The sequence below is a fragment of the Musca domestica genome, unplaced genomic scaffold (genome assembly GCF_030504385.1).
Source record: "Musca domestica strain aabys unplaced genomic scaffold, Musca_domestica.polishedcontigs.V.1.1 18, whole genome shotgun sequence".
Lineage (NCBI taxonomy): Eukaryota > Metazoa > Arthropoda > Insecta > Diptera > Muscidae > Musca > Musca domestica.
The window spans coordinates 11,034,872-11,106,960 of NW_026712238.1; the positions used below are offsets into that span (position 1 = coordinate 11,034,872).

The 72,089-nt window shown below is 36.0% G+C and overlaps 4 protein-coding genes and 1 long non-coding RNA gene across 6 annotated transcripts in view; 3 read left to right on the forward strand and 2 right to left on the reverse strand.

Moving 5' to 3' along the window:
* The first annotated feature begins 683 nt into the window (after positions 1–683).
* Positions 684–28,825, forward strand: LOC101888441 (DNA-binding protein Ewg). Its single transcript, XM_020038472.2, is given in 9 exon segments — positions 684–907; positions 20,049–21,127; positions 21,192–21,434; positions 24,354–24,605; positions 24,608–24,709; positions 24,711–24,830; positions 25,353–25,484; positions 25,551–25,695; positions 27,336–28,825. Coding segments are annotated over 8 exon segments (3,219 nt in total). The 5' UTR covers positions 684–907; positions 20,049–20,347; the 3' UTR covers positions 28,781–28,825.
* Positions 28,826–49,192: 20,367 nt separating this feature from the next.
* LOC131801864 (uncharacterized) lies at positions 49,193–54,150 on the reverse strand. 2 transcript variants are annotated; one of them, XM_059120934.1, is made up of 3 exons: positions 52,787–54,150; positions 52,516–52,727; positions 49,193–49,275 (listed from the first exon to the last, which is right to left on the reverse strand). In XM_059120934.1, exon 1 carries the CDS (start codon positions 54,085–54,087, stop codon positions 52,987–52,989), a length of 1,101 nt encoding a protein of 366 aa, XP_058976917.1. In that variant the 5' UTR covers positions 54,088–54,150; the 3' UTR covers positions 49,193–49,275; positions 52,516–52,727; positions 52,787–52,986. The 2 variants fall into 2 exon arrangements, with proteins under 2 accessions (XP_058976917.1, XP_058976916.1); XM_059120933.1 differs by having other exon boundaries at positions 52,516–52,736.
* A 3,217-nt stretch (positions 54,151–57,367) lies between these two features.
* Positions 57,368–70,760, reverse strand: LOC131801865 (uncharacterized). Its single transcript, XR_009341940.1, has 2 exons — positions 70,671–70,760; positions 57,368–58,566 (listed from the first exon to the last, which is right to left on the reverse strand). It is a non-coding gene; the product is annotated as an uncharacterized LOC131801865 (long non-coding RNA).
* LOC101890159 (odorant receptor 2a-like) lies at positions 62,388–66,227 on the forward strand. The gene is made up of 3 exons (XM_005187234.3): positions 62,388–63,498; positions 65,378–65,738; positions 66,030–66,227. The coding sequence occupies exons 1-3, from the start codon at positions 62,681–62,683 to the stop codon at positions 66,078–66,080; spliced, it is 1,230 nt and encodes a 409-aa protein (XP_005187291.1). The 5' UTR covers positions 62,388–62,680; the 3' UTR covers positions 66,081–66,227.
* LOC101889997 (odorant receptor 2a-like) overlaps positions 67,673–72,089 on the forward strand; it is a 6,657-nt gene continuing 2,240 nt past the window's right edge. The window contains exons 1-3 of the mRNA XM_005187233.3: positions 67,673–68,512; positions 70,664–71,024; positions 71,158–72,089. The exon at positions 71,158–72,089 is cut by the window's right edge and continues 2,240 nt beyond it. Coding sequence (XP_005187290.1) covers positions 67,746–68,512; positions 70,664–71,024; positions 71,158–71,208 — 1,179 coding nt within the window. The 5' untranslated portion in view covers positions 67,673–67,745 and the 3' untranslated portion in view covers positions 71,209–72,089. The remainder of the gene's footprint in view (positions 68,513–70,663; positions 71,025–71,157) is intronic.

The window sequence follows — 72,089 nt, forward strand, 5'->3', positions numbered from 1 at the left end:
GGCATGTCAAATTATAAGGGAAAATGACGGCAGAATTCGAGTGCGCGTCTGACATCCCTCTATGATATGCATGGTAGAAGAATACAAGTAGATGCATCTACGCTTGGGAACATTGATATGTAAAAATTTTGAAAATGTTTTTTGTTTTTTAATGAGTAAATTTTTATAAGTTTTCTTATACGACAGCAAGGTTGTTATGATATGCATTTTCAACAATTTTTAGAAATTGGAATAATTTTTCATTTTAAATTTTGTCCAATCATTGTCCAGCAGCTATGCGATGCTACTACCTGCATTTTTCTACCATAGTTTTGAGGTTTGTTTTAATTGACAGATCGTTTGGTAATCACCTGAGCTGGAATATACTTGGATCATGATTACGTACAAAAAAATGTATGTAGTTGTTGTTACGTTTGTTGCTAATACCTACATTAATTTACCATGGTTTGAGTTCAATAAAACAACTTTGATGTAAACACACCCAAAGACCCATTATGTTAAATGTTGCCTACTTTTAGGCACAAATATTAAAAAGACTAAACGTCATATTTTCGATATGACAAAATCACCGTCGATTATTTTTATCGATAGAAGAAAAACCTCGATAACGCTTTAGCTAGAAAAACACATACGCCCCCAACTCCCCCTAAACAAATTTTTACAACCCCTTAAACGACGACCCAATCGTTGTCTTCCATTTTCGTGTTGTTCGCTTGCAAAAAATTTCTGTTTCATCGATTTGCGTGAAAATGTTGAGAGTTTTCTTTAGTAAAAAGCGATAAAATTTGTGGAAAATTTGGCCAAAAACAAAGTGCAATGTGAAGTGCAACAAGCGCAGCGAGAATTTTAGATGGAGTTAAAATCTGATGCAGAAATATTGTCAACAAAATTTACACGCAGGTCAGAGGTGCGTATCTGGGCACGCAGACGTGACAGACAACGGACTTGCTCCGTGAACAATATAATCGAAAAAATTTTATGTGTTATTTTTCTGTGTCACATTCTAATGAGCAGTGAAAAATGGATGGGTTCCAAAGGCGACGATTGAAAATCACGGAAAAAATTCTAATAAGAATTTGAGAGGAACCCCAATGACAACTGGGGGCAATGATGGTGCGCAGTGGTCTCCTTGGGTTCCATTGAGGCATATAATTTATGGAGTTATGGGTGTGTGTGTGTGCTTGTGTCGTAAGTGTTGAGGTTTTTAATCCTGGCAGATATTGTTATGACCAGCAGGATTCCTTTTTGGTGAAAAATCGAAATTCGTTGTGTATCTATTAAGGAATTTTCTTCATCGTCTATCAGTCTTCTGCTTGCCAACGTTTTTCGTTTCGTTGGAAGTAGGTATGTGTGTGTTGTTTGGTTTGTGTGCCTAGGAGGAGGGGTGTTTTTGTTCTGGAGCACCCCTATATCGTTGTTCATATGTTTGTTTCCATGTTGTAATGACCCCCCTCTCCACCTCTTCTTTTGTTGTTGTACTGTGCATGGGCCATAGTTTGGTATTTTTGTTTCATGAATTTTTGATTGATTTACAAATGTTTGAATGTATAAAAATTCTTTTGATTACACAAACAAAATATTTTGGTTTTCTTTTTGTTGTTTTCTTTGGCATTCTTCTTCTTCTCGTGTTGTTTTGCAATTCTCCCTTTTCTTTTGGGCGAATTCGTGCCGTTTTTAGTTACATTAGATAATAAGTACATAAATCTGTTTGTATACAACACACTCTGGCACCGATGGAGATGATGATGATGAAAAATTCAAATGCCTCAATTCCATGGCCAAATGAATTTTAGTAAAATTTTGTTTCCAATTAGAATGCCTTGATTCCATTGCCCAATGCATTTTGGCACAATTTCGATTCCAATTGAACAGCTTTCAAATATCTAACAGTCACCATTTTCGAATTCACTCGTTAATCTCCTCAAAATAACAGCCAAAATAGGAAGCCACGAATCGGCTTACACTTAGTAACTACCGCAGTTGGAATACCATTCCGATGTAAGTAATTTATTTAAACAAATTAATTAACAACTAAAACACAAACAGTTGACGCTCGACCGACCGACCTACCGTCTTCGCCTTTGTATGCTTGATGATTGTGGAGTATACTTTATGCCATAGACCGACCACCTATAGGTGGAATATTATATATGGGTTGATGATGTGAGTTGATGCGCGGCAATTTGCCTTTGCCACCAAATACCGCACATACATCCATTGCGAATGTCCCATTTCTATGCATGCTCAATGCAAGCTCCGTCTCTGTAAAATATATTTGTTGTTCTTCTTGTTGCCGGTGGACAGAACAAGCAACAAGCGGGAAGACAGACAGCGGTAGCAGTGTCAGCGCCGGGCAGGCATTTTGACATGTCAATTCTTAATTTATGAAAAACGTTGCCGCATGTCCAAGCCGTTGTAGGTATTAGTAGTTAGTTATGAAGAACAACAACAATAACATGAGATGCATTGTTGTTTTTATAGTTGATTGTTCTCCACGTTTTCGCTTAATGGTTGGCTTTTTGTACTCATTTGTTTGTTTGTAATTGTTTGACACATGTAAAAGGATCAGCGCTGGCGCTGTTTGTTCCAAACATTGTCGATAGTCACCAGGTTTTTTGTTTCTGGCCAAGAGAAACCCGCCAGACAATAGTTTGATAATAATACGTTAAGATATCTGCCAGTTCTAATTTTTATAAAATTTTTAAATAATTTCAGGTTTCGTATTGGATGATTCTAAAAGGGGAAATCGACAGTCTTTAGTATCCACTTCATTTCCAAGATTGGCCAAGGCAAGCCTTCCAAACCATATTGTGACCAATAAAGGAAGGCCAAAAGTCGGGAGCGACCGTATATGTGATACCCCACACCACTATCCATATTTAGAGCTACCCGTAAACATTTATCTTGGAAAGTTATGTGAAGTAGATCATACCAAATAATACATGGGAGGTATATCCAACTTTCAATCGATTTCCAACAAATTTGATGTATATATATATATATATATATATATATATATATATGGAAGTTATATCTTAATTTGAACCGATCTCGATAAGATATGGTAGAGGAATTTTTGAGTTATAAGAGATGTCTGTTATCAAATATCATTGTTTGGGAGTGCATATTGCGAATTTGAGGGACCAAATCGAATGAAACATACATATATATGAGGACCATTTGAAGTAATTGCTTCAAGACTGAATTCGGTCTTAGGTTCCAAAAGCCACTCCATTTTGGTTGATATTAAGCACTTGGTGAACAATAAATCTGAAATCGGCTAAATATAAATATCTTAGTTGATTTTGGTGAAATTTGAGAGAGGTATTTCTGGGCTGTATCTGATACCAAACAACTACCAATCATTGTTGTGGAGTGCATATTACGAATGTGAGGGACATTGACGCAAAATCGGTTGACAAAGATATATGGGAGCTAAAGCTATATCCATGGTAGAAGAATACAGGTAGATGCATCAACGCTTGGGACATTGGTATGTCAAAACAAATTTAAATGTCTTTACAAATATAAGTAGAAAACATTTTTATATATAAGTAAGATATAAGTAGAAAACATTTTTACGCGACGTCATTCGGAGGTTACTAAAATACGCGTTTTTCAACAACTTTTACAAATTTAAATAGTTTTTCATTCGACATTTCAATTTCAAAATTGGTTTGACCGTTAATTGTCCCAGCAGCTATGTCGATGCGCCTACTTATATTCTTCTACCATAGCTATATCTGAACCGATTATCAGGAAATTTGGAATCGGATAAAGCTGTATAAGGGAGCCATATCCAAATCAGAAACGATTTTGATACAATTTAAGATATATTTCTGGGCTGAATCTCATATCTGGTACCAAATATCATTATTGTGGAGTACGAATATGAGGGACTAAGCGCCAAATCAGATGATACATATATATGGCAGCTATAGCTATATCTGAACGGATTTTTACCAAATTAAGTAAAATTTAATTTAGTTTAAAATTTAATTTATGGTTCCTCCTTGAACAAATGTTTTTTGGAAAATTATATCTCAATCGGACATGCATAAATCGACCCAGAATGTGATTCTATGATGATCTGTACCACAGTGTGGCGTAGGGAAGCGTCTGTTTTATTGTTGATTGCTTTAGATAAAATTTTCGACTTTCTTAATTTTAAACAATTTTCAATTTTTTAGGGGTGTCATGAAGAGGAGCAGACCCCAATTACTCCTCGTCGAGTTTGATTTTAGTTTGACAAATCCATTAGGATGTGCAAAGTTTCTATAACACCTAGCCAGCGGACGAACATGGAGTATTACAAAACAATCGATCGACATCAAATGTCTTGAAACGGATTTCGTCCAAAGAGTGAATAATTTTGGTCGTATCCAGTGATATGTATCTAAGGGATGAGGGTAGCCAGACAAAAAGAAGGGCTATTTTTAGTCGTATTAAATATGTAACTACAGCAGCCATTGGACTGAGAGTAGCAACACAAAACTAGACCGACATTACATGTCCTGAAACTAATTTTATCCCAGAAGGCACTAATATTGGTCGTATCCAATGATATGTATATTCAGCAGCATTTAGTATAGAGAACTCTAGGGTCTCTTTAAAAGAACCTTTTTTTCTTTGGCAATTAGAACGTTAATGGTCTTCTTTAAACGAGCCCTTTCAAAGATCGTCCTTTGGTAAACTGGAAAGAGTATTTTCGTCGTCAGTCCGTTTGCAAGACCTTGGATGGTCGAAGACCCCATTAAACGCTCTTCTAATTTTTGGAATTTCGCAACTCGATCTAAATTTAAAAAAAAAATATTACCATATTTAACAATTTCGAACAAATTCTCTAAAAAAAATTGCTAAAAATTCGGTACTTATAGTTTGAAACGGGTCTATCTCCAATGGCAGGTTATTGTCTATATAAGTCCACGTTCTGTACTTGGAGTTTGTAACGGGTTCCAGAGCATTTTTCTTAAAGGACCATGTTTTCATGAAGCCCCCATATGATTGTACCTCCTGATATTCGGTTTTCTAACGGAATAATCTCAAATTCGGTATATTGCCTATTTATGTCCCCGTTTCAATAGACCCCATTTAACGGTACTTTCCCATATTCGATATTTTTAGAATTTCAGATAAATTTTCCAACGGAATAATCTAAAATTCGGGATTAAGAGTTCAAAATTTGTCCTAATTCCTGTGGCAAAATATTGTCTATACAGGGTGAGATTAAAAACTGCAACAAAATTTAAATTTATTTTTTTTTTTAATTTCATTGAATGAAAAATATCGGGAATAGCATCAAATTTTAGAATAAGTCTAGATTTGTTCGAATTGGTCAGCTTTGGCATGAATTATGGCCTTCAAACGGCCAATGAAACCGTCACACGCTGCTCGAATGTTGTTCCGCGGTATTTTGGCCATTCCCGGCGAAGCGCTTGCTTGAGGTGATCGACACTTTGGTATTTTTTAAGTGCCAACCTTGCTTTCCAAAATACTCCAGACACAATAGTCCAACGGATTGGTATCCGGAGCTTTTGTTCGCCATTCTGAGCTGGAAATAAAGCGAGGGACATCATTTTGTAACCATTCTTGTGCTGAGTCCTGTTGGTACTGAGGTGCTGAGTCCTGTTGGAATGTCCAAGGTCTTCGGCCAAAATGTTTGCGTGCCCAAGGCTTTAATACACCCTCCAGAATATTTTTGCGATGATATTCGGCATTTATTCTGATGCCACAGTCGATTAATACGAGCGGAGAGCGATGGCCATGGCCTGCGCTTGAGTTCTGGTGGCCAACCGGTCAAGCGAAGCAATTCTTTAGATCTTTTGAGTCTATTTTCTTTGTATTGTGGTGTAAGTTATTGCACTTTTTGGAATTTCAATGGCTTTACCCCGAGCTCATTTTTCAATATTTGCCGAATGAAATGTTGCGATGTGTTCAGCTCACGAGTCATATTCCGGCCACTGCGACGTGGGTGGGCGAGGCGATCCAGTCTCTTCTTTACTTTTCGAACCATTTTTTATGATGTTGCTGTTTTCTTCCGTCCCTTCCTTGACGTCGGGCTACACTACCAGTATCACGGTAACGAGCGATGGTACGAGACACAAAATATTTATACACATTTAAATGCTGAAGTGCTCTACCGATAGCCACTTATGGCTTTCCAGCCAAATATAAAGAAATCGCACTATCACGCTTGAATTCCATTACGAATAACTTTTTTTCTGGAAAATTCTCACCAATATGCTTTTGTGCGCTTGTAAACAACATAATGGGCTGTCACTGGAATAATTTTAACAATTGTCGGATGAGTGGCTTAGAAATGACAGCAGTCTGAAGTTAGTTGCAGTTTTTTCATCTCACCCTGTAAGTCAACATTTTTCAATAGCGTCCATATAACGGTACCTCCTCATATTCGGTATTGTCAAGATTTTAGACACATTTTCTTACGGAATAATTTAAAATTTGGTATTTAACGGGTCCATAACTTCTGTTGCAGAATATTGTCCATATAGGTCCACGTTTTCTGATATTCGGTATTTTGACGATCTTTGCCAGATTTTTGAATGGAATTACTTATTTGGATTGCGTAATGTGTTACTTCAAATACGCAATTTATACACAGATTAACGTTTTCCTATAGCCCCGTCTTACTTCCCAAATAGTGGAGGCTATAAAAAGTTCGGACATTTGAAAAAAAATTTGAAAACATTTAAAAATTGTTTCAACTTTTAGTGTTTCCCCACATCAGCGTCTTTATATAGTTTTACAATATTCATTCTCCTGGTTGAGGAGATAAAAAAAACTTCTCTCTAAGTTGTTTTGTTGAATTTTGTTAAAGTTAAAAAAGTCATATTTCGATATGGAGAACATTAAAAACCGTCAGGCACGCGCTCACCCTTACTTATCAGTAAAACCAGTAAAGAAAGTCTTCACGTCGGGCGGGGCCGACTTTATGATACCCTACACCAGTTTGCTAATTAAGTAGAGCTCCACATAACAATTAAAAGTTTTTATGGGAGAATTCAATCATACACGCTATGATTATAATTATAATTTTAAGTTCAAAAAAACTAAATATGCCGAAACATTTGTATCTTTTAAATTCGGAATTGTATTGCCCATTTGGTGCACAATTAATTTGAAATCGGATAAAGATATATATGGGAGCTATATCCAAATCTGAACGAATCTCGATAAAATTTGGCAAAGATATTTCTGAGCTGTATTTGATATATTTCCCCAAATATTGTTGTTGCATAGTGCATATTACGGCGGCGGTGGACAAATATAAAAAATCGGATGAATAATATATATGGAAGCTATAGCTTTATCTGAACCGGTCTTCACCAAATTTGACATACTAGCTTCTAGACTGAATTCGGTCGTAAGTGCCAAATTCCATTCCATTTGGACAAATATTAGACGATTGATGCACAATAAAAGGTAAATCGGACGAAGTTATATATATGGGAGATATATCCAAATCTGAACCGATCTCGATAAAATTTAGCAAATGTATTTCTGAGCTGTATTTGATATATTTCCCCAAATATTGTTGTTGCATAGTGCATATTACGGCGGCGGTGGACAAAAATAACAAATCGGATGAACAATATATATGGGAGCTATAGCTATATCTGAACCGATTTCGATCAAATTTGGCATACATATTTTCAGGCCTAATATGGGTGTATATGCAAAATTCCATACAATTCGGGCTGATATTACACGTTTGGTGCACAATAAAAGGCAAATCGGACGAAGATATATATGGGAGCTATATCTAAATTTTGTCCGATTATCTGCAATTTCAATAGGGTTCGTCCTTGGGGCAAACAAAAGATCTTTGCAAAATTTCATCTGGATCGGGCAATAAATGCGACCTGTACTTTGTTTACAAAAATACATGGACAGACGGACGGACGGACGGACAGACGGACGGACGGACGGACAGACGGACGGACGGACATGCATAAATCGACTCAGAATGTGATTCTATGCAGATCATCAAAAGGAACTATGGGTCTATCTCGTTTCCTTCTGCCTGTTACAAACAAATGCACAAAGACATAATACCCTGACCACCTTGTGGTGTAGGGTATAAAAAGCAACCCTTCGGAATGAGGAAACCAATATGAAAACATCCCCTAATAAGAATTATGTTTCTTTTTATCGTATTCTATTCCATGCGAGTACAGTTCCAATTGGAGTTTTTGTCTGTTCTCTCGATTTTTTTTATCTGAAATAGAAACATACGAATATGTTTGCACAAGTGCAGCACAGGGTATCTAAGCGAGAGAGAGCGGGGGGTTATATTGTTTTGTTGTATTCATAACAACAGCAATAATAAATAATACGCACACTCCAGCAACTTTACTTTTTTCAGTCATTCAACTCTTCGACATGTGGTGGGGTATTTTTTTTCAGATTCGTACATGCGTACCTTCTTTATCCCTCTTGAGACTGCTGATTGGAAAATATAATTTAAAAAAACATGTGTGTGTGTGAATATAGGTCTAAAATCCGCTTCGATTGTATTTATTACATGCTTTTTGTGGGTCTTCGCAGTTTGTTCAACAAAAAAGAAAACAACAGGAAAGAAGTTGAAAATTTGCTGATTAGTGGGATAAGTTTGTTAATTTTATAAATTAATCACTGAAGAATTTTAGAATGGGATTTATTAAGTTTGGACGTCAAAAGGATTGGATTCCCAAAGAATCCAATAATGTTACCATGTATCCTATAATCCTTAAATCCTTTGTGGGGGAGGTACTGGAAGGAATGGTTCGATCTCTACTGTCTCAATAACAGATCTTGTGTTGAGGAAAATATTGAGATGTGCCAAGTCTGAATGGAATCGAATGCCTATTTCGCGTTTACGAGCTTCATGGTTACTCAAAATTTTGACCCTTTGTGTGGAAGGTACCAGAAGGAGTGGACCGATATATTCCATCTTCACACTAGAACTTCGGTTAATAAATATATTGTGATGTATGTAATTTGAAGATAATCGGACTCTCACATCACTTTTTATAAGAGTTATAAAAAGTGGAGTGGAACGTCATTGTTGATTTTCGCACCTGACTTAGCACTGGTGCAATAAAATATTTTTTTTTGAAAATTTCAACCTTTTTTGGGGGATCTACCAGAAGGAGTGGACCGATATTGCCCATCTCCGAACTCGAGCTGAGTTTGGCAATAATATTGCGCTGTACCAAGTTTGGAACAAATCGGATACTTGCTTCGAGAGAGACAGGTTGAAGGACGGACGGACATCCAAATGTCCTAAAACGGATTTGGTCCAAAGAGACCTAAGGTCTAAAACAGTTATTTTGATGAGGCAGGGTATAAGAATCAGTTTTAAAGACCTGTACAGATTCTTAAAATTCCATTTTAAATGTCCCAGAAAATTAATGAAAAATACACGTTTTTTAAAAATCCAATTTTTAAATCTCTCAAGAAATTGATGAAAAAATCCACATTTAAAAGCCTTAGAATATTTTTTGAAATCCAACTTTAAGGCCTCAAAAATCTTAAAAATCTATTTTTATAGGCCTTAGAAATTTACTTAAAAATCGTCATTTAAAGACTTAGAAATTTAAATAAAAATATTCTTTTAAAGGTATCAGAAAAATCTACATTTCTCCACAGAAAATTATTTAAAAATCCACGTTTAAAAGCCTCGGAAAAAAATTAAAAAAATTATTTTAAAATCCACATTTAGAATATTCTTTTAAAATTCAAATTTGAGGACATCAGGTTAATCTCTGAAAATCCACGTTTAGTGGCCTCAGAAAATCATCTAAAAATTATTTAAAGATCCACGTTTAAAGGCTTTTGAAAACTAACAAAAAATTCCCGTTTAAAAGCCAGAGAAAATAATTATAAAAATATCCTTTTATAGGTCTCTATAAAATTATAAACAAATATTTTAATGTCCACATTGATGGACTTGGAAAAATTATTCAAAGGGTTTTTTAAAAATCCAAGTTTGAAGACCTCAAAAATGTCATAAAAAAATAATAAAGTCCTTGTTGAATGGCCTCAGAAAATGATTAAAAAGTCCCCCTTAATGGCCTCAGAAAGTAATTTAAAAATATTTCAAAATCCACCGAAAAAGACCTCGGAAAATTATGAAAAAAAAAATATTTTTATAGGTCTCAGAAAATTATTTAAATATCCAAGAATTATAAAAGAGATTATTTAAAAGTTCACGTTGATGGGCTCAGAAAATTATTAAAAAGTCCACCTTCAAGGACTTGGAAAATTAATAAAAATCCACGTAAAAGGCCTCTGAAAAAAATCGCAAAAATCCACATTTAATGACCTCAGAAAATTATTAAAATTTCTAAGGCCTTTGAAAGGCCTTAGAAAAAGATTTAAAATTCCACATTTGAAGGATTCAGAAAATTGTTCGAAAATTCACGTTTAATAAGAAAAATATACAGAAAGTCAAAGATTTTTTAAAAATCCAAGTTTAAAAGAGTAAAAAAATTTAAATTTTAAATATTTTAAATTTACAATCCATGTTTAATGGCCTCAGAAAATGTTTAAAAAATACACTCGAAGACCTCAGAAAGTAACTTATTTTTGTTTTTTTTTTTTTAATTGAAGGCCTCCAATATTGTTTTAAGAGCCTTAGAAAACAATTATTTAAAAAAATATTTATTTAGAAAATTTTTAAAAATCCGTGTTCAAAACCTCGGGAAATTATTTCAAAATCAACTTTAAAATATCTCAAATAATTATTTAGGAAATATTTAAGAATCCGTGTTCAACAACCTTAGACCTTAGGAAATTCTTTAAAAATCCAGTCCTCTGAAAATTGTAAAAAAGAATATTTCCACGTTGAAAATGTCAAAACGTCTACCTCAAAAATTATTAAAAATCCACTTTAAAAATTCCAATACTTCAGAATTTTTTTTTCAAAATCCAACGTTCAAAGGCCTCTGTAATTATGAAGAAGAATACTTAAAAGGCCACGTTGATGAGCTCTGGATATTGTTAAAAAATCCACACTTAAGGCCTCAGAAGATGATTTAAAAATCCACGTTTAAAATCCCTTAGAAATTATTAAAAAAGATCTCGGCTATTTTTTTTAAATCGCCTTAAAATTTCTCAGAAAATTACATAAAAATCCTCGTTCAAAGGCCTTAAAAATTTTTAAAAATCTAGGTTTGAAAATCTCAGAAAACATGGTAAAAATCTACTTTTATAGGATTCAGAATAATTATTTAAAAAACCCAGTGAGAAAGCCTCCGAAAATATAAAATATCAAATTTTAAAGTCCCTACAAATTTAAAACTGATTCACTTTTAAAAGCCTTAATCGTTTTTTAAGAATTCACTTTTGACGACAATAGAAATACACGTTTTGAAATTTCTTTAAATCACAACTTTATTCAAAGCCATCGGTCATCTAATTTTTCTCGATTAATAGAATAGGGATACCGAAAATATCGCATGCGATATAATTTTCCCCAAAGCACAAATCATAATTTTATATCATAATACTCGAAATTACTCTCACTCAATACCCAAGTGATATCTATTAAAAACAATTTCGAATTATCAAAATATACTACTCCCTGGCCTGCTTATCTTTGTGCTCAGTTTACTTCGAGAGGGAACAAGTGGCGCGCAGTAGGAGATAACATTTGAAAAAGAAAAGAAAATCATGCCATAGGCCATGGCGCAGCAATTTCGTGCTCCGACGCACTGTAGAAAATCGTAAAAAACACAAACGCACGCATTTGTCGCAGAGAGGGGTTTTCAAAATAACAAAATTTAAAAATACTTCAGACATTGGCTCATCTCTCAATAAAACATTGCTCATATTGGTCATGGCGGAGAGGTGCACATGAGCAAAGATAATAAGTGGAAATAAATCCCATAGCGCAATTGGAACAAATGTAGAATAACCGACAACAACAACAACAGTGTAAGAGAAGTGCTCTCCCAAAACAAAATATTTCTATTCCTTCTCATAACGACTAAAAATAGATTGGATTTTTTTTTTCAATTCGAATTAGACTTATCTATCATAATACGGCCAAATCTCCTTCAATATTCACACAAAACGAACACACATAGGTAGATTTTTCCAAGGCATGTGGTGGTATTGTTAGGCATATTTTTTCCGTGTGTTTGAAAATAGAAAAATAGAAAACCGAAAATAAAAACAATATTGTAATGTAGAGAGTAGTGACCCTAATTATTCAGTTAGGTATTTATATTTGAAACGACACAAATTAAAATGTTCTATTTTGAAACAACAACTGTCAAAACAAAAAATATACAATACGGTGCAAAGGGTCGTTTACATATATAATATGACCTCCCATGGGTCTCCTCTTTGTTTCCGCAACTTTGGCTGTTGCCATTGTATGGGAGTTTTGAGTGAATTGCATGTTTTTCAATGGGTCTCTGAAAGCCAGAAATAAATTTCTTTATAAATATAACCCCAACGAAGTAGTGACCTGACGGCTTCTTGAGTTCATCGCAAAGGAATCTAATTTTGGGCCAATTTTTGTCCAAAGAATATTTTAGTTCATTTCCTTTTTAACTTAATTATATCCCTTTATTAGCAACAATGTAATTGGACTCGAGCCAAAAACCAGAACAAACTTTGTTACACTCACACATATGCAGCGTTAGAAAGTATTCGAGGTACTAGTGTTGCCATTTGGTGGTGTGTGACTTTTTTCTGACCAAAAACATCATAAATCGCCCAGTGCTCCAAATTGGAGTCTTTATTGAATCTTGAAAGGATAATAAATAGGCGGATTTTTTTCAAAAAATTAATATATACAGGGTGAGATAAAAAAACGGCAACAAAGTTAGACGCCATAATTTGTATTTTTTTTAACTTTTATTGAATGAAAGCAAAAAAAAATTGCAACAACAAAATACTATGGTATCCGCAACAAACAATCCAACACTGTTCTATTGAAAGACAAGGCATGGTCGACGAAGGGGTTTTTGTTGTAACAGACAAAACCAACTTACATGGTTATGCTACTTCGTTCATGTGAAACGAAAGCATAACAAGTGGAGAAAGATGAAAATGTTTATAAGTGCGGTTGTAAGATTTAGAAGATTTTCCAAAAGAATTTTAGTTTTATGTATTTCTTTGGTTCCTCTTCTATTGAGCTTAGGAGTTCGTCACTCTTTTCGTAAAAAAAGTTTTTTGTCATAGAAGTTATTTTAAAATAACTTCTGGGAAGAATATCCCAGACAATATCCCGAACAAACAAACCAACACTGTTCTATTTTAAAATAAGTTTAGATTTCTTCGAATTAGTCACCTTTGGCTCGAATTGTGGCCTTCAAACAATCAACGAAACCGTCTCGTGCAACACAAATGTTGCTCTGCGGTCCATTCCCGGCGAAGCGCTTGCTTGAGGTGATCGACACTTTGGTATTTTTTAGTGCCAACCTTGCTTTCTAAAATAGGCTTTAATACACCCTACAGAATATTTTCGTGACAATATTCGGAATTTATTCTAATGCCATGGTCGACTAATACGGGCGTAGAGCGACCATCGGCTGTTATGGCGGCCCACACTATCACCATGGCCAACGCTTGAGTTCTGGCGGCCAACCAAAGGTGCACATTTTCAGCTGACCTCTTTGGCAAACTGCTGGACAACGAATGTTTTCTCATCGGAGAAAACCAAATTCGACAGTTCTCCACTTTCGGCCAAGCGAAACAACTCTTTAGCTATTTTGAGTCTATTTTCTTTCTGTTGCGGTGTAAGTTCTTGCACTTTTTGGAATTTCAAGTTTCATTTTTCAATATTTGCCGAATGGAATATTTGCGATATGTTCAGCTCACAATCCATTTTTGGCCACTGCGACGCGGGTTTCGATCAAGTCGCTTTTTTTACTTTTCAAACTATTTCTGCTGATGTTGCTGTTTTCTTCCTTCCACTTCCTTAACCTCGGGCTACGCTACCAGAGTATCACGGTAACGAGCGATGGTACGAGACACAAAAGATTTATTCACATTTAAATGCTGGAGTGCTCTAACGATAGCCACTTGTGGTTTTCCAACCAAATATAAAGAAATCACACTATCACGCTTGAATTCCTTGACGAATAACTTTTTTCCTGAAAAATTCCGACCAAAATGCTTTTGTACGCTTGTAAATAATATAATGAGCTGACACTGGAATAATTTTAACAGCTGTCGGACGCGAGTGGCTTAGAAATGACAGCAGTCTAAAGTTGGTTGCAGTTTTTTTTATCTCATACTGCATATGGGAGCTATAGCCATATCTGAACCGAATTTTAAATAAAAATTTATGTACTTGTTTCTAAGCTGAATTAGGTCGGAAGTGACAAAATTCAGTCTATTTGCGCTGATATTACTCATTTAATGCACAATAAACCTGAAATCGGATAAAGGTATATATATAGGAGCTATATCCAAAACTGATCCGATCTTAATAAAATTTGGCAGAGATATTTCTGGGCTGTATCTGATATCTGGCACCAAATATCATTATTGTGGAGTGCATATTATGAATGTGAGGGACTTAAACACCAGATTGGATAAAACATATATATAGCTATAACTGAACCGATTTTAATGCACTTGCTTCTACACTGAATTAGGTCGGATGTGCCAAAATTCAGTTCATTTGGACTGATATTGACCATTTGGTTCACAATAAACCCAAAATCGGTTGAAGATATATATGGGAGCTATATCTAAATTGGAACCGATTCTCACCAATTTCAATAGGGTTCGTCCTTGGGCCAAACAAATATTGTTTGGAAAATTGCGCCTCAATCGGATAATAAAAGCGACCTGCATTTTGCTCACATAAATACATGGACAGACAGACAGACAATTCAGAAAGCGATTCTATGAAGATCATCAAAAGTAACTCTGGGTCTATCTCGCTTCCTTCTCCATGTTACAAGCAAATGCACAAAGACATAATACCATTAACACAATCTGGTGTAGGGTATAAAAAATATTAAAATATTTTCATATTTGGTAGAATCTCAACAAATGAAAAATTTTTTGGTAGTTAGCTTCAATACCAAATGGCAACACCAATTCTAATGCAATGATTAGAAACAGACCGTAAAGGGTGTTCTTTCCTTCCTTCACATCATCCATCTCTCAACGTCTGTCTGTCTGGACCTAATGGAAATCTCGCTTCCTCCTCCATGTTGCAGCCAAATGCATAAAGTCTTAATACCATTATCACAATCTGGTGTAGGGTATAAAAAATGTTTAAATATTTTCGTATTTGGTAGAATCTCAACAAATGACAAATTTTTTGGTAGTTAGCTTCAATACCAAATGGCAACACCAATTCTAATGCAATGATTAGAAACAGCCCGTAAAGGGTGTTCTTTCCTTCCTTCACATCATCCATCACTCAACGTCTGTCTGGACCTAATGGAAAAAGCTAACAAAACATTTCTGTCTAGAAATTGAAAACAGAAAAATAAAATTGGTCTAATGCATTGAAAAAAAAAAAAACTCCCCTCCCCTCCTCTGCCCAAATGGTAATGTTTAAGGGTGCAGTGCATGCGTTGTCTGTCGCATATCTATCCACCAAAAACAACAGCACAAATGAGTCTCTGATTCTCGGTTGTAAATGATATTCGTGCGCCTGGGGTTTCACCTTTATTGGCAAGTGCAAAACAATGAGAAGGGAGAATGTATTTTGGACAAAAAAAATCCACCCCCTTTCGGTTGTCACAGCACCACACGAAACGGGGTTGATTCGGGAAGGAAAACAAGGAAGGTGGGTAAAGAAATTATTTGTATTGTCATAGTGAGGCGGTGGTGGTAGAAAGTGATGCAGCTGACTTGCTGTAATCCAGTAGGGGTGGGTGGTGCTGGTGGTGTTGCCTGGACCTTATAACAAAAGCTCTTACGGTGGTGGTGGTGGATGTTTGTTTGTACGTTTTTCCACACTTTTCGTTGATGTTTCTTTCGATTGTCCGACTGTTTCTCAGTTTGTTTGCCTCCTCTTCGGGTGTGTGTGTTTAAGTGCTTGCCTAGCTGGGTTGGTTGTTTGCTTGCCTGTCGTTTTTCTCGTGTACGGTGTGCGCGATAAGCCCAACAATTCAGCCCACCAGCCAGCCAGTCAGCCAGCTAGTCAGTGAGACTCTATTATATGCTGATGTTGTTCTTCTGCTGCGGCTGCGGTCGTTGTTGGTATTGATTTTTGTTGTTTATCTTTTGTTGTACATTTTATGCTTTATTTTGCCCGCTCGCCCGTTCGCTCTCTCTCCTGCTGTCTCTCCTCTATTCCAATTGTAACGTCAACGACGACGACGCAGTAGAGGAAAACTCTTGTGCTCCTGCTCAGTCGGTGGGGTGGTTTGCTGAAGTGTAGAAGTGATTTTTTCGGTTGCACAACGCGACAATGCGATTGCGTTAAAGTTTTAAAAATAAATAATTCAAACAAAAAACATTTTTGTTAAAAAATCTAAAAATATTAAAATTTACAACAAAAGAAAATATTTTGTTAAACCAAATGTGTTTCGAATATTCTTTGTAAGTGCATACAAAAAATAACACAATTTATTTAAATTTTGAAAAAAATATTCAAATTACCTGGCCCCCTGTGAAAAATAGTCTACGCAAGCGCAAGTGTTTTTAAATTATTCTGCTGAGCTCAACTAGAATTAAAATCAACAACATCTATATCGTCATCATCATCATCATCATGATTGTCATGCCATAATTAAGTGCACCGACTTTTGATGACCTCATTTTGTTATCAACGCCGCTACGGACCCAACCAACAACAAAAACAAATATAGAATACAACAATAGCACATTAACGAAAAACAAAACATGAAAGAAAAAACTTTAGAATAAGAGAATATTGTAATATTCTATGGAATATTATATTTTTTCGTCACTATTCGAATGTAGCAAATTATACGTTCTACTAAAATGAAGTGACGGTTTCCATGCATGCACAGTGTTTTGAACGACATTTAAATTTAAAAAGTATCAGTCGGTTATGCCGACAGATGTGTACCCTCGGCTTATGGTCGATTATTTTAATATATATTTGACATCTGTAATGTATGGGAATGGGCCACTATTGTCCATTTCGTATCGGACCTAAATAAATATGAGGTATGTGAGCATTTTTAGATGTCAAAATGTGCATGAGGTACCAGATTTAGTCGACCGAAGTATTCTGAGGATTATTTCTCTATAGAAAACAGTCAGCCTCAGCTTCTCTGAGGATTTTTTCTCTATAGAAAAAAATCAGCCTCAGCTTCTCTGAGGATTTTTTCTCTATAGAAAAAAATCAGCCTCAGCTTCTCTGAGGATTTTTTCTCTATAGAAAAAAATCAGCCTCAGCTTCTCTGAGGATTTTTTCTCTATAGAAAAAAATCAGCCTCAGCTTCTCTGAGGATTTTTTCTCTATAGAAAAAAATCAGCCTCAGCTTCTCTGAGGATTTTTTCTCTATAGAAAAAAATCAGCCTCAGCTTCTCTGAGGATTTTTTCTCTATAGAAAAAAATCAGCCTCCGCTTCTCTGAGGATTTTTTCCCTATAGAAAAAAAATCAGCCTCAGCTTCTCTGAGGATTTTTTCTCTATAGAAAAAAAATCAGCCTCAGCTTCTCTGAGGATTTTTTTCTCTGTATAGAAAAAAATCAGCCTTAGCTTCTCTGAGGATTTTTTTCTCTGTATAGAAAAAAATCAGCCTTAGCTTCTCTGAGGATTTTTTCTCTATAGAAAAAAAATTTGCGTCAGTTCTCGAAGAATATTTATCTATAGAAAAAAATTTAAATCTATTCTCGAGTTTTGTTCGGTAATTTGGATATGCTTTAGTACAAATTTTACAAATTCTAATATTTGCATCCATGTTAGATTAGGTGCGAAAAAAGGCAATATCGGCTAACTCCTTCTAATGCCTCCTCACAAGGGGTTAAATTTCTTTTATAATCATATTTCTTATAAAATGCGAAATAAGAGTCCGATTGTCTTCAAATGTAGCACATCCGAATATTTATAGCAACACAGAATCTGGTCTGAAAATACGATTCCTTCTGGAATCTCTCCCCCACATGGCGTCAAAAATTGTGAATATCCAAAACGCGAAATAAACATATGATTCATTTCAATCTTCACGCATCCCAATATTTCTACCAATTACTTCGTATATGGAAAACCTTCTTGAATTAAAAGAATAGGTTTAGCTTTGATCTTAATTGCCATTCCCAATTTTATGATCCATCGCAAACATTCCTACAAAAATCGGCAGGTTTCTAGTCTTATTATTTTAACACCATAACTATGCAATCTCAATGCTTCACCCGTTGTTTTCAAAAACGAAGGGTCCAAGTAAAATGGCTCTCTGGTAGCTTCAAATCAGCACAGATCGTGGTTGTGGAAGTCCTAGGTTATTTTAGTTTGGAGGTCCAAGGACCAAAACAATACTAAGTATCAGAGAAGCATTCCTTAGCAAATTGTGATGATTGCGGTTTCTTTATACCCTCAGCCATATGGGTAGAGAGGGTATATATCATTTGATACGGCCAAAACGTGCCTATAGACCAAATCCGTTTCAGGACAATTGGAGTCGATCTAGCGATGTCAGTCCGTCCGTCTGTCTGTCTGGCTGGCACGCCCGCACGATAACTCTCGAAGAGGGTATCCGATTTGATCCAAACTTGGTACATCGTAATATTATTGTCAAACTTAGATCGAGTTCGAAGATGGGCAATATTGGTCCACTCCTTCTGGTACCTCCCCAAAAAAATCAAAATTTTCAAAGAAAATAATTTATTGCACAGAAAGAGAAAGGATAATCCCATTTTGCTCCAACTTAGCAAATCCTAAAATTCTTGTCAGTGCTAGGTTAGGTGCAAAAAAAAGACAATATATGTCCACTCCATCCAGTACCTCCCCCACAACGAGTCAAACTTTTGATTAATTATAACTCTAATAAAATGTGATGTAAGTGTCCGATAGTCTTAAAATTACACACATCACAATATTTCCATTATTCCAAGGTCTGATGTGAAGATGGAATATATTGGTCCACTCCTTCCGGTACCTCCTCCACAAAGGGTTAATTTTTTTAATACTTATGGAATCCGATTCCATTCAGGCTTGGCACATCTCAATATTTCCATTAACACAAGATCTGTTAACAATATAGTAGATTCGGACCATTCCTCCATTCCATACCTCCCCCTCAAAGGATCAAAGTTTTGAATAATAAAAGCGATAATAAAATCCTAAAAAAGCATCCGGTTCTTTTTAAATTACACACATCACAATATTTTTATTAACCCAAGGTCTAGTGTGATGATGGAATATATCGGTCCACTCTTTCTGGTACATCCCCCACAAAGGGTAAACATTTTTAAATAATGCGAGCTCATAAAACGCGAAATTAACATTAGATTCCATTCAGAATTGGTACATCGCAATATTTCCACTAACACATGATCTGTTATAAATGTGGTAGAGATCGGACTATTGCTTCTGGTACCTCAACGTTTTGAATAAAAAAATGATCATAAAATCTGAAATAAACATCCGGTTTTCTTTCCAAAATTTGAAAAACAAAACGCTCATTAAACGCGATTCAAGCATTCAAATGTCTTCAAAATTTTTTGCGAAGATGATAGATATCTGCGAACCTTTTCTGGTATCTCAACCACAAAGGGTTACAATTTCCAATACTTATATGAGTCATAGCTTGCGAAACAAGTCGGCGATTTTTGACAACTTGCTATATCTAAATAGTTCTCTTAACCAGAAATCTGATATGAAGATGGAATTTGTTGGAATTTATGATTTCGAATAAAATTGGATATAAATGTTCGATTTCTTTCAAATTTTGCACATATTAATATTTTTAATCTGTATTAGAGAAGTGAAATATTGAGGTCCGTTATATGTGGTACCCCACGCATATATCCACAGTTTCCCTTTTCTAAGATGATTTCGATTTGAAACGGGTCGATAACCCAAACAAATTACCTTTGACATTTTAAATTTATAAATCAATTTAAAAATGTTTTTATTTCTTCTTTTTGCAGATTGAAGCTTCTTACAAAAACATCTTCACGCGGACATCTTCACTTCTAACTTCTTACTATCTCTTTTGTGCTAATTAATATATAAGACGAAACAAAAAGGAGAAGTGCAATAACAACAAAAAGAAATATAGTTATAAGCAACGAAACCAAATATTTGGGTCTATAAAACCCACAACCACCCCTAAAGGAAAGGAAAGGCTTTCAACCAACTATTGGAAGAAGTTGGCTGGCCCTTTCAAAATTCACATCTTTTCTCACACCCACATACACCTATAATCATAATATAATCCCCCTTCACCATGAATGTCGCCACAATATCAACCGTCTCCAATGCCACACAGGCTGCTGTGGAAAGTATACAAAATCATGGCCAAAAACATCAAACCACCTATAAAATTGAAATGCTCGACGACAGTATGGCCTCAGACGATGACGATGATGATATGATCAGCAGTGATGGTAGCATTTTCGATGAAAATGAATTGGCTGCCGTACAAGATGATCTAGCCAATCAATTGGCTGCTGCAGGACCAGTGGGTGTGGCGGCCGCCGCCGCCATTGCATCATCGAAAAAACGCAAAAGGCAACATTCGTTCGAAACGAATCCGTCGGTGCGTAAACGACAACAGAATAGATTATTGCGTAAACTGCGCGGTATAATCTATGAATTCACAGGACGTGTGGGTAAACAGGCTGTTGTGTTGGTTGCCACCCCAGGCAAACCGAATACAAGTTACAAAGTGTTTGGTGCCAAACCTCTCGAAGATGTTGTGCGTAATCTTAAGAATATTGTTATGGATGAATTGGAAAATGCTTTGGCACAGCAAGCACCACCGCCGCCACAGGAGGACCCATCGCTGTTCGAATTGCCGCCTCTGATTATAGATGGTATACCAACACCGGTGGAGAAAATGACACAGGCCCAATTGAGGGCGTTCATACCGTTAATGTTGAAATACTCCACGGGGAGGGGTAAACCCGGTTGGGGCCGTGAGGCCACCAGACCACCATGGTGGCCCAAAGAACTGCCCTGGGCCAATGTGCGTATGGATGCCAGATCAGAGGATGACAAACAAAAGGTGAGTGGACAAGTTTTCTGTGTTCCGTTTATTTGTTATTATTTCTGTTTGTTGTTTACTTTAGATCTCCTGGACCCATGCCTTGCGTAAAATTGTCATCAACTGTTATAAATATCATGGCCGTGAAGATTTACTACCCACATTTGCCGACGAAGATGATAAAGTCTCCCAACTGATCTCACACGAAGAAGAAGACGAGGAAGAAGAGGTGATTGTACAGCCTGTCAATAATAACAATAATACTACCACTACCATACAAACTGTAACAAATGCTCCAACTAATAATACGACAACAACTAATGTAAGGGTAAATATTAACTTTTTTCCTTCCCCCTTCAAATTTGTCCATTGCAATTAGTTCAGGGTAAGAAGATGCATATATACATAAGCTACGAGTGAGAGAGAGAGAGGGAATGCCAGTGGAATATGATTAAAACGAGAAAACATGTAGTCCCCAAGACTTTTCATAATAATCATATTCGACTGAAAAAAAAAAAACACAAAAATAATAAATTTAAATGAACTTTGGAGTTGTATGTAGAATTTATATCTGAATCCAAATTTGAAATTAGATTCAGATAATGATTTGTATTTTTAACGATTCATATATCGGCGACGTTATACCTCAACTCCACAGCCATTTTTTCTTGATAATAGAATATCGAAATAATTGTCATTCGTTAACATCATTTACTGAATTTAAGCTTAGTTTGAAATTGTTTTTTCTAAAAATTGGCAACATTTATCGGTAGCCAATTTTTTTGTAATATTGCTTCACGTTTTAGTTAGTAACTAATTTTTCATTTGACATTTCAAAATCTCAGCTTATATAAAATTCTTTACAAAAAATATTCAGTATATGTTTTGTAATTTTGGTACAGGCCTCACCTTAGGTGAATTTTATTTTTATTTTGTTAAATGTTCCTATAAAGAATTGGTACGTGCCCAGTTCCACTTTGCAATTTTCACAGTTTTTATGTTCCTAACACTTTTCTTCAAACGGTCTTTTTGAAAATAGGATAACAAAGTAGTGACGGTCTTTAGTTTATCTAGAAGCATTTGAGATTACTGTTTTTGTCTCAGAATTGGAACAATCCTGTTGCAGACTTAATTTTTGGTTGTTTTCTCAGGAAGAATATAATGAATCAAAGGTCACCGAGTGAAATGGTCCTGGACCTTGAGACCTTTCTGAACATTGTGATGATCCTGCGTGAAAAGAAAGAAAGAAAGTTGCATAGCATCGGTATTAGATGTTGGTAGAAAATAAAAGCAGGCGTCGAAAAAAATTTTCTAAGGCCGGCGTTAGAGCCAATGTAGCCTTCTTCCGAAGTAATATGCAGCAAAGGACTCTCAATTGTGCAGGATACCCAATTCTCGCACGATCTGCAGTATTCGACGTTAGAATTATGTCATTTGGACATTCTTGATCGGAGGTTCCAATAACCTGTTAATACCTCTTTCATTATCCGAAACATTGTTTGTTTCATACTTAATAGAGCCTGTGTTCTATGCATAGATATGTCTTCCTAAATTTGATTTGATATCTTGCATCGTGGTTAGTCGTGCAGGCTCGCTCTAGCATTCTCCCTGAAGAGTAGTTTCAATGCTTTGTCGTCGACCTTGAGGTCTTTTGACATTCTTGACAGTTTAACGACTTTCCCATTTGTTGTTGTTGAGTTGTTAAACCTGAAATTGTCCATGGGTTGATTAGAATTCGGGTCACCATATGACCGATAATCGTGTGAACGTCTACAAAACTATTCTTATATACCTACATGTTTGCCCGAAGTTTAAGCATTTTTGGGTTGGCGATTGTCTCGCTTAAAATGTATTTGGTATATCTGCAATTTATCAGCAATTTTCGAATTTAGGATTATTGTAATATTCGATATGTATGCTGTATGCTTCCCACATGCATTAAATTGGATGATTGCAATCTTTCGAGGGTCACCTATGGAGCTAATCTTTTTTAGGTTTCCGGAGAATTTGGTTCAGGTTATGTTAGTTTCTCCAGAAGCTTTGTATTGTCATTGCGTAGAGTATAGATTTTTTTTCATTTCCTCGGACCTTCAAGCCACTGATTATTTTCTTTCTATATTATAATGTTTTATAATAGCTGGATATGGTCTGCCCTGAATTGGGCTGACGGGGTTTTTCAAGAAGGTGTAGCAATAAAGATTTATAGCCATAAATATATAGGGTTATAATAGTAGAAATGGTGAACAATTTATGGTTTACCATTAGAGTCCCTTGGCGAAATACCAGATGATTACGTGTTTATTTTCGAAAGGAAATTGAGATTCTGAGTTGAACTCCCTTAAACACGTAGCGAAAAAACTGTTCAATCGCTTCGGTCTATTCCATATTCTCTATGCTAGAACTATCCCATTCAGTTTTTTCTGTTTTGAGGACTTCAGCAAAACTTTGAAGATCCGTTCTTTGCTACATTAGTTTAATCTAGTCTGGAGATAGCGTCTACTTTCCTATTTCCTTCTATGATGCATTGATCTGCTGTACAAACCAAACGAGAAGATGTATCTAGTTTTCCTAAATTGTATCTCAGGACAGAGATACTTTTGATTTAATCAACTCTCTGGACAACTTGCTACGTTGATAGTTATCGATTTAGCGATCTTTGGTTTGAGAATCGGGTCTGCGATCTTAGATTCCAGGATTCAATCTATTTAGCCGCTGTCTCGAACTGTTTTATATAGTTTCGATGATCTATTCTTCGCCCCAGCTTTATTACATTAAGTTTTAGAAAAATCCAGCACCTAATTTTTTCTTTAAGATTACATGATCCCTGTAAAAAGTTCACTGCATATTCAGCACAAAAAAAAACTCTTCATAAAAGAAGGTATTTTTCCTTATTTTGGCAATTATAAGAAGAGAAATTATGCTTACCTCAATGATGACGCTTACCTCAGTGAACTTAAAGACATAACTTTTAGTTCTATTAATTTCCTTGTTTTAGGGTGTTTCTAAAGTGTAGGGCATATTTTTTTGAAATTACCAGAAGTCATACTTCAGTTGACTTTTGAGAATAGTCTTTTCTCGATATATTTTCTTGGACCCTTGGTTTCAGCTTTTTCTTTAAAAATTACTGCTTTTATGATCACCTTATGCTATTAACCAAACTGCTTATCTGCCGTGGTAACCACAAAAAAAAATCCTTCCAACAACTTCCAACGATATTCATGATAAACCCTACCTACACCTTTTTTAGCAACAAGTAAATGTGGTTAAAATAAATAGTTCGGGTACAGTTATAACCACAACAAATCCACACAATCCAAATAATCCAGGACCGACGATTATACAGAGTACGAATGATCAGCATATAACAACAACGGCCAGATTACCGGCATCAACGAAAATTGAATTGTGTCCAGCACCGATAACGCAAATTACCACACATCATCAGCAGCAGCAGCAACAACACCACCAACAGCAGCAGCAACAACAACATCATCAGCAACAACAACAGCAGCATCATCAGCAACAACAACAACAGCAGCAGCATCATCAGCAACAACAACATCATCAACAGCAGCAACATCATCAGCCACAACAACAGCAGCAGCAACAGCATCAAACCCATCAGACACAACAACATCAACAGATTCATACAACAACGAATGCCGCGCAGACCATAGCCAATGCCCAAGTGTGCATAGAACCCATGACACTGGGAGATGTTGATGTTCGTAAAAAAGCAAATGATTTTCGGAATTTTTCTTTTGAGTTTCATTTCCTTTTTTTGTTGCAACAATTAACAGTAGAGAGTCAATATTTTCAAATGAATGACGCCTCACGGCACGTGTTTGTAAAATGCGATATGGAACATTTTGATTGTTTCTGATAGCGTCAGTAATATGACGAGCGAGGGCATCATTCACTCAGAAAAAAATATTGATGTCGTCTTGTGTTCTTTTTTATTTTTGTGCGTTATTTTATTTTTGTTTATGGAGTTTTTCTTTGTTATCTTTTATCTGCATTACCCCTTCGTTTTTGCTACGTGCTTCCTGTTTTTCTTTATAAAATTTCCATACCTTATGATTTTTCTATTGCAAAATAGTATTTTTTGTGTTATTTTTTACTTCTTCATTTTTATTGCTAATGATTTTTTAATGCCTTATTTTGCTTTGTTGTTGTTTCTTTAAAAATAATTTCATTTTTTCGTTTTAATAAAAATGTATGTTTTCTCTTCCATTTTGATATATAGTACACCACTCAAACGGTTTTGTCTACCATACAAAATGCCGATGGCACTGTGTCCCTAATACAGGTTGATCCAAATAATCCTATTATCACATTACCAGATGGTACAACCGCCCAAGTGCAGGGTGTTGCTACGGTAAGTTGTTGATTGATTTAAAAATGATGTCATTTTTAATTTTGTATTTTTTGTCGTTTATTTCAGCTTCATCAGGGTGAAGGTGGTGCCACCATACAAACTGTCCAAAGTCTTGCCGATGTTAATGGTCATGAGAATATGACCGTTGATTTAACCGAAGCCACTGTTGCCCAGGATGGACAAATATATATAACAACTGAAGATGGTCAAGGTAAGATGGAATTTTAAAGAAAAACCAAATTTTTTATAGAGTTTTTGGGGGGTTTTGTCCTTATCCTTAGAAATATGGTAGGGGGTTTTGTGCAACATTTTCTTTAGGTTCTTTATCACAGTCTCTAAGGGAAGACCATCAATAAAACATTCAGAAAAATAGAGTTGATTCCTACTTAACATCAGACTGTTTTCCCAAAGAATTGCTAAATGACCAAGCTACAGGACCAAGGAAGACCAAAAGGTTGCAAAAAAAAAAAAAAAAAAAAAAAAAACAGATGGTCCTGTTATACAATATCATAAAGACTTCGTGCGTACTAGTCGATATTCTTATTAAAAACTACAATGTAGTTATTCTAGTCGATATTCTTTCCCATATCAATTCACAAATCTTTCTCAAAGAAGTTCAAAAGGCTTCCGCATAGAGGTCTGAATAATTACTTATCGAAGACTTGAACATCTTTTCATATAGAATAAGCTCTCAGAAGGCCAGTAAATCTTCCCTTAGACGGCGAAAAGGTCTTTCCACAGAAGTGTGGAAAGTTCTCTTATAGATTCTAGGTCGTAAATTTTATTTCACAAAAGGCCAAAAGGACTTCTCAGAGAGGGTAAAATAGGTTTCTCACAGATGACTAAAAAATCTTATAGAAGACAGAACGGTCTTGTGGAAAAAACCAAAGTCTTACCCATAGAAGAGCAGAGATGCTCTTATCATAGAAGAACAGAGATGATCCTCTTAGAAGAGAGCAAAGATGGTCTTCTTACAGAAGACCTGAAGGGCTTCTAATAGAAGAGCAAAAGAACTTCTGATTGAAGACCAGAAGGGCTTCTCATATAAGACCAGAAGGACTTCTCATAAAAGACCAGGAGGATTTCTCATAGAAGACCAGAAGGACTTCTCAAAGAACTAGAAGGAATTCTCATAGAATATCAGAATAGAATACCAGAAGCACTTCTCATAGAAAACGTGAATGTTATCTCATATAAGACGTTAAGGTTATCTCATAGAAAACGTAAAGGTCTTCTCATAGAATACGTGAAGGTCTTCCCATAGAAGACCAAAAGGTATTCTCATAGAAGACGTGAAGGTTTTCTCATACAAGACGTGAAGGTCTTCTCATGGAAGACAAAAAGGTCTTCCAATAGAAGTCCAAAAGGTCTTCTCATAGAAGATAGAAGAAGACCAAAAGATCTTTAAGTACAGGACCAAAGGGTCTTTATGTAGGTGACCAAAGGGTAGTAGAAGACCAAAAAACCTTCTCATAGGAGGCCTAAAGGTCTTCCCATAGAAGGCTAAAGAGCCTTCTCATGAAAGGCTAAAAGGTCTTCTCATAAAAGACTAAAAGTTCTTCTATTAGAATAACAAAAGGTCTTCTCGTAGAAGATAAAAAATGCGCTCCCATAGAAGGTCAAATGGTAATATCTTTGAAGGCCCGAAGGTCTTCTCATTGAATACCAAATTTCCTCTAGAAGGCCAGAAGGTCATACTTCTTAGTGCCTTCTCATTGGATACCAAAGTTCGGAGATGGACTATACCAATTTATTATGATACACATCCTACAAATGACAAACCGACTGATCCTTTTATATTTATTTTCTGTCAATTCCATACTAATTGTCCCCTATCTTTCTCCATTTCAGGTTATCCCGTTTCGGTTAGCAATATGATCACCGTACCCGTCTCCGCTTCAATGTATCAATCCATGATGGCCAATATACAGCAGATTCACACAAACAGTGATGGCACTGTGTGTATAACACCAATGCAGGTAGATGCTTCTAACAACAACAACAGCAATAATGTTAATAATAATAGTAGTAGTAGCAATCATGATAATGGCACAAATGGAGGAAATGAAGATGAGACAAGTGGCAATGGAAATGGGGGTGGTGCTGGTGGTGTTCCTGTGACACCACAACAATTCCAATGCTATTCAATAATGGCAGCAACACCCATTGCCACGCAACGTTTGTTGGCCCATGGTGGATTGGGTCAGAGTCATAATCTGGTGCAGGCTTTAAATTTTAACAGCAACAACAATAACAATAGCTGTAATAGTAATAGTAGTGGTAATAATAGTACCAACAGTGATAATAGCAGTAGTAGTAGTAATTGTAACAACAATACCGGTAGTACAAACAATAACAACAATATACGTTGCCAAATAATAAATGCATCTAGTTTAGTAACAGCTGCAGCAGCAACAAACAATTCTAGTCAACAACAAAACGCCCAACAGCAGCTACAACACCATCATCAGACCATCATAAATCAACAGAGCCTAACAAATGTTTTACAAAATGCCGGGGCGAAAGTTTTTATTGCCGCCAATCCGGCCCATTTGAATTTAACAGCTGCTAATTTGCTCAACAATAACGATGCCACAACGGCCAACAATAACCACATCAATGTTAAAGCCAACAACAATGGCCAAATAAAATTTGCCACTGCCTTGCCAATTGTTGTTGCCACGGCCAATGCACAGCAACACCCAACGGCAGCAGCAGCGGCTCTAATTGCAACAACAGCTGGTGCTGCTGCTGGTGGAATGGGAGTTACTACTGCTGGCATGGCCAATAAACAACATCGTAGGCGCAATCATGGCCCTGCTGCAGACACGACAAACAACTGCAATAATAGTAACAACAATTATTTGAAAACCGGCCATAAACGTCGTAAACACAACAATATGAGCCAAGTTGTTGTTGTGCCCGTTAAAATCGAGGAAGGTGTTGACATCAACACTTCTACAACAACGTCCGGGGCATCAGCATTGTTGCACTCGAGCAGTGATGACACCACTAATCGTAATAATCATGCCGAAGGTCTTTTAGATATACAAATTGTTGATGACAGCTTAGCTAACGATGGGAGTCGTTGCGGGCGGGGGGATGATGTTGTCAATGATGGTGTTGCTAATGCTGGTGTTGATACAAATCCTGTATCTGCTGCCGGTAGTAGTAGTGGCAGTGATGCGGCGGGTAGTATTGTAGGTGTCTGTGGGGTTGGTAGTGTACGGGTTGGCAATCGCCTACTAAGTGTTGATGTCTCCAAGACCATTAAATTGGAATCGCTAGATAAGTAGTTTGTTTCGTTGCGTCAAGGAGCAATGAATATGAATGGGATTTAGGTGAAATAATAATAATAATAATAATAATAATAATAATAATAATAATAATAATAATAATAATAATAATAATAATAATAATAATAATAATAATAATAATAATAATAATATAATAATAATAATAATAATAATAATAATAATAATAATAATAATAATAATAATAATAATAATAATAATAATAATAATAATAATAATAATAATAATAATATAATAATAATAATAATAATAATAATAATAATAATAATAATAATAATAATAATAATAATAATAATAATAATAATAATAATAATAATAATAATAATAATAATAATAATAATAATAATAATAATAATAATAATAATAATAATAATAATAATAATAATAATAATAATAATAATAATAATAATAATAATAATAATAATAATAATAATAATAATAATAATAATAATAATAATAATAATAATAATAATAATAATAATAATAATAATAATAATAAGAATAATCATAATAATAATAAGAATAATCATAATAAAAATAATTATAATAATAATAAAAATAATTATAATAATAATAATAATAATAATAATAATAATAATAATAATAATAATAATAATAATAATAATAATAATAATAATAATAATAATAATAATAATAATAATAATAATAATAATAATAATAATAATATTTTTATTATTATTATTTTTATTATTATTATTATTATTTTTATTTTTATATTATTATTATTATTATTATTATTATTATTATTATTATTATTATTATTATTATTGTTATTAATATAATAGGAAGGGATAATAGAGAAGGGAGGAAAAGCAAGGAAATTAGAAAAAAATTACTAAGGAGGGAGAGACTTTTTAAATGTAATTGAAAAATGTAAGTGATTCGAACTGATTACGTGATAATCATGTTTTTGGAATACAACTTTTCCACCATTCGTGGCAGTGAAAATATTTTCAATTATTGAATTTTTAAAATCAAAATTCGATTTGATAGTAGTTTCCCATGATTGAATCTTTACGTTTGCATTATTTAATCCATTGCTCTTTTGACGTTAGAAACTGGTTCTTTCTTCACCCCTCTTCCAATTGAAAAATTTTTGAGCCTTGCTCCAAGCCAAATAATTACGGCAATGCTTGTAAATATGTAGCATATAGAAAGTGAAATATTTTTTTCTTCGTTTTGTTTTTAATTTTAAGAATTTAAAAAAAATAGTTTTTACTTAATTTGTTGTTATAAATTAATATTATTATTTTATTGATTTGACACGATTACAAAATGTTTTCATTTCAAATCGTGCCAATATTTTTATTATATTTAAGAATTTTCATTTACATATACAAAAATCATAAGCCATGCTTCGCCATTTTCATCATATTCATCATCTAGTCACCAAAGAAAAAAAAATGAAACTAAATTTGATAAAAATACCAAAAAATGAATTTTTCCAAAAATTATGCCAAATAATTTAAAAAAAATACAATAATTATTTTTAAAGACAATTGGAAATTGTCATAATCGATGTCCAAAACAAAGGCAGTAGCAATAACAGCATCAGGTTTTTTGTGAAAAGTTTACTTTATATTTAGATCCTAAATCGTTAAGTGAAGATCCCACCAAAGTTAAAGAATTATATCACAAATATATAATACGTGCCTATGCATACAGGGTGAGATAAAAAACTGCAACAAAGCCAAGAGCCACAATTTTTACATTTTTTTTTTAAATTTTATTGAATGAAAGCAAAAAATATCGGAAATATCATCAAATTTTAGAATAAGTTTAGATTTGTTCGAATTGGTCACCTTTGGCATGGATTATGGCCTTCAAGCGGCCAATGAAACCGTCCGTCACACGCTGCCCGAATGTTGCTCTGCGGTATTTTGGCCCATTCTTGCTTGAGGTGATCGACACTTTGGTATTTTTTAGTGCCAACCATGTTTTCTAAAATACTCCAGATACAATAGTCCAACGGATTGGTATCCGATTATTTTGGTGATCAATGTGCGCTGGAAATGAAGCGAGGAACCTCATTTTGTAAGCATTCTTGGGTGGCGCGTGCTGAGTGCGATGGTGCTGAGTCCTGTTGGTATGTCCCAGGTCTGCGGCCAAAATGTTCACGTGCCCAAGGCTTTAATGCACCCTCCAGAATATTTTCGCGATAATATTCGGCATTTATTCTGATGTCACAGTCGATTAATATGAGCGGAGAGCGACCATTTTCAACTGACTTCTTTGGCATGTAAACACGATCATTTTGTTCGTTTAGAAACTGCTGGACAACGAATGTTTTCTCATCGGAGGAAACTAAATTCGGCAGTTCACCACTTTCGGCCAAGCGAAGCAACTCTTCAGCTCTTTTGAGTCTATTTTCTTTCTGTTGCGGTGTAAGTTCTTGCACTTTGTGGAATTTCAATGGCTTTACCCCGAGCTCATTTTTCAATATTTGCCGAATGGAATATTGCGATATGTTCAGTTCAAGAGCCAACTTCTTCGCCTCAAAGTTTTTATACCCTCTAGAGAGGGTATACATCACTTGATACGGCCAAAACGTGCCTCATCGAGATAACGGTTTTAGACCCTAGGTCTCTGATCCAAATCCGTATCAGCACATTTGGAGTCGATCTAGCGATGTCCGCCCGTCTGTCTAACTGTCTGTCTGTTTAGCTGGATGGTGCATACAATAACTCTCGAAGGGAGTATCCGATTTGATCCAAACTTGGTACATCGTAATATTGTTGTCAAACTTAGATCGATGATCGGATCGTAATATTGTTGTCAAACTTAGATCGATGATCGGAGATGGGCACTTCTCCTCCTTCTGGTACTTCTGGTAATTTACTGCACAGCAAGAGAATGGATAATCCGATCATGTCTGGATAATGGATAATCTGTCATAACTTGCGAATCAAGTCAGCGATTTTTTACAACTTGCTATTTCTAAATTTTTCTCTCAACCAGAAACCTGACATAAATATGGAATTTATCGGAATTTATGATTTCGCATAAAGTTGGATATAAATGTGTGTTCCTTCGGAACCTTCTCCATAGAGGGTCAACAATTGAAGAATCATAAAAGAAGTCAAAATATATCGAAATAATCGAACATTGGCTGAGGATATACATCTGTCGGCAGAACTGACTGATAAGTTTTAACTTGTTATATGAAAGTAACCTTGATTTATCCAAGTAGAAAATTATATTATATTTCAAAGTCAAAGCAAGAGAAGATGTTCGGCAGCAAGTACACCTTTTTTATTTAATTACCACCAACGTTTTTAGGCTATTATTTTATTGTTAAGCATGCAATCTAAAAACAATTGGAGCCAAGCCAGCCAGGCATCCATGTAGCCTGGCAGTCAGTCAGCCTATTAAGCATGTTGTACTAGTTCTTTTCCTTCTGCACCAATGAAAATTCACCTTTTGATAATTTCATATTTATGTGGAATAATAAGTTGCACCCTATCTTTCACTATTACAAAGCTCCCCCTCTTCTTGTTTCTAATAAGTTAGAGTTGAAAAAAAAAATGTTGGAACTATTGTTTCCCCTCATTGTGGGGGGCAGTAGGCTGGAAGTTTGTAGGACAAGTCAATCCTTTGTCTAGTTTATTTTTATGACCACAAGAAAAAGCTAATTCATTATTGTAAAGGTTAAGAAATGAAAGAATGAGAATAAAAGAACATCAGCTAGCTATTGTTTAAAAACCGACTGTTTTACATTGTTCTATTCATAATAATTAATTGACCGATTAATTGTTGTAAATCTTACGTGGAAGGGCTTATTTTTAATGGAGGGTTATAAGAAAAAATAAAATATAACAAGTTAGCAAAGGCTATAGTGGTGCGGGGCCGACCATGTGATACCCTACAACACTACAATATGCTTGAAGTTTCTTTATGTCCAAATCCATTTTGGAAGATTTCGCTTTCGAAATTATGTCACGGAGCACTGCCCAGATATTATCCTTGGGATTTTGACCAGGGACATTTGCCCAATATTTACGCACTCTGTCGTGCTGTTAGTTGTTGTGGCCCATTTTACAGCTAAATATAATCCAATGGTCATCCAAAATGCTAGAATTCTTCCCTGTCCTTAACTCTCTTCACTGGCAAAATTCCGTGTCGATTGGCTTCCATTGTGTGATCAGGAATTTTTTTCTGTTTTTGTTTCATATTACTGAAAAAGATTAAATAAATGACCATGTCACCCTTGCAGGCCACAAACATATAGCATACTTTTAGGCGCCGTTCAATAAATCTGTTGTAATCAATTTAAAATTAAACGCTTCTGTTAATGCTTTCCGCTACGATTTGGATATCGATTAAATTGAAATGCCAATTTACATAAAAAATATAATTTCTATTGAAAACAACTTGCCATTTTTAATTAGTTAATATCTAATTAATCTATAGAAATTTAACTGAATACCAAAAAACCATTTAATAATTGAAACCAAAGTTGAATTTTAACAATACAAAATGTTTAACATTTACTAAAAAAAACGCTAAAAAGCACATACAATCATACATAAACATAGCAATCATTACATACATTTTTTACTAAAAAAATATAAGATTTTTTTTGTGTAAAAATAATAATGAATTTGAAAAAAAAAGAAAATTTAAATGAAATACAGATTAAGAAAACATGTTCCTACCCAAACCCTCCTAAAAATAAAAGAAAAAGAATATAAGATGAAAGAAATCCTGATTTGAGCCAAAAAGTCCGTATATTTTTTATTGAATTTATTATTTGTTGTTTTTTTTAATTTTATTATTTAATATTAAAAAATATATATATATTTTTTTTAGATTTATAATTATATAAATATTTTTATTTTTACCCCTGTAAAGTAAACAATTGTAGTTAGTTGTTGGACAATTTATTTGTATGTAATAATACTGAAACCAAAGGAAGTTGTGAACCGTTCCATTTATAAGAGAGTGTTCCACAAGGAAAGAATAAAAATTGAATGTTTGAATACGCTATAAAGGAAATCAAGAAAATGTGTAATGAAAAAACAAATAAGCTTCCCTTTTCGACTTAAATTACGAAGATGTAAATTATTCGACAAGACAATTCAGGTCCTGTTGCTTTAGCCAAAAAAGGGAGATATGTGTACAGGATGAGGCCATAATTGATAGAAAAAAACAAGGAAAAAGGCTGTAAGTACGGACGGACTGATCTCCATTTAAAACGATTCTGGCAATTTTCAAAAAAAAAATCCATTAAAAATTCTGTTAAAATCTTTAAAAATACCGAATGTAGCCATTATATTAGGGTCTATACGAAGACGTGGACCTGCATAGGCAACATTTGTTAAAAGCCATTGTAGTACCCATTACGAACTTCAAATGCCAAATTAGAAACAATTCCGGTGCATAATGTCGCTATGATCATCAAAATACCGAATATCGGAGGCTATACGAAGGCGTGGACCTGCACAGACAATTTTCTGTCATAGGCTGTAGCATCCATTACAAACTTCAAACACCAAATTTGAAACAATTCCGGTGAATAATGTAGCTAAAGTCATCAAAATACTGAATATCGGGACAGACAGACTTAATATGCCCTCCACACAATGGCAGAGGGTTAAAAAATAATAATAAATAAAATAAAATTTTCAATTTTCATCATCAATCATTGATTTGTTCCGAATTTTTATTTTAATTTTCATGGTCCGAAAATGTCCTATCAGACCCTTTTCATACCCTCAGCCATATGCCTAGAGAGGGTATATATCATTTGATACGGTTAAAACGTGCCTAGTCGAAATAAAGTTTTAGACCCTAGGTCTCTTTGGACCAAATCCGTTTTAGGACATTTGGAGTCGATCTAGCGATGTCCGTCTGTCTACCTGGTGCGCACGATAACTCTCCGGAGGAGTATCCGATTTGGTCCAAACTTGATACATCGTAATATTTTCCTCAATATCGATTTCGGAGATGGGCAATGTCGGTCAACTCCTTCTGGTACCTGCCCCACAAAAGGTCTGAATTTAAAAAAAAAATATTTTTTCTGCACAGAAAGAGAAACGATAATCCGATTTAGCTCCAAATTTGCAAATCCTAATATTTGCGTCAGTGCCAGGTCTAGTGCGAAAATGGACAATATCGGTCCACTCCATCAAGTACCTCCCTCAGAAATGGTTAAAATTTTGAATAATTACAACTCTTATAAAATGTGATGTAAGAGTTCGATTGTCTTCAAATTTCACATATCCCAATAATTTGGTTAATCAAAGGTCTGGTATTAAGACGTAATACATCGGTCTACTCCTTCCGGTAACTCCCCCTAAAAAGGTCGAAATTTTTCAAAAAAATATTTTCTGCACAGAAAGAGAAACGATAATCCGACTTTGCTCTAACTTTGCGAACCATAATATTTTCATCAGTGCTAGGGGCGAAAATGGACAATATCGGTCCATTCCATCAAGTATTTCCCTCACAAATGGTCAACATTTTGAATAATTACAACTCCTATAAAATGTGATGTAAGGATCCGATTGTCTTAAAATGTCACACTTCCCAATATTTTTATAAATCCAAGATCTGGTGTGAAGATAGAATATATCGGTTCACTCCTTCTGGTACCTCCCTCACAAAAGGTCGAAATTTTGAATATCCACAAAGCTCATAAAATGCGAAATTAACATCAGATTCATTTTGGACTTGGCACATTGGAATATTTCTATCAATACAAGATATGTCATAAAGATGATATAGATCGGACCATTTCTTCTAGTACCTCCCCCGTGAATAGGGTTCAACATTTTGAAGAAAAAAAAAAAAAACGTTCAAAGAAAGCGAAATAAAAGATTTGTACTCTCTTTAAAATTGACACATACAAACATTTTTGCTAACACAAGATTTGTTGTGAAGATGACATATATCTGCGAACCCCTTCTGGTGCCTCAGCCACAAAGGGTCATAATTTTCAACATAACAGGTCATAATACTAACGCTTCCCCTTGTCGTACATACTTTCTATTTTTTGTTTTCTTACTGGCACTAAACAGTCCATTTAATTTATTTTCATTCCCCAAAGAACACCCTCTTTAAAAGTAATTGTTAATTCTTGTCCAACCATTCATTAGCTTTTTTTTGAAAAAAAAAAAAGAAAAACAAACCAAACATGTGCTATAAACCAAATATAAGAGTCCACTTTTTTGGTTAAAACTGATTTTTATTTTTAGTTAAAGAAAAAATTATAAAAAAATATATATTTTTGTTATTGTTATTTTACATTAAATCAAATTTCAATTGATGTGCAATTTTAGCAAAAAATTTGTTTAATTTTTTTTTTTTGTTAAAAAAATCAAACTTCCCACCTTGCCTTAGCCTCCTTTATATACAAACTAATTTAAATATATAAATCTATAATTGTATAGAATTTAATTATATACAATATTTACATTTTAGCTATATTAGAATTTAAATTTTTAGTTGTTGTAACAACATTAAAAAAAGAAATTGATAAAATTTATTGTCCATTAAAATATCTAAACAAATGAAAATTAATTATAGATGCTAATATCTTTGTGTGTAGTTGTTAAATAAATAAAATTTAATTCTTTTGTTATTTCTCATTATCATATTTTTTTGATTGATTGATTAGCTCCTCCGCAAAAACACATGCTATGACATGTGTACATCTTTTTTATTTATTTATTTGTTATTATCAATATTTGATTTAATTTAGTTTTTCAATAGAAACGAATGTGTGCGTGTGTGTGAGTGTATCTTGTCTGTGTAAATTTTGCCAAAATCAGCAAAATTATTTATTTCATTAAAATTTCAAATTTTTGTTTGTTTAAATTAGTAATTTGTAATAAGCCCATCAAATCCTTGCTTGACACAGACACAGATACACCCACACAACAACACACATGCACATACATAGCTACATGCATATGTCAAATATTTATTTGTAAATTTACAATGCTTTAATTTTATTACAAGTTTTTTCTTCTGTTGTTTAATTTAATTTTATGGAATATTTATGTAAATAAATAAACAAGAATTATATTGAATTAAAATTTTAATTTTTTGATATTTTTTATTTATTTTAATTTCTATACCCCCTTCTGTGTAAGTAGACATATTATAATTTATGTAAAAGATTTTATTTTTAATATCCTACAGCACTAAAGAGTATTGGTTCAGGGATTAAAGAGAGTAACTGGCAAAGTATTCGGAAAATTCTAAAAAAGGTAGAATTAGAACAGAGGCCTTTTGCCTTGCTTATCCTTAGCCTAATGGCAGAAAGGCTAGAAGGCATAATTGGGAAACCCCTGGCTTGAATTTAACAGATCCAAATCCAAACACATCTTAACTAGCACCAGAGAATGGTTGATTCGATCAATATCATGTACCCTTACCATTTGGTACTTTTCGTACAATTATAGTACACATTTCCAAATCTTAATCTCAGTTACCACCAGTTATATAAATATCAATTTTCAGGATTTCAGCTCTATTATTTCACTTCATTAAGCACTTTTCGGACAATTAAAGTACAAATTTCCAAAACCACCACCATATCTCAATTCCAGATACCAACAGAGACCTAAATATCAAATTTCGGGATTCCAGCTTTATCCCTTCACCCACTACACAATTTAGTACCACTTAGTACTTTTCGTACAATTAAAGTACACATTTCCCAAAACCACTTCCATATCTCAATTCCAAATACCAACAGAGACCACAATATCAAATTTGAGGTTTTGAGCCCTATCTCCTCACCCACTATCAAATTTAGTATCATTTTGTACCTTTCGTACAATTATAGGACGCATTTCCCAATGATCGCCAAATTTCTAACAACGTTGCCATCAGTAATCTAAATACCAAATTTCAGAATTTTACATCTATCCCTTCACCTAATACCAACTATGATGCCATTTAGTACTTTTCGTACAATTATGGTACATATTTCCAAAACCGCCTCCATATGTCCAGGCATCACATTTAACAAATTTCAGATTTTAACCACTATCTGTTTACTCAATACCAAATTGTACCAAATATAGTACCATTTTGTTCTGTTTGTGCACTTGTGGTACACATTTCCAATACCAACTACTTATCAGAAACCACCACCTCTTTACAACCAAAAGAACTGCAATACAAAATTTTAGGTTCACCCATTTACCCAACTGTTTCAAATTCAGTACCATTTAGTACAGTTCGCGCACTTAGTACACAATTCCAAAACCACCTTCATATATTGAACTTACTTTCCAAACTTGATTCTCATACCAAATTTCAAATTTCTAGCTCTTTTCGTTTACATAATTCCAAATAGTACCATTTTAGAAGTTTAGTGCCTGTTTAGAACTCTTCGTAGCCTTAAGGTTCGATTTCCAAAAAACCCTTTGGTATTTCTATTCTGCACTCCATCAATGACTCTCATTTCCCATTCTAGCTCATTCCGTTTGCCCAATACAAAGTATTAAACTTTTGGAACATTTTAGTACTTTTAGTACAAACTTCCAAAAACCTAGTCTTATCACACGCCTACGTACTAAGACTCTCCCTCGTACAAAATTTCAAGACTCTAGCTTCAGGCGTTAAGTCTGTAGGTTAATTCTCGGTCAGCCAGTCAGTTATTTCACTACCCTACAGTATTTGTGTAGCATATTTTTAGGCGTCCCCCCCAACTTTATGAACTGTAAAAGTCACTGGCCTCATATTGATAAAGAAAATTGATCACAGCGCTGCAGGACTGGTGTAGGATACAAAAAAGTCGGCCTTAACCGACTGTCACCCTTTTTTTATCATTTGAATATATTTTTAATTTTTGTTTCTATTTTCAGTTATCAAGTTTTCATTCGATTTTTGAGTTGCATTTTCTATTGGATTTTTGTTTTAAAACATTATGTTATTCCTTTCGGATTTATCACAAATGGACCCGACAATTCAAAAAAAGGACAATGATTACATCCTTAGATAAGCCACAAAAATTTTAAACATTATCTCGCCTTACACTTTAACCATCTTTTCTAAACCATTACTTGTTTCTTTGTATTACAGGTTGAAAACGGCGATCAATTGGAAACAATTAACATCTCGCCCGGCATGCATCAAATGATGATTCAAGGTGCCCCCGGTGAGCAACCCCAAGTTTTACAAGTTGTTAGTCTAAAAGATGCCACACTACTATCGAAGGCGATGGAGGCAATTAATAGCGGTAATGTCAAGGCAGATGACACGATTATAATGGAACAATAGAATACGGCGTTTGCCAAAACGATGGCACAACAATTACGAGCAACAACAACAACAGCAGCAGCGGGTACAGCAACAATCGAATCATCACCCAATATACAATTTATACAAATCTCGAATTAAGGAGTTATACAAAGTGATGTGAGATGGAGGGTAAATATATGAAGCCATAGCATGTATGTGCCCGCTAAAGGAATGAAATATTGAAGGAAGTACATTTTCAAAAAACCTTCATTGTGTATTTATTTTGTAAATTTTTTAAATTTACTTCGCTTCTTAACGATCTCATTTTCCCTAATTTGTTGGATATTTCATATGTGTTTAGGTATGTGTATATATTTATCTAATTTTAAGTACCTGAAAAGCTTTTATTTTTCTATTTGTTTACTCGTTTTTGGGTAAATTAGTTTGTTTTTTATTTGTTGTATTCGACTTGTTTTATGTATTATGAATTTGTTATTATTGTTTAAGCATTTTATGTTATACTATATTTGTTTTATATTATTTTCGTTTATATTTTGTTATTTTTTTCGTTTATGCATTTTTATTCTTTTAAATATTTTTTCAAGACTTGAGATCGATTTAAATTTAGATATGGTTTGTAAAATTATTTAATATCACACCATGCTAAAATGTCGTATGATCTAAGCTTTTGAAGCTACCTACGAAATTCTCAAACCTTTATTAGAAAACATTAATTTCTATTGTGAGTTATACTAATGAAATTCTTGCAAAATGCCCTGAGAGAAACATCGGATATAGGATTTAGAACACTCCCTAGCTTTTATGAGTTCTTTGATATATCTTATGTAATTTTTATCAAGGTAAAACACTATGTGAAATCTTACATTATGACCAAATCGTTTGTCCTTAAAATAATTTAGATTGGGGTATAAACCCAAAATACAAAATTGTAGATAATCAATGTACCAATTTTTGGATGTGTGAGGTACCAGATATAGCACGCCGAAATATTCCACTTCATCTAATACAGGTAAAAATATTGGAACGTTCAAAATTTAAAGGAAATCGAACATTTATATCCATCCATTATAAATTCCGATGAATTACATAATTATACCAGGTTTCCGGTTAAGAGAAATATTTAGACATAGCAATTTATAAAGAATCGCCTAATTGTTTCACAAGTTTTGATAGATATAAGTATTGGAAATTGTGACCCTTTGTGGGTGAGGTTCCAGAAGGGGTTGACAGATATATATCATCTTCGTAAACGATCTTTCGTTAGCAAGAATATTTGTATGTGTAAAATCTGAAGATAGTTGGATGCTTTTTGAGCGCTTTCTTTGAGCTTTTATGTTTTTCAAAACCCTAAACACTATTTGGGGGAGGTAACTGAAAGAATGGACCGATCACTACCCGGTTTATAACACATCTTGTATTGATTGAAATGTACCTAGTCTGAATGGAATCGGATGTTAATTTCGTGTTTTATGAGCTTCATGGATACTCAAAATGTTGACCCTTTGGTCAGGGAGGTACCAAAAGGGGTGGACCAATGTATTCCAGACCTCGGGTTAATAAAAATATTTTCATGTGTGTAATTTGAAGAGAACCGTATGCCTATTTCGGATTTTATGATCGCTTTTGTTATTCAAATCTTTGACCCTTTGTGGGGGAGGTGACCGATATTGTCCATTTTCGCACCTAACATAGCACTGACGCAAATATTAGGATTTGCAAAGCTGGAGAAAGATCGGATTGTCATTTCTCTTTCTGTGCAGAAAATATATTTTTTGAAAATTTCGTTTCCTTTTGTGGGGGAGGTACCTGAAGGAGTAGACCGATATATTCCATTTTAACGCCAGACCTTGGTTTAATATAAATATTGGAATGTGTGAAATTTGAAGAAAATCTATTACCCATCTCCGAACTCAATCTAAGTTGGACAAAAATATTATGATGCACCAAGTTTGGACCAAATACAAATACGGATACTCCCTTCGAGAGACAGACAGACAGACGGATGGACGAACATCGCTATATCGACTCCAAATGTCCTGAAACGGATTTGGCTTTTGAAAGTTTCAAAAAACAAAAAAAAAAAAAAAAATTATTAAATAAATAAAAAAAAAAATAAATGATTGTGAAAGTAAGTAGTGAGGTAATTACTAATCGAAATTTGAGCTGTAGATCTGAATGGTATTACAATATTATTAATAATGAGATAGCAGAGGAAACTGGTGGGAAGCTTCTCAGGCAGACGCACGTTATAAAGACAAGAGGATACGAAAATATGCCCCTGATTTAAATTGGCATTCCATCAACTTTAATAATTTTGTATTTATACCCTAAACCACAAGATGGTCAGGGTATTATGACTTTGTGAATTAGTTTGTAACATGCGAAAGAAAACAAGTTCCTTTTGATGATCTGCATATTCTGAGTCGATTTAGGTATGTCCGTCCGTCTGTCCATGTATTTTTGTAAACAGTTGCATTTATTGGTCGCATTTATTGCTCGATCCAGATGAAGTTTTGCACAAATCATTTGTTTGGCCTAAGGACGAACCCTATTGATAATCGGCCAAAATTTAGATATAGCTTCCATATAGATCTTCGTCCGATGTGTCTTTTTTGTGCAGCAAACGTGTAATATTGGTCCGAATAGTATGGAATTTGACAAAATAAGGCCTGAAAATAAGTTTCCCCAATTTGATCGAAATCGGTTCAGATATAGCTATAGCTCCAGTACATATATTTTCCATCTGATTTGTTATTTTGTCCTCCGCAGCCGTAATATGCACTCTGTAACAACAATAGTTGGGCAAATATATCGAATACAGCTCAGAAATACTTTTGCTAAATTTTATGTAGATCGGGTCAAATTTGGATATAGTTCCCATATATAACTTCGTCCGATTTGCCTTTTGTTGCGCAACAAACGTGTAATATCAGCCCAAATGGGATGGAATTTGGCACATACGACCAATTTGAGTCTAGAAGCTAGTATGTCAAATTCGGTGCAGATATAGCTATAGCTCCCATATATACTGTTCATCCGATTTGTTACATTTGTTCCCCACTCCCGTAATATGCACTCCGTAACAACGATATTCAGGGAAATATATTAAATACAGCTCAGAAATATCTTTGCCAATTTTATCGAGATCGGTTCAGATTTGGATATAGCTCCCATATATATCTTTATCCGATTTCAAGTTAATTGTGCAACAAATGGACAATACAAGCCCGAATTGAAAAAATACAAATGCCTCAGCATATTTAGTACTTTTAACTTTAAATTGTAATTATAATCGTAGCGTGTATGATTGAATTCTCCCATAAAAACTTTTGTTATGTGAAGCTCTACTAAATATACAAAGTGTTGTAGGGTATCATAAAGTCGGCCCCGCCCGACTTTAGGGCTTTCTTTATTGGTTTTCATTATGATGAATTTCCTAGAATATAGCTAGAAATACAATGCGTTTTTAATTGCCTCAAAAATCTCCTAATATATTCGGGAGAAAGGGGAAATTTATTAATTTCATTTGCTTCTAGGACAAGTTAGTCCCTGAATCGATGTGCAAGTTGTTACTCCCCCAAAATTTGAAGAAACTTCATTTTATATGCCACCTTTCTCAAGTCTTGAAAATTATTTTTTTTTTAATTTGTTTTATTACTTGTAATTTTGTTAATATCCATTTATTTGTAATTTTGTTTTGTTCTTAAATAGAAGTCAAATATTCTATGAAATCTATAAAAAATGCTCAAACCAATATAAAGCAAATGAAATGGAAATATAAATTTGATTTTAAGTAGAAATTAATTGCTTTACAATGCTAATGAAAACCCAAATAACTACAACAACAAAATAATAAAGCGACATGGATTTGATTATGACATTTGCTATAGAAATTTCAATTGTACAAAAAATATCATTTTAATAGCAATTAAGCACAGCAAAACACACAAAAAGAAAAAAAAAATAAATGGAGTAGTGTTATTTTTTCATAAATTAGGAATTTTATTTGAAATTCACTAATGCAATGAGTACTCCCATGAGAATTGTAATTGCAGCTCGAAAATTGCATTCATTTAATTGCAAATTTTAACATTTGTAAAGATTCGAATAATCAACCATATATGTAAATAATTTAACATAGAAATATAATAAATTTAATGTATGATAACAATTATTTTATATTTAAAAAAAGAAATTGATTTTCAATTTCCAAATATCATTTCTAGTCACCCCAAAACAACACTCAGTGTCAAGTCATAGAATTATTTTTTGTGCATATAAATAAATTTAATAAATATATATTAAAATTAAGAATTTTAACAGTATCAGTAAATTTGTAATATATATTATTCTACACATAAGTATCTATACGTACATATATTAATATAATTAAATATATAAATATAAATTGTATTTTTTTCTACATAACCAATTTAGTGTTTTGATTGGATTCACAAATAATAATACAGCTAATTACAAATATTATAATATCATACAATTAAACATAATTATATATAAATATTATTAAACATTTAGTAAATATTGTAAACACATTTTTTTAAATGATAAACAAAAAACAATTTAAAGCTAAGTGAAACATGTGCAAAAATAGAAACACTTCTAGTCAAAAAACCCTCAAAAATATTAAAATATGTATTGTTTATTTTTATTGTGTAAATTGTATTGAAAATACTCATATATAAACCCTATATACATACATACTTCTTTTAAATTTAAATGTTTAGTTTAAAGGCAAATGTGAAGAATAAAAAGGAAAACATAAATCCATAACCAAATATTGAATAAAATTTATTAATCTTAAAAAAATAATTAAAGATTGGTTTTATTGCACTCTAGGTGATAGGACCGGTACGCTTATCAAATTCCATGTCAACATCCAGGATGATAGGAACGCTGGTTAAACCACTTCATAAGGAATAAAGGAATGATTTCTATACCCTCCACCTTGGAAAGGAGGGTATATCAACTTTGTTATTCCGTTTGTGATATCCCTAAATATTCGTCGTAGACCCCATAAAGAAAATATATTCACAATCAGAATAAAATTCCAAGTCGATTTAACGATGTCCGTCTGCCTGTCTGTTGAAATCACGATACAGCCCACATTATTTGACGTAGAGCGTCAAAATTTAGCAGAACAATTTGTATTAAGTCTACAATAGTTGGTATTGAAAATGAGATATATCGGTCAACGTTTTGGTATAGTACCGTTACCTTCCGATATTCGGTATTTTGATGATTTTTGCCACATTTTTTTTAGGATTTGGCAAAAAATTGGTAATTGTTGGTCATAATGGGTTCTAGTTCATGTGGCGAAATATTGTAGGTATGGATCCACACTTTGGTAAAGCCCCCATATAACATTTCCTCCCGATTTTTGGTATTTTGATGATTTTTGCCACATTTTTTCACGGATTTGGCTAAAAATTGGTAATTGTTGGTCATAATGGGTTCTAGTTTCGTTGGCGAATCATTGCATATATAGGTCTACGATTTGGTATAGCCCTCATATAATGGTACCTCCCGATATTCGGTATTTTGATGGTTTTTGTCACATTTTTTCACGGATTTGGCTAAAAATTGGCATTTGTGGGTCATAATGGGTTCTAAGGTTTCCTTAACCCTAAGGTGGAGGTTATTAAAAGTTCGGCCCGGCTGAACTTAATGTTTTTTTACTTGTTGGTTTACATCTTACTAGCAAGTGCCTGCTAATTCGTCAGCGAAAATTCCACCGTAAAATTTTAGATTCGGCACAACAGTTTGTGTAAGGCCTTTTTGTTCGTCATTCCGTTTGTAACTTAGCGAATTAATAATTTTAGACCCTACAAAGTATACATATTCTGCGTAAATTTCTGTCGTGTAAAGTTCGAAGATGGGCTATATCGGTACGATATTCGGTATTTTGATGATTTTAGGGACATTATTCATCGGAATTGCTTCATATTTCGTATTTGAAGTTCCAAATATGTACTGCAGCATAAGACATGCTATTGTCTTCGTATACCCTCTATATAACGGTAATTCTCCGTATTCCGTATTTTGATGATTTTAGCGACATTAATCACCAGAATTGTTTCAAATTTCGTATTTAGAGTTCGCATAATATAATGGGTATTACAGCCTGTGACATAAAATTGTCCATGCAGGTCCGGGTCGTCGTATGGTCCCTCTTTATCGGTATCTCCGGTATTTTTATAATTTTAGCTACATTACAAGGTGAGAAAAAAAAACTGCAACAAAGTCAAACGCCATAATTTTTACATTTTTTTTGAATGAAAGCATAAAATTTCGGAAATAGCATCAAATTTTAGAATTAGTTTAGATTTGCTCGAATTGGTCATTTTTGGCACGAATTATGGCCTTCAAACGGCCAATGAAACCATCTCACACTGTCCGAATGTTGCTCTGCGGTATTTTGGCCCATTCCCTGTGAAGCGCATGCTTGAGGTGATCGACACTTTTGTATTTTTAGTGCCAACCTTGCTTTCCAAAATTCTCCAGACACAATAGTCCAACGGATTGGCATCCAGAGGTTTTTGGTGGCCATTGTGCGCTGGAAATGAAGCGAGGAACCTCATTTTGTAACCATTCTTGGGTGGCGCGAGCTGAGTGCGATGGTGCCGAGTCCTGTTGGAATGTCCAAGGTCTGCGGCCAAGATTTTCACGTGCCCAAGGCTTTAATACACCCTCCAGAATATTTTCGTGATAATATTCGGCATTTATTCTGATGCCACGGTCGATTAATACGAGCGGAGGGCGACCAACGGCTGTTATGGCGGCCCACACCATCACCATGGCCGGCACTTGAGTTTCAACCGAATGTAGCCAACCGAAGGTGCACATTTTTAGCTGACCTCTTTGACAAGTAAACACGATCATTTTGTTTGTTTATAAACTGCTGGGCAACGAATGTTTTCTCATCGGAGAAAACCAAATTCGGCAGTTCACCACTTTCGGCCAAGCGGAGCAACACTTTAGGCCTTTTGAGTCTATTTTCTTTCTGTTGCGGTGTAAGTTCTTGCACTTTTTGGAATTTCAATGGCTCATTTTTCAATATTTACCGAGTGGAAAATTATGATATGTTCAGCTCACGAGACATTTTTCGGTCACTTCGACGCGGGTTTCGATCAAGTCGCTTCTTGACTTTTCGAACCATTTCTGCTGATGTTGCTGTTTTCTTTCGTCCACTTCCTTGACGTCGGACTACGCTACCACTTATGGTTTTCCAGTCAAATATAAATATATCAAACTATCACGCTTGAATTCCATCACGAATAACTTTTTTTCATGAAAATTCTTACCAAAGTTCTTTTGTACGCTTGTAAACAATATAATGAGCTGTCACTGGAATAATTTTAACAGCTGTAGGACGAGTGGCTTAGAAATGATAGCAGTCTGAAGTTGGTTGCAGTTTTTTCATCTAACCCTGCATATCTTACATTGGAACCCGTTGCAATCTAAATGCAAAATAAAAGAAGTGCAACAAGAATTTGGAAGAGCAGCATGTCGTGTAAGATGCTGTAGTTGATGATGCTGTTGAAAAGACTGCGCCGAGGTTCGACGACTTATACCTTGAGAGACTGACCCTATGGAGATTAGGCTATTACAGCATCCCTTTCGCTATTACTCTAAAATCGAAAAATTCCTCAAATAACCATATGCCCATAGTCTTCTTTGTATCACTACACAATCTGTGTGAAAGTTACAATAAATATAATTTTATAGCTTTACAGTTATAAGCTAAGTGTGTGTGTCTGTGAGTATTTGAGAATATCAGCCACATAAAAAATGTGGAACAAACGAACATTTGTTTTTCCCATCCATCCTTCCAATCATTGAAATTGACGTATTCCTGGCAATCTGCACGTGTACATATATGTTATTGATGTCCGTGTGCGTGTGTGTGTGAATTTTCATGTTAATCGACTTCACACAGAAGCCAGAACAGATATTATTTTGTAAATCCACATAAAAATACATCAGAGGATTCGAATACAATCATGTGTGGATATTGGATATTTGTGGTTTATATTTGTGTGTGTGTGTGTGAGAAAGAGAGAGCACGTGTGAGTGTGGGGAATGGGTTTGGCAATGGTATCAACATAAAATTATCGGCTTTACATTATTGTCTTTTCAGATATGTGAGAGCACACACAACGTACATACATATAGATGAATGAGTGAATTTTGTACAAACATGAAACGATACAAGCAAAGGTAAGTAATGTACACAGATCCGGTTGAAAGAAGGCCCTTTGGCATTGAGAATAATAATTTAAAATTTGTGAAAGTTGGAATTAGGAACATAAAGAAGATATTGCTGCAGTTTTTCCTATTTTGAATGTGTATACAGGGTGAGATGAAAAAACTGCAACCAACTTCATGCTGCTGTCATTTCTAAGCCACTCGTCCGACAGCTGTTTAAATTATTCCAGAGACAGCTCATAATATTTTTTACAAGCACACAAAAGCATTTTGGTGAGAGTTTTCCAGAAGAAAAGTTATTCGTGATGGAATTCAAGCGTGATACTGTGATTTCTTTATATTTGGCTGGCAAACCGTTAGAGCAGTCCAGCATTTAAATGTGAATAAATCGCTTGTGTCTCGTGCCATCACTCGTTACCGTGGTACCGGTAGAGTAGCCCGACGTCAAGGAAGTGGACGGAAAAACAGCAACATCAGCAGAAATGGTTCGAATGAAAGTAGAGAAGCGACTTGATAAAAACCCGCGCCGCAGTGGCCGAAATATGGCCCTTGAGCTGAACATATCGCAATGTTCCATTCGGCAAATATTGGGAAATGAGATCGGGGTAAAGCCATTGAAATTCCAAAAAGAGCAAGAACTTACACCGCAACAGAAAGAAAATAGACTCAAAATAGCTAAAGAGTTGCTTCGCTTGGTCGAAAGTGGTGAACTGCCGAATTTGGGTTTCTCTGATGAGAAAACATCCCTTGTTCAGCAGTTTGTAAGCAAACAAAATGATCGTGTTTACTTGCTAAAGAGGTCAGCTGAAAATGTGCACCTTCGGTTGGGCTTCTTCGGTTGCAACTCAAGCGTCTGCCATGGTGATGGTGTGGGCCGCCATAACAGCCGATGGTCGCTCTCAGCTCGTATTAATCGATCGTGGCATCGGAATAAATGTCGAATATAATCGCGAAAATATTCTGGAGGGTGTATTAAAGCCTTGGGCACGCAAACATTTTGGCCGCAGACCTTGGACATTCCAACAGGACTTAGCAACATAGCACTCAGGTTAAAAAATGAGGTTCCTCGCTTTATTTCCAGCGCACAATGGCCACCAAAATCTCCGAATACCAATCCGTTGGACTATTGTGGCTGGAGTATTTTGGAAAGCAAGGTTGGCACTAAAAATACCAAAGTGTCGATCACCTCAAGCAAGCGCTTCTCCGGTAATGGTCCAAAATATCGCAGAGCAACATTCGGGCTGCGTGTGCGTGGTTTCAGTGGCCGTTTGAAGGCATAAATTATGATGCCAAAGGTGACCAATTCGAACAAATCTTAACTTATTCTAAAATTTGATGCTTTTTCCAATTTCCGACTGGCGTTTTGGTAAGATTTCAATTTTTGACGTCTTCTAGCTGAGCAAAGGTATTTTTTAACCATATTTTGAAAAATGGACCAAAAAGACCCTTATTTTGACTCGCTTGAGGGTTAAAATTGTTGACCAAAATATTACTCGTATTTTTATCTGCAATATTGCCGAAGACACTACATACCTTCAATTCAGGGATTCCAAGGAATCTTAATTCGAAAATTTCCAAATGTGTAGAAAAAAAGGGGGGATCTCGCTACCCCATATTTAGGTTATTTTGAGATGTGAACTTTCAAAACTTTCATAATCTACAGGATTTTCCTCGTAATTATTAAAAAATAACTTATTGCAGAGCGTAATTTTACCGGCATGACTTAAAATATTAACGCCAAGCGGCCAGAGATTTTAAGGGCCTTCCGAATCACCCTTTTATACACCTGTTCGAAATGTCTGACTGAATTTATGATTTTATGCCTTTATATTGCCAACGAAATCCCCTTCAACATGTTTCTGTCATTTTATGTTTATTCCAATTCAAATGAATTTTCCACGCAGCTTTTCTGCCTCCAAATACTCAGACCCATGGTTAGGTTAGGTTAAAGGACGCGCAGCTGCATTTAGCAACTGCTCCACTCGGAGACCTATAGGTCCATTGTGTTCATCCTAGGAAAGAGTTAGAGCGAAAGATAGAGAAAGTATAAGAATTGACAGTAGGAAATAGATAGTACGTAGTCTACGGCTGAGTTTGCCGTGTCGTCTTTAGCCACTTGAACCTTCTGGCTAATTGAAGGATCACTGCAGGGTCCGTGGTAGAAAAAGAGGACAAATCACGTGACACTAGTTCTCCCACTAGTTTATGTCTCACGTTAATGAGCGCTGGGCAGTGGCAGAGCAAGTGTTCGATTGTCTCAATTTCTTCTTCATCTTGACAGATCCTACAGTAATCAATATCATCGCTGTCCCATTTTGAGGTCATAGCCCTCACCTTACAGTGACCTGTGATGATGCCCACCACAAGTTTTAAATCTGGTTTAGACAATGACATCAGCGATCTTGTTCTCTTCTCTGAGAGCACAGGCCAGATTCTTTTGGAGATGGTACATCCCGTTTCATCCAGCCATTTTTGTTGTGTCTTTTCCTGGTAGTGTTTGCGAACGATCTGTAGGAAGTGGCACAGTGGTGGTTTGACCGAATTATCTATTTCTATTGTAGTTGATTCGGATCCTAGCCTGGCCAATTCATCTGCAGTTTCGTTACCTGTGATATTGTAATGGCCGGGAACCCAACAAAGCTTGATTGACAACCTAGAGTGTTCCAAGGCTTCCCTGCAGCTTAAAACCGCCCTAGACTTGATAGTAAAGGAATTTAGTGCTTTCAGTGCCGCCTGACTATCGACATATATAGTCACCGGACTTCCGACCTCTATGTTCCTCGTGACTAGCAGGTCTATGGCCTTTTTGACCGCCAGGATTTCTGCCTGAAAAACGCTACAATTGTTTCTGAGCTTGTAGGATTCACGGATATTAAGGGTGTCACAGAAGACACCTGCTCCCGTACCGCATTCCATCTTTGAGCCGTCGGTATATACAGATATGCCGCGGAAAGGTGGGCTGTTTTGGGACCAGGCTTCTCTTTCAGGTATGTGTATTTCAGGTGGGCAGAAGCTTAATCGTGGTGAAATATAATCACTTGCATAGGCTATCTCTCCCACAGTCCTTACACGCCTTAGAATCGTAGAGTGACCAAATGGTTGACTACGCCATTCACCTAGTTCCCTGAGCCGAAGAGCACACCTGAATGCCAGTTCCTCTACATGTATGGCCAGCGGGCTTAAACCCAGTAGAGTATCTAGCGCAGCTTGAGGCGTGCTCCTAAAGGCACCCGTTATTAGTAAGGATGCGGCTCTTTGGACTTTGTTAATGTTGCGTGAGTAAGTTGGCTTCTTTAGAGAATGCCACCATACTAGAGATCCATAGGTTAGAATGGGGCGAACGATTGACTCATACAACCATTTAATGATGTATGGTTTGAGGCCCCAGCTTTTACCTATGGAGTTCTTGCAAGAATAGAGTGCGATAAAACCTCTTTTGGCTCGTTCCTCAATATTCCTCTTCCAACTTAATTGTCGGTCAAGGATTGTACCAAGGTATTTGGCCTCTGGTGAGAGGTTTAGAGTGACTCCATCTAGTCTTGGTAGTGTAAATAACGGATATTTACGCTTCTTAGTGAAAAGTACGAGCTCTGTCTTTGCTGGGTTCACACCTAGCCCGTTTTGACGTGCCCACCGTGATAGAGTGACTAGAGCTCCTTGCATTAGGTCCGAGATTGTTTGCGGGAATTTCCCGGCAATTAGTAGGACGACATCATCAGCGTATGCGACTACTTTCGTCCCTGTTACCTCTAGATCTATAAGTATGTTGTTAATAACCAAAAGCCAGAGTAACGGTGATAGGACGCCCCCTTGTGGCGTGCCCCTAGTGACCGATTTCCTGACAGATGTTTCCCCAATGCTCGAGTTGATGATTCTGCTGCTAAGCATGTTATCAACCCAGTCTATGAGGAGTTGTGGCAATTTTAGTTTTGATAGTGACTCATGAATGGATTCCAACGTGACGTTGTTGAAAGCTCCCTCAATGTCGAGGAAGGCAGCCAATGTGAATAAGGAGCCATTCATGTTCTTCTCTATATACCCTACGACATCATGTTGCGCTGTCTCAACAGATTTGCCTTTCATATAGGCATGTTGAGCAGTGCTGATGGCGGTTTGGGGTATTAGAGATCTGATCTCTGTGTCTATCAGCCTTTCCAAGGTTTTCAATAGGAAGGATGAGAGACTTATCGGTCTATAGTCCTTGGGAAGTGAGTGACTCGGTTTCCCCGCTTTGGGGATGTAAGTGACTGTGACTTCCCTCCATGATTCTGGGATGTAGGATAGACGCAGACAAGCTTTGAAAATCTCACTCAGTACTGGTGATATTACCGCTGAGACACTTTGGAGCATAGCAGGAATAACACCATCTGGTCCTGGAGATTTAAAAGGTTTGAATGTATCTATGGCCCACTTGATTTTGGGTAAACTTACTATTCTGTCAGCCAAGTCTTGGTCCCTAGTTGTATGATCATGATGTACTTGATCGGTTTGCCGATTGCTTGTCGCGTCAATACAGCCGGGGAAATGCGTGTTGGCTAGCAGGTTAAGAGTCTCTAGTCCAGAGTCAGTCCATGTGCCGTCAGTCCGTTTTATACTTCCGATGGATTTAGGGTCCTTCGAAAGGACTTTACGAAATCTGGAGGCTTCGTTGACACTTTCAATCGACTCAGTAAAGCATACCCAAGATGAGCGCTTGGCCTTCTTGATCTCACTGTTGTACTTGTTGAAGGATGCTTTGTAGGCATCCCAGTCCGTACTATGTTTGGTCTTGTTGGCCCTATTGTACAGTCGTCTACTATCCCTCCTTAAATTGGCTAAATGTTTTGACCACCAAACAGGTTGACATTTCTTTCCCGGGTGGGTTAGTGGACAGACTTTTTCATAACACCCAATTAAGGCACTAGTTATCGCATTTACGGAGTTGTCTATATCGAGGGTTGAGATTAAGACCATGTTGTCGAAACGGTGAAGCCAGGGTATAGCCAGCTCCGTAAATTTGTCCCAATTTGCCTTTCTTGGGTTTCTATGAGGTTTTTGATGAATACCCTCCACCAGTATTTTGAAATTTATCTTTCGATGGTCTGAGAATGAGCATTCGAGAGAAACTTTCCAATCTAGTATGAGAGATTCATCCATGTTAGTAAGGGTGAGATCAATGACCTCAGCCCTGTCTTTGACTAGAAATGTTGCATCGTTGCCCCTATTACATATTTTAAGGTTATATTTCAAGATAAAATCAAAAATCGACTCACCTCTGACGTTAGTATTCGTACTGCCCCATTGGAAGTGGTGTGCGTTGGCATCACAACCTATAATTATGTGCCCGTTGTTGACCAGATCGTCGAGCAGCTCCTCTACCTCGTGGCCGGGTGGGTCAGGTCGCTCATACGGTAGGTAGAGAGAAATGAAAAAGAGAACCCTCCCGGATTTGCATTCCATTCTCGCTACCGTGACGTCTCCTCCACTGTAGTTGCTGAGGAAGATAAGATTTAAATTCTTTTTGGCAACAATACACGTCCTTACCTTATCACCATTGGAGACCGCGTAAGTGACATACTGCCCACTCCCTAACCCAGTTACCCTATTATTGTATGTATAGGGTTCCTGGATTAGGGCTATGTCAACTTCAGATCTCGTGAGGGATAGGAGGAGTTCAGCAGCAGCTGCTTTGCAGTGATGCAGATTAATCTGCATGATATTGAGTAGCTGCTGCTTCCTTCCTCCTAATGCGTTAGCCGGAAGCGGATCCACCCGGCGCCGAAGTGCAATTTTCCCCCACGAGCTTGAAGATACTCCTGGCCATCCTTATCCATGGATACTTTGATGACCAGGCCCCCTCCCTCAGTGGTAGAACTGACAAGACGCCAGCTGTCTGTTTTGAGGTTGGGGTTTTGCTTGCCTAGTATTGTCAGGATGCGTGCCGGATCCACAGATGGTGGTGGCACCCATGCTGTCAATACTCTACGGCAGGGGATGTCCTTTAAGGATACAGCCGCCAGATCGCATCCTTGCCATAGGTCACGGAAGCCAGATACTGCGGTGACTAGGTAATCCTTAGATTCCTGGTTTTCGCAGCACATGACTTTCGCGCCTCTGTAAAGGGTGGCGCTGCCAAACTGCATCCTTCGTGGGTCACCCTCTCCCGTAAAGACAAGCTCCCTCAGTCGATCTTCGAATAGCAGCCATCGACTATCGCTGATTTTACCTTCCGGTTCAGCCCTGTCAATGATTGCTACTCGTAGATTGTCCGGGTAGATCGTCTGGGAGTACTTCCTCTTTCGTCCTGCTTGGCCTGCCGTTTGTGACTTGACCTCTCCTTTGTGGGCCTTATCAGGCTTGGAGCTTGAAGGGCCTGTTGGGGGTGGTTTGGTCACAAGCGACTTGCTGACAGACGAGGTGGAAGTTGTAGGTAAAGGCCGAGAAGCCGGGGCCTTAGATACCTTCTTGGCCTCAGGGTGTGGTTCCTCCGTAGACCGGCCCCTCTTCAACGCCGAGCGCGAAGGGGTGTCGGCCTCCGTTGGAACTGTCGAGGCTGCAGCTATCACAGGTTCCGGCTTCTTGACCTTCCTGTCCCTGCATTTTGGGGTAGATGACCCAGCAGGTCCAGCATTAGGTGTCACCGCGTGGACAACAGCCGGAGTGGCCTTGCTGTCGGTGGTGGACTTGCTGACCTCTGCAGGGTTCTCAACAGTGGGTTGAACTATGGAAGAGTTTGCCCTACTGTTGATGTTAGGTGGTGGGAGAGTTTGGAGTATCTGATTAAGAGAACAACTTGGTAAGTGCGGGTGGTTCTTCTCAAACTTAGCAATTACCTTGAGGTTCATCTTGATCAGAATCCTCTCTCTCTCCGTTATGTGCGCGGGGTCTCGGCCAATAAATTTTTTGCAATAATTCATTGACCTTTTATAACCCCGCCTTGCTTTCGCCTCCTTCGGTTCGACACCATCGTGAGAGGTAGGGTTACTGGTAGATTTCCTGCCAGTACCTACAAGGATGGTATCTTGCCGATCGAGGCTTTTAGCATCGGAGGTTACCGACGATGAACCCTCCTGGATTTGGGACTCCACGCAAGTCTCGTTAGGAGTGTTCTTAGCGGTCTTTTGTGATGACTCACCACTTTGAGACGAGGAAATGACCGTTATGTCAAGTTCCTCATCAGAGAGTGGTGAGTCGTTACTAAAGCCCGAAGGAACACTTTCCTGGCTGAGTCTTAACGTTTTCGTCTTTTCCAGGAGGGCAGACAACTGTTCATTTTGTTGCTGAATACTGTCGTGGATTACGTCACTGTAGTTCAGTATTGAGTCGTCCCCTCCCGATTTGGTATTCATGTCCTGTGGCCGGTCCTTGGTCGTTGCTTCCTTGGAAGCAATGGTGTCGTTGGTGGTTGTTGGGGGTTTGTTTTGTTTGTTTATTGTTTTTTTATCTTTCTCCATATAAAAAGTAGGACTTGGAGGAAACGAGGTCCACCATGGCATAGCCTCCCTACCATGGCAAGGACTTGGCAACTAAGCCTGTTACTCACTGAGGCGCCCAGGTATCAGTGAGGCAACCGTTCGAATACAGTCGGAACCCTGACTGCAAACCTAGGAACACTGATGGGCACGGTTTACATAACACCCCAGCGTTAGGGGGTCTTATTTATCGGTAGACCAACACCGATCACTGGGTATTTTGAGGCGCCAGTTGTTCGCCTCGTCGTAACCAGGGATCATGGGCACTCGGATATTTGTTCCGAGACTCTCCCCCCGGAGACCGCTGAGTTGTCCGCGACTGCTTATTTATTCGCAGCTGCCCAATATATCTATTGGGCGTCCCACTATCCGCAACCTGTGGACGCGTCCGGTAGCATCCAGCTATGCTTCCGATGATCGGCTTCCGATGATCGGCCGGACTCAGACCCATACCCACACTCACTCACAACCGAAATGGAAAGATTCGATAATGTGAGATGTTGATATTTGTCTAAATGACGATTGGAGATGGAAGGGTGGCTTTTCCATTGCTTTACAAAAATTCCACCATTATCATAAAATAATCGTATGAATTTATAATGTTTGCTTAATGTATTATTACACCTGTCAGAGGCATCCGCATGACCTCCATGCCGAAGTAACTGCGATTTTGTGTTGGAACACATGGCATCATTAGCATATGAATATCCTTTTTTTTTCTTTCTTTTGGTTCTCGAAAATATTCCCATAATATTTAATGAGAAAATCCTTTTGGTAAATGTTCAGGATAAAAGAATGACCCGAATGACATGGCGAACCAAGTGGATCAACTTTGAATTGAACTTTTGACAGGCAATGTGTATTTCACCTTCCCATTAAGGCGATATTGCTAAAGTGCTGCGCTGGGCTTAAGCATTTTTTTATTGGTCGAAGGTAATAAAAAAGAAGAGTATTCTTCTTCTTCAATTGTAATTATTTGCATGTGTATTAGTATATGGAGCACCATTATTGCCGGCGTTAGGTGTGACGAAAGCCATGAAGGGATTTGTGAATTATTCCCCCATTGCCATGGCATCCAATTTAAATGAAATTGTCCATTGATTTAAGCCAATGTAAATGTCGGCAGCAATCAAAATGCTGGACAGGTAGAGGGCTATTGTTTTTGTTTACGGGAAACATAGAAAGAAGCATACATTTTTATTGGGACAAAGTTTATCGGTAGCATGGTAGAATTAAAAAACATTAAGTTCGGCCGGGCCAAACTTTTAATACTCTCCACCTTAGGGTAAAAGAAACATTAGAAGAAATGTGGCAAAAACCATTAAAATGCCGAATATCGGGAGGTACCGTTATATGTTGCTATACCAAAACGTGGACCTATAATTACAACATCTCGCCACACGAACTAGGACCCATTATGACCCACAAATACCAATTTTTAGACAAATCAGTGAAAAAATGTGGCAAAAACCATTAAATATAGATATATCTCATTTTCAATACCAACCATCCTAGACACAATGCAAATTGCTCCGCTAAATTTTGGCGCCCTACGTCAAATAATGTGGGCTGTATCGTGATTTCAACAGACATACAGATGGACAGACAGACAGATGGACATCGTTAAATCGACTTAGAATTTTATGCTGATTATGAATATATATACTTTATGGGGTCTAATACGAATAATTAAGGATGTTACAATCGGAATGACAAAGTTAATATACCCTCCTTTCCAAGGTGGAGGGTATAAAAAGGTAACCTTGTTCAAGCAGCCTTGTTTTTTTTTGCAAAATTAAAACTTTGGCAAAAATTAAAACTTTGCTGATATATAAAAAGCCATTTGTTATATTTGTATAGGAACCAGTTTTACCACAATTTCCTAAACATAGCCCAATTATATGGTAGATCAGAATCTGAATTCTTCTGGTATGAAAAAATGAAATGAAAAATTATCGCGTCCTCTTCGGCTCATTACCAAAACAAGGCTCGGATATCACCCGCATTTTTAGAAAATTTGTGATTTTAGTTCTACCTTCGGAAGAAATAACTATTTCAACGTCTCCATATGTAAATCCTAGAAACCAACAGTGACCTCAATATAAAATTTCAGTTCTATCCTTTTACCCAATACCAAATTTAGAAAAATTTAGTACGCTTATCAAACGCCATCTCTCCATCCTAGACACCAATATTGATCCAAAATCAGTACGATTTAGTACTTTTCGAACAATTATAGTACGTGTTTGCAAAACCGCCACCAGGTAAAATTTCGGCATTCTAGCTCTATACATTCACTCAATATAAAATTTAGTACTTTTCCAACATTTATAGAACACTTTTCTGAGACCACCTTCATATTTATATTACAGATACCAACAGAAACCTCACTATCAAATTTGAGATTCCAGCCCTATCAATTCACCCAATACAAAATTGAGTACTATTTTGTGCTTTTCGTACAATTATAGTACATATTTCCGAAACCGCCTTCATATCTATATTCCAGATACCTACACAGACCTCTATATTAAATTTGAGGATTCCAGCCCTATCCTTCACCCAATACCAAATGTATTACCATTTAGTACTTTTCGTATAATTATAGAACATACAGCGTGAGATAGAAAAACTGCAACAAAGTCAAATGCCATAATTTTTACTTTTTTTAAATTTTATTGAATGAATGAATGAATGAATTTACAGCATAAAATTTTAGAATAAGTTTAGATTTGTTCGACTTGGTCAACTTTTGCACGAATTATGGCCTTCAAACGGCCAATGAAACCGTCACACGCTGCCCGAATGTTGCTCTGCGGTATTTTGGTCCATTCCCGGCGAGGAGCATACTTGAGGTGATCGACACTTTGGTATTTTTTAGTGCCAACATTGCATTCCAAAATACTTCAGACACCATAGTCCAACGGATTGGTATCCGGAGATTTGAAGCGAAGAACGGATTGGTATCCGGAGAAATGAAGCGAGGGACCTCATGTTGTAACCATTCTTGGGTGGCGTGTGCTGAGTGCGATGGTGCTGAGTCCTATTTGAATGTTCGAGGTCTGCGGCCAAAATGTTTGTGTATCCAAGGCTTTAATACACCCTTCAGAATATTTTCGAAATAATATTTGGCATTTATTCTGATGCTACGGTCGATTAATACGAGCGGAGAGCGACCATCGGCTGTTTTGTCGGCCCACACCATCATCATGGCCGACGCTTGAGTTCTTGTGGTGAACCGAAGGTGCACATTTTTAGCTGACCTCTTTGGCAAGTAAACACGATCATTTTGTTTGTTTGTCGGAGAAAACCAAATTCGGCAGTTCTCTTGAGTCTATTTTCTTTCTGTTGCGGGTAGGTACCGGAAGGAGTGGGCCGATACATTCAACCTTCTTGTGTTAGTAGAAATAATTGGATGTGTGAAATTCGAAGATAACCCAATGCTTATTTCGAATTTTATGATCGTATTAGTTATTCGAAACTTTGACCCTTTGTGGGGGAGATACCAGAAGGAATGGTCCAATCTCTACCATCTTTGTAAAAAATCTTGTGTTGAAGGAAAATTTGAGATGTGCCAAGTCTGATTGGAATCGGATGTTAAATTCGCGTTTTATGAGCTTCATGGATTTTTTTAAATTTTGATCCTTTGTGGGGGAGGTATCAGAAGAAATTATCGGAACTCTACCATCTTTATAACAGATCTTGTGTTGATAGAAATATTGATATGTGCCAAAGTCTGAATGGAAAGGGTTGTTTCACGTTTTATGAGCTTCATGGATTTTCAAGATTGTGACCCTTTGTGTGGGAGGTACCAGAAGGAGTGGACCGATATATTCCATCTTCATACCAGACCTTGGGTTAATAAAAATATTGTAATGTGTGTAATTTGAAGACAATCGGACTATTAAGTCACATTTTATAAGAGTTATAATTATTCCTTTATGGGGGAGGTATTTAATGACCTATCTGATGACCTATCACTGATGCAAATGTTAGGATTTGCAAAATTGGTTCAAAATCGAATTATTCTTTATCTTTCAGTGCAGTAAAATGATATTTTTGAAAATTTCGCCTTTTTTTGGTGGAGTTATCAGAGGGAGTGGATCGACATTACCCATCTCCGAACTCGATCTATGTTGGGATACTCCCTTCGAGAGTTATCGTATACACCAGCTATACAGACAAACTGAAGGATGGACACCGCTAGATCGAATCCAAATGTCCTGAAACGGATCTGGTCCAAAGAGACCTAGGGTCTAAAAACGTTATTTCGATGAGGAACTTTTTGGCCGTATCAAATTATATATACCCTCTCTAGCCATATGGCTGAGGGTATAAAAACCATTCGTATTGCATATTTTTTCTTAAAACAATAACCATTTAAAATATCTACACAAAAACTAAATTTGCTAAATTTTTAAACATTCCAACAATTGATCCATCCATTAAACTATTAACAATTCATGTGGAAAGAAAAGTGGATTTCAAATTGCCATTAGAATTTATGATTGACCCATGGAAATGCTGCTTTTTATGATGGCCAATAATTGGTGACAACATTCACACTCTCTTTCTAAATTCCATTTCAAATCAAAAATTTATGAAATGACCATTTAACTGTAAATTATTGGTTTTACGAATTCGATTTTGTCATGCGGAGAGCGCCGTGGCAAAAAAAAAAGATACATTAAAAATTTATTTTTATTTCTCTGCCACCCTCCCCGCTTTAAACATAATAAAAGTAATGGAAAGTAGAAGGAATCATTGCAAATCTCTTATTTCACCATTCTCCCCCGACCACCAACCAAACAATTGTCATTTTTTTAACAAGAGTTTGGTGAAATTGCCAAAGTTGTCAACTGTTGGCAATTATTTGAAATGCGTGAAGGAATGCAGCTGATGGTCATTTTCAATTTGTTTGGTGGCAAAAAAAAAAAAAAAAAATAAAAATGCTTGGCAAAATAAAACCAAATTATGGCGGTAATTTCGTTAGAACGGACAATGTCGAATGTTGAGTGGGAGAGATTGTTGCTGGGAGGGAGTGAGAAAAATCTATTTTATTTTTGCACTTGATTTCATTTTTCGGGCTTGTATGGGGCACAGTGTTTTGAAGGCGAATTAAGAATGAATGAAATCAGTATGCCTATAGAACATAAACAATAGCTGAATCTTAGGACAACAACAAGGGATTTTGTTCGTAAAAATTTCTATTTTTCCTACGAAAAATATTTTCACTGCCCTCAAGTACCACTTAGTACAGTTTTTAAATTTTCCAAAACCACATACTCAACCCTTCTTCCACGAATTGATTTTCAAGTTTTTACCACTATCCGTTCACATAATTCCAAATAATATCAAATGTGCATTTTAGTACTCATGGCATACAGGGTGAGATGAAAAAACTGCAACCAAATTCAGACTGCCGTCATTTCTAAGCCACTCGTCCGACAGCTTTTAAAATTATTCCAGTCACAGCTCATTATATTGTTTACAAGCGTACCCAAGCAGATTGGTGAGAATTTTACAGAAAAAAGTTATTCGTGATGGAATTCAAGCGTGATAGTGTGCTTTCTTTATATTTGGCTGGAAAACCACAAGTGGCTATCGTTAGAGCACTCCAGCATTTAAATGTGAATAAATCTCTTGTGTCTCGTACCATCGCTCGTAACCGTGATACTGGTAGCGTAGCCCGACGTCAAGGAAGTGGACGGAAGAAAACAGCAATATTAGCAGAAATGGTTCGAAAAGTAAAGAAACGATTTGATCGAAACCCGCGTCGCAGTGGCCGAAAAATGGCTCATGAGCTTAACACATATCGCAATATTCCATTCGGCAAATATTGAAAAATGAGCTCGGGGTAAAGCCATTGAAACTCCAAAAAGTGCAAGAACTTACACCGCAACAGAAAGAAAATGGACTCAAAAGGGCTAAAGATTTGCTTCGCTAGGCTGAAAGTGGTGAACTGCCGAATTTGGCTTTCTCCGATGAGAAAACATTCGTTGTCCAGCAGTTTGTAAACAAACAAAATGATCGTGTTTATCGAGGTCAGCTGGAAATGTGCACCTTCGGTTGGCCACCAGAACTCAAGCGCCGGCCAAGTTGATGGTGTGGGCCGCCATAACAGCCGATGGTCGCCTCAGTCGATTAATACGAGCAAAGAGCGACCATCGGCTGTTATGGCGGTCCACACCATCAACTTGGCCGGCGCTTGGCCAAGGGTGTATTAAAGCCTTGGGCATGCAAACATTTTGGCTGCAGACCTTGGAAATTCCAGGACTCAGCACCATCGCACTCAGCACAAAAATGGTTACAACATGAGGCTCCTCTCTTCATTTCCAGCGCACAATGGCGACCAAAATCTCTGGACACCAATCCGTTGGACTATTGGGTCTGGAGTATTTTGGAAAGAAAAGGTTGGCACTAAAAAATACCAAAATGTTGAACACCTCAAGCAGGCGCTTCGCCGGGAATGGACCAAAATACCGCAGAGCAACATTCGGGCAGCGTGTGACGGTTTCATTGGCCGTTTAAAGGTTATAATTTGTGCCAAACATTTTTTGCTTTCATTCAATAAAATTAAAAAAAAAAAGTTTGAATACCCTCCACCATTTGAACAAATTTGGAAATTTTCAAAAAATAAAATCTTTAAAATATTATAATAAAAACTTAAAAATTCCGAATATAGCGGTTATATTGGGGTCTATGCGATGTGGACCTACATAGGCATTGTTGTCATAAGCCATTACCATATTCAAATTTGAAACTTGAAATAAACGGTTTTAATTCATCAAAATTCCGCATATAGGGAGGTACCGTTACATCGGAGCTATAGGAAAACCTGGACTTGCATAGACAATTTTCTCTCACAGTCTGTAGCATCCATTACGAACTTCAAATACGAGATCTCAAACAATTTCCGTGAGTATTGTACCTAAAATCGTCAAAATACAGAATATAGGTAGGTACTGATATATGGGGCCTATACGAAGACCTGGATCTGAATAGACAATTTTCTGTCATAGGCATTACGAACTGCAAATACAAAATTTAAAAAAAATTCCGGTGAATAATTTCGCTAAAATCATCAAAATACCGAATATCGGGAGGTACCGTTATATGGGGGCTATACGAAAAATGGGACCTACATAGCCCATTTACGAACTTTACCTGCCTACCGGCAAAATAAACATATCCGCAATATTTTAGCCTTATATCTCGATTCGTTCGAAAAATAGTGTGATTACAACAGACAGACGGACACACAAACAGACAGATCAAGAAGATAGATACTTTGTTGGGTCTTACATGAGTATTTCGAGGAGTTACAAACGAAATGACAAGGTTAATATACCCTCCATAGTATGGTGGAGGGTATAAAAATGTAAAAAATATGGCGTTTGACTTTGTTGCAGTTTTTTATCCCACACTGTAATCGGCCCCGCCAGACTTTTGACCTTTCCTTACTGGATATATGTTGTTAACATTCCGAATTTTAACAATTCTCACAACACTGTTCCATGTCGCCTAGTAAAAATCAACATTTGCAAGTGTTTTCCTTTAGATTGCGTGCAGCAAACATTCTCTTTAGCACTTTGGTGAAATTTATGGGCAATGGTGGTGGTGCTGGTGTCGGTGATGACGGTGTTAAAACAAGCTCCATATAAAACCGGCGAGCATCATTGTAGCCCTCGTTAAAAGCATCAAGGAATTCAAGTTGTTCGTCCATTCGTTTGAACGGATTTTTATTGAAAAATTTGGTTTACGACCGAACAGCGACCGAACCAATTCGCTGTGTAAAGTGAAACGGAAACGAAAGCTAGAGCGGATACAGGAAACAACACATTGCAGCAGTATTTGTTGACGGACGCAAAAAAAAAAAGAAATCAAAGTTGCCGGAGAGTGGGAATTTTATGCGGCAATTTGTTGGTTAGTTTGACACATCAATCTATTATTGGGGGGATTCCAAATGGCGTTGCAGCCAATGGCGTCGTCCTCGTCATCTGCCTCCAATAAAATCCATACCTGGCAAGCATTTCGTAACCATTGGATTTTATGGAAATTTTGTGGCTTACATCCGCCAAAACGCAACTCCAGATGGTTTAATCCCTATCTGATTTATGCCATCGTCCTGAATGTGACCACCACCCTAATGTTTCCCATCACCCTCATTGTCGATTTGATACTTTCCCAGAATCTAACGGAATTATGCGAAAATCTCTATGTGACAATAACCGACGTGATTTGCAGTCTTAAGTTTATCAACATTTTTACGGTACGTCACAAGCTGTTGGAGGTACGTTGGATACTGGAGCGTTTGGATGTGAGAGCCACGACGCCGGAACAACGGCAAGAGTTACGCCATGGCATTCAAACGTCACATAAATGGTTTATGGCATTCTTTCGCTTCTATACGTGTGCTGTCATCACCAGTCAATTGGTGGTTTATCTATCCAAGGAACGGGTACTAATGTATCCGTCATGGTTTCCCTGGGATTGGAAGGCATCGAAGCGTAATTTCTTATTCGCCCATTGCTATCAGGTCTATACGGTGTCGGTGCAGACGGTGCAAAATCTTGGCAGTGATACCTACCCGCAGGCCTACATTGTGGTATTGATTGCTCACATTCGGGCATTGGGGTTGCGCATCAAGGCACTGGGGGAGGCGTTGTCAGCGACAGCAGCAGGAGACGTCTCATCGCCATCATCGTCATCTAAGAAACTTTCCGATGATGAATTGTATCGAGAATTGGTCAATTGTGTTAAGGATCATCAAATTGTTCATGAGTAAGTTAATAGGATATGAAAAACATTTTTTAGTAAAAGAGACAGGATACTTGTGGGGGTAAGGATAATAATAAAAAATATCGCATCCAGGGAGTGCGTGATTTTTTTTATTAAGGCAAACATAGTCCGATGTGACCACGCCTTAGAAGGTCTTAAAATCTTTCCAAAATTCATTAAAAAATCCACGCCTTAGAAGGTCTTAAAATTCCTTCAAAAATTCTTTAAAAAATCCATGCCTGGAGACGTCTTAAAGTCCCTGTAAAATTAATTAAAAAATTCCACTCCATCGGAGATATTAAAATTCTTCTAAAATTCATTAAAAAATTGCACGCCCTAGAAGGTATAAAAATTCTTTTAAAATTCATTAAAAAATTGCACGCCTTAGAAGGTCTTAAAATTCTTCTAAAATTCATTAAAAAATTGAACGCCCTAGAAGGTATAAAAATTCTTTTAAAATTCATTAAAAAATCCACACCTTAGAAGGTCTTAAAATTCTTCTAAAATTCATTAAAAAAACAACGCCTTAGAAGGTCTTAAAATTCTTCTAAAATTCATAAAAAATCCACGCCTTAGAAGGCCTTAAAATTCTTCTAAAATTCATAAAAAAAATCCACGCCTTAGAGTGTCTTAACATTCTTCTAAAATTCGTTAAAAAAAATCCACGCCTTAGAAGGTCTTAAAATTCTTCCAAAATTCAGTAAAAAAAAATACACGCCTCAGAAGGTCTTAAAATTCTTCTAAAATTCATTAAAAAATCCTCGCCTTAGATAGTCTTAAAATTTTTCTAAAATTCATTAAAAAATCCACGCCCAGAAGGTCTTAAAATTCTTCCAAAATTCACTAAAAAACCCAGGCCTGGGTAGGTATTGAAATCCTTCTAAAATTCTTTAAAAAATCCAGGCCTGGGTAGGTCTTAAAATCCTTCTAAAATTCTTTAAAAAACCACGCCTTAGAAGGTCTTAAAATCCTTCCAAAATTCATTAAAAAATCCAGGCCTGGGTAGGTCTTGAAATCCTTCTAAAATTCTTTAAAAAATCCAGGCCTGGGTAGGTCTTAAAATCCTTCTAAAATTCTTTAAAAAACCACGCCTTAGAAGGTCTTAAAATTCTTCTAAAATTCATTAAAAAAACCACGCCTTAGAAGGTCTTAAAATTCTTCTAAAATTCATAAAAAATCCACGCCTTAGAAGGCCTTAAAATTCTTCTAAAATTCATAAAAAAAATCCACGCCTTAGAGTGTCTTAACATTCTTCTAAAATTCGTTAAAAAAAATCCACGCCTTAGAAGGTCTTAAAATTCTTCCAAAATTCAGTAAAAAAAATACACGCCTCTGAAAGTCTTAAAATTCTTCTAAAATTCATTAAAAAGTCCACGCCTTAGAAGGTCTTAAAATTCTTCTAAAATTCATTAAAAAATACACGCCTTAGAAGGTCTTAAAATTCTTCTAAAATTCATTAAAAAATACACGCCTTAGAAGGTCTTAAAATTCTTCTAAAATTCATTAAAAAATCCACGCCTTAGAAGGTCTTAAAATTCTTCTAAAATTCATTAAAAAATCCACGCCTAGAAGTTCTTAAAATTCGTCCAAAATTTATTAAAAAATCCACGCCTTAGAGGGTCTTAAAATTCTTCTGAAATTCATTATATAATCCTCGCCTTTGAAGGTTCTAAAATTCATTAGATAATCCTCGCCTTTGAAGGTTCTAAAATTCATTAAAAAATCCACGCCTTATGAGGTCTAAAAATCCTCATAAAATGCAATAAAAATCCATGCCAAGAGACGTCTAAAAATCCTTCCAAATTAATTTAAAAATTAATTTAAAATCAAAAAAAGATCTACCCTCGGTAGAACTATAATTTTTTTATATTCTCTTTTCCAGACTCTATCTCACCATTCAAGAGTGCATATCGAAGACGTGTCTAGCACAATTTGTGGCCACCGGACTGGCCCAGTGTACCATTGGGGTTTATATCATTTATGTCGGGTCGGATTTTTCGCGACTTTTGAATAGTTTTATGTTTTTCGGAGCCATAACAATTGAAATATTAATTCTTTGCTATTTTGGCGATTTGTATTGTCGGGCCAATGATTTTCTAATCGATGCCATTTACGATTGCAATTGGATCGACAAGGATGAACGTTTTAAAAAGGCATTGCTGTTGTTGTTGCAACGTTCACAGCAGGCGGATTGTTTGAAGGCAGGCAATTTGATACCGGTGCGATTGCCAACGTTTGTGAAGGTAGGTTATTCTGAAAAGGCTTTCAGATGTGTGCCTGTGTGTGTAAATGTATGATAGCCTGTCATTTATGATTTCCTCTGCTTTTGGCCAATAATAGACTATAATATTCATTGAAAATCATATACTATTTGTATAATAATAATTAATAGATATTTTATCGGATTATGTAAACACTTTGTCCCCAAAGTGTATCGGATATTGTCCTGTCCTCTCTGCACACACACACACACATACTTTCATATTTATTCTCAATTAATAATATTAATTTGCTACTTGTTTATTCAATTACAGATTATGAAAACTGCTTATTCAGCTTTTACTGTATTAAATGAAGTTAATTAAATGACCATCACCATCTGCAGGATGTAGCAAGGATATGGAACAAATTGCATATTTGTTGCAGCATAACTCGATTTACATGCAAATATATATAAATGTAATAACAACAATTATTGCGTGTCATTATTTGCAATAAAATCCAAATATTAACGGAAAATGTCATTAAATGGATGGAAATGAAGGGTAAATAGCTAATAAAAGTCGGAGCAGGTGGCCACAGTTTTAGATAGGTGGGAAGGTCTTAAAATCCCTTTAAAATTCATAAAAAATCCAAGCCTGGGTAGGTCTTAAAATCCTTCTAAAAATCCATAAAAAAAAATCTATCTAAAAACTCCACGGCTTTGGAGGTTTTAAAATCCTTCTAAAAATCCATAAAAAAAATCTATCTAAAAACTCCACGCTTGCTTGGTCTTAAATTCTTCTAAAATCCTTTTAAAAATCCACGCCGGGGTAGGCCTTAAAATCCTTGTAAAATTCTTTAAAAACTCCACGCTTGCTTGGTCTTAAAATCCTTCTAAAATCCTTTTAAAAATCTACGCCTGGGCAGGTCTTAAAATCCTTGTAAAATTCTTTTAAAAATCTACGCCTGGGCAGGTCTTAAAATCCTTCTAAAATCCTTTTAAAAATCTACGCCTGGGCAGGTCTTAAAATCCTTGTAAAATTCTTTTAAAAATCTACGCCTGGGCAGGTCTTAAAATCCTTCTAAAATCCTTTTAAAAATCTACGCCTGGGCAGGTCTTAAAATCCTTGTAAAATTCTTTTAAAAATCTACGCCTGGGCAGGTCTTAAAATCCTTCTAAAATCCTTTTAAAAATCTACGCCTGGGCAGGTCTTAAAATCCTTCTAAAACTCTTTAAAGAAACACGCCTGGGTAGATCTTAAGATGCTTCTAAAATTCTTTAAAAACTCCACGCCTGGGTAGGTCTTAAAATCCTTCTAAAATTCTTTAAAAAATCCACTCCTGGGTAGGTCTTAAAATTCTTTAAAAACTCCACGCCTGGGTAGGTCTTAAAATCCTTCTAAAATTCTTTAAAAAATCCACGTCTGGGTAGGTCTTAAAATCCTATTAAAATTTTTTAAAAAATCCACTCCTGGGTAGGACTTAAATCCTTCTAAAATTCTTTAAAAAATCCACTCCTGGGTAGGTCTTAAAATCCTTCTAAAATTCTTTAAAAAATCCACGCCTGTGTAGGTCTTTAAATCCTTCTAAAATTCTTTAAAAAATTCACGCCTGGGTGTTTAAAACCCAACCAATTCTTCTAAAATTCTTTAAAAAATCCAAGCCTGGGTAGGTCTTAAAATCCTTTTAAAATTTATTAAAAAATCCGTTATCCTATTTAAATGACCGGCAGTATAAAGGCCTCATTGTTTGTTGGTCCTGTCACTCTGTGGCAGCTCAAAAGTGAATAGGATAAAAGAAATTGTGGTCAGATTACATCAACAATTCACAAAATATTGACTTCGTGGATTGTGGATGTGTTATGTGGTCTGGCGGGAAGTGTCACAGGAAACCGCAAAACTTCTTTCTTCTATTAGCCTATTCAAAAGCTTTTCAATGGAAACACAGTTCAGTTACAACTCTCGAAGCCACAAAAGGCAATACGGACACCAACCAACGAAACCATTCGTAATCTTTAAGTGCCTCTTTGTAACATTTATATTGGAAAGATGTCAGTGCTATTCTCTCCCCACCCTAATACATGGGAGGCCTTCAAATATCATTGGCTGCTCTGGAAATGGTGTGGCCTACAACCCCCATCACGTGACTCCAAATGGTTCAGACCTTATCTGGCCTATGCCATTATCTTCAATTTGACCACCATTCTATTTCCCCTCAGTTTGGTATTGGATCTGACTCTCTCCCAAAATCTCACGGAAATTTTTCAAAATCTCTATGTCACTGTGACAGTTGTGTTTTCAAGTCTGAAATTCGTTAATGTTTTTCTGATACGTCGCAAATTGCTGGAGGTTCGTTTCCTGCTGGAACGTTTAGATGTTCGAGCCAACACCGAGGAACAACAGCAGGAATTGAAGAATGGCATTGCCATGGCCCATAAATGCTTCATGATTTTCCTGCGTTTGTATGTATGCGCCATAACCACAAGCCAATTGGTGGTGTATTTTTCCAGTGAGCGGGTCCTTATGTATCCTTCATGGCTGCCATGGGATTGGAGAGAATCGAAGAGGTATTTCCTCTTCGCCATTTGTTTTCAAATCTATGCAGTGTCTGCACAGCTAAGTCAAAATCTTGGTAATGACACCTATCCTCAGGCCTATATTGTTATCCTGATTGCCCATATTCGTGCCTTGGCTTTGAGAATTAAACATTTGGGAGTTGTGTCGACATCTGTACCAGCGCCAGAGGGGAAGTTATCCCAGGAGGATTTTTATCGCGAGTTGCGTCAATGCGTTAAGGATCATGAACATGTACATGAGTAAGTACATTACTAATATTTGAAATTTCGTATAGAGAATACTACTAGAAAAGGACATTAAGAAGGACTTTCATCTACATGTAGAAATTACCTCTTCTACAAAAACAAAATTTTCCAAAAGGGTTGCATAAAACCTTTTACACATTTTCTTTAGAGGGAATACATTGAAAGGACTTCTTCGGAAAGATGACCTTCTAAAGGCCGTTTTTGAAAAGATGACATTTAAAAGGGTATTCCATGTAAATATAAACGACTAAAGGACTTTTATAGAAAGAATAAGGTCTTCTACATGACCTAATATGACCTATAGATGCTCTTTAGGGGAGAGAAAACATATGAAAAGCGTTTTAAGGAGACTCCAAAATTCATTGAAAATGTACGGCTGGGAAGTATTTAAACATTTCTAAAATTCATTGAAAATCCACTTCTGGTACTATTTAAAATCTATCTAAAATTTACTAAAAACTGCAGAACTGAGACGTCTAAAAAGGCTTCTAAAATTCATTAAAAAACCGTTTAAAAAGATGTTTAAAACATCTTCTGAAATTCGTTAAAAAATACAATAAAGTCCTTCAAAAATTCATTAAAAAATGCAGGCCTTGTTAGGTCTTTAAGTCCTTCAAAAATTCATTAAAAAATCCAGGCCTTGTTAGGTTTTAAAGTCCTTCAAAAAATTCATTAAAAAATCCAGGCCTTGTTAGGTCTTAAAGTCCTTCAAAAATTCATTAAAAAATCCAGGTCTTGTTAGGTCTTAAAGTCCTTCAAAAAATTCATTAAAAAAATCCAAGCCTTGTTAGGTCTTCAAGTACTTCACAAATTCATTAAAAAATCCATGCCTTGGTATATCTTAAGGTCCTTCACAAATTCATTAAAAAGTCCACGCCTGGGTAGCTCTTAAAATCCTTATAAAATTCTTTAAAAAATCCACGCCTGGGTAGGTCTTAAAATCCTTCTAAAATTCTTTAAAAAGTCCTCGCCTGTGTAGGTCTTAAAATCTATCTAAAATTCTTAAAAAAACACGCCTGGGAATGACTTAAAGTCCTTCTAAAATCCTTTAAAAAAATCCACGCCTGGGTAGGTCTTAAAATCCTTCTAAAATTCTTAAAAAAACCACGGCTGGGAATGACTTAAAGTCCTTCTAAAGTCCTTTAAAACATCCACGCCTGGGTAGGTCTTAAAATCCTTCTAAAATTCTTAAAAAAACCACGCCTGGGAATGACTTAAAGTCCTTCTAAAATCCTTTAAAAAATCCACGCCTGGATAAATCTTAAAATCCTTCTACAATTCTTTAAAAAATCCACGCCAGGGTAGCTCTTAAAATCCTTCTAAAATTCATTAAAAAGTCCACGCCTGGGTAGCTCTTAAAATCCTTCTAAAATTCATTAAAAAGTCCACGCCTGTGTAGCTCTTAAAATCCTTCTAAAATTCATTAAAAAGTCCACGCCTGGGTAGCTCTTAAAATCCATCTAAAATTCATTAAAAAGTCCACGCCTGGGTAGCTCTTAAAATCCTTCTAAAATTCTTAAAAAAATCCTCGCCTGGGTAGGTCTTAAAATCCTTCTAAAATTCTTAAAAATACCACGCCTGGGAATGACTTAAAGTCCTTCTAAAATCCTTTAAAAAATCCACGCCTGGATAAATCTTAAAATCCTTCTAAATTTCTTTAAAAAATCCACGCCTTGAGAGTTTCTAGAATTCATTAAAAAATCCACGCCTTGAGAGTTTCTGGAATTCATTAAAAAATCCACGCCTTAGGTCTTAAAATCTTTCTAAAATTCATTAAAAAATGTATGCCTGGGGACGTCCTAAAATTCGTTAAAAAGTCCACGTCTGAAGACATCTGAAAATCCTTCGAAAATGTATTAAAAATATCAGTGCCAGGGGATATCTTGGAGACCTCTAAAACCCTTCTCAACTTCATTGGAAATCCACTTATAGTGATGTCATAAAATCCTTTAAAAATCCATATCTAGAGACGTCTTGAGATCCTTCTAGAAATAATAAAAAATTCTCAACTGTGGACGTCCAAAAATCCGTATCCTAATCCTATGGATAGAGTTTTCCATTTAAAGAATTTCGTTTAATTTGATTTTAATCTACATTTCTCACTACTTTTTTCTCTCCCTTTCTCCCTCTCGTTTCATTTGACAGACTTTACCTTACTATCCAGGAGTGCCTGTCAACCACGTGCCTTGCTCAATTCATTGCCACTGGTTTGGCTCAGTGCATCATTGGCGTTTATATTCTCTATGTCGGCGATGATTTCTCCCGCCTTCTAAATAGTTTGGTTTTCTTTGGTGCGGTGACAATTGAAATTTTGGTTCTCTGCTATTTCGGCGATTTGTATTGTCAGGCCAATGAATTTTTAATCGATGCCATTTACGCCACAAATTGGATGGACCGCGATGGGAGATTTAAAAAAGCCTTGTTGTTGGTATTGCAGCGCGCCCAGGTGACGAATTGTTTGAAGGCTGGCAATTTGACACCGGTCATGTTGCCCACATTTGTGACGGTAAATATAGGATGATATTTAGAATATGTATTTGTATTGACATCTGAATTTAGAATATTTAATTAAATATTATTATAGAATTATTTTTTTATTCTGTTTATAAATTTTAATTTTTTTTTGATTTATTTTTCAGATTATGAAAACTGCCTATTCAGTTTTTACGGTTTTGAATAAGGTGAATTAATTGGCTTTACTCGAAGCTATACAATTTGGAGATGCGAAGATAAATTAAATTGGATTAAATCGTATTGTTTAAATCGATGAAACAATTAATTTCTTAACGAATTAAAATCATTTCAATTCCCCTAAAATTGTGTCAAAAATTTGTGAATCATTGAAAAGTAGGGCCATAAAAGAGGCTATGCTTGAAAAGCAGATTTATTGTCCTTTAGAAATATTCTGAAAATACCCTCGCTACTTTTGCTTCACATAAAATTGAGAACAACATTTAACCGCAACTGTAAATATTTAATGCAAACGACCTTTTCAAATGCCATTTTAATTTGGAATGGAAAATTTATGGGAATGCGGAACATTTATGGGAATAATCACAACAATGATTGGAATTTTTCTACCCTCCACCATACATAGTATGGGGGGTATATTAAGGCCGTCATTCCGTTTGTAACTCAACGAGATAATAATTTTAGACCCAACAAGGTTTATATACAGGGAGAGACAAAAAAACTGCAACAAAGTCAAATGCCATAATTTTTATGACCTTAAACCGGCCAATGAAACCGTCACACACTGCCCGAATTTTGCTCTGCGGTATTTTGGCCCATTCCCGGTGAAGCGTAGCATCCATTACGAACTTCAAATACGACATCTCAAAATTTCGGTGAGTATTGTACGTAAAATCGCCAAAATACCGAATAAAGGAAGGTACTGATATATGGGGCCTATACGAAGACCTGGACCTACATAGACAATTTTCTGTCACATACTGTAGGTTCTATTACGAAATCTAAATACGTAATTTGAAACTACTCCAGTGAATAATGACGCTAAAATCATCAAAATACCGAATATTTGAAGGTATCGTTATATGGGGCCTATACGAAA

What these genes read in the sequence shown, in the direction of transcription:
- LOC131801864 (XM_059120934.1), bottom strand. Translation starts at nt 54,087, where the DNA reads ATGAACCTCAAGGTAATTGCTAAGTTTGAGAAGAACCACCCGCACTTA.
- LOC101890159 (XM_005187234.3), top strand. Translation starts at nt 62,681, where the DNA reads ATGGCGTTGCAGCCAATGGCGTCGTCCTCGTCATCTGCCTCCAATAAA. An exon ending in GATCATCAAATTGTTCATGA is followed by an intron (nt 63,499 to 65,377) that starts GTAAGTTAATAG and finishes TCTCTTTTCCAG; the next exon opens with ACTCTATCTCACCATTCAAG. An exon ending in GATTGCCAACGTTTGTGAAG is followed by an intron (nt 65,739 to 66,029) that starts GTAGGTTATTCT and finishes ATTCAATTACAG; the next exon opens with ATTATGAAAACTGCTTATTC.